The following is a 72089-nucleotide window of genomic DNA, read 5'->3' on the forward strand; positions in this document are numbered from 1 at the left end:
ACTATGTGACCGAGGAATTGAACTTCTTCCAACTAAAATGCACACTTTGAAAACTTAGCGTACAATTCTTCCTTCCTCAATACTTCTAACACCTTTCTCAAATGTTCACCGTGTTCTTGATCATTATTTGAGTAAATAAGTATGTCATCAATGAAAACAATGACAAACTTGTCAAGGTATGGTCCACACACTCTGTTCATAAGGTCCATGAATGCAGCTGGTGCATTAGTTAAACCAAACGGCATGACCATAAACTCGTAATGACCGTAACGTGTTCTGAAAGCAGTCTTTGGAATATCATCTTCTTTCACCCGCATTTGATGATACCCGGAACGTAAGTCAATCTTTGAATAAACAGACGAGCCTTGTAGTTGATCAAATAAGTCATCGATTCTCGGTAGTGGGTAGCGGTTCTTGATGGTAAGTTTTTTCAACTCTCGATAGTCGATACACAACCTGAATGTACCATCTTTCTTCTTGACAAACAAAACAGGAGCTCCCCACGGTGATGTACTTGGTCGAATGAAACCACGCTCTAAAAGTTCTTGTAATTGGCTTTGCAGTTCTTTCATCTCGCTGGGTGCGAGTCTGTAAGGAGCACGAGCTATTGGTGCAGTTCCTGGTACAAGATCTATTTGAAATTCAACGGATCGCTGTGGGGGTAATCCCGGTAATTCTTTCGGAAATACATCGGGAAATTCTTTTGCAATGGGAACATCATTGATGCTCTTTTCTTCAGTTTGTACTTTCTCGACGTGTGCTAGAACAGCATAGCAACCTTTTCTTATTAGTTTTTGTGCCTTCAAATTACTAATAATATGTAGCTTCGTGTTGCCCTTTTCTCCGTACACCATTAAGGATTTTCCTTTTTCTCGTATAATGCGAATTGCATTTTTGTAACAAACGATCTCTGCTTTCACTTCTTTCAACCAGTCCATACCGATTATCACATCAAAACTCCCTAACTCTACTGGTATCAAATCAATCTTAAATGTTTCGCTAACCAGTTTAATTTCTCGATTCCGACATATATTATCTGCTGAAATTAATTTACCATTTGCTAATTCGAGTAAAAATTTACTATCGAAAGGCAGTATTATAATATTAGTCGGTCTTGGGTCTAGGAAATGCCAACAGAGAAGCAAGCCGAACCACCATAAGCGGATCCTGAGCATGAGTCAGTACGTCAACAATCATAAAAAAAAACCTTCATATAGCACATTTCCCAATAGTTGGATTCTTTGTCAGGTCTTTCCAATGCCGGGGACAGCAGCAAACCACCTTTTTTATTCACAAATGATTGTGATTGTGGAGTTGAGGTAGGGAACGGTGCTAGACGACTCGGCGATTCTACCCTACCTTTTTCCCAGGATTTTCTTGCTGCTTGACGAGAAAAAACCGCATGTTTGGCTCTATATTCCGCTTTTTGGCGATGAACGTACAGGAAAACCCTCTTTGGATTTGCCCAAAATATTTGGAATACATTTATTTCTTGCAGGGGTGGCTTGCTTTGGTTTTGGTGCATTTCATGTAACAGGCTTGTATGGTCCTGGCATATGGGTATCCGATCCTTATGGCCTAACAGGAAAAGTACAATCTGTAAATCCAGCGTGGGGTGTGGAGGGTTTTGATCCTTTTGTTCCGGGAGGAATAGCCTCTCATCATATTGCAGCAGGGACTTTGGGCAACTCAACTTAATCACTGGCACCAACAGCTGAAATAGCATAGGTCTTCCCATTTCTCTTTAGGGGATTCCTCTCTATTCCTTGTGTGGGATGATCCCTTCTAGCCGCCCGTATCCCTGCCTCCAACCTTGAGCAATTCTTGTGTGACTTATGAATTCCATTTCCTCCACTTAACAGTAGAGTCACTTCCTTCCACTCACCTTACAAGGACCTACTGGACTATCAGCTTTAGATAGTCATCTTCCTCCCCCTATCCTTCCTTTTTACTCGCTTCCTCTCATCTTTGAGTCGAGTAGATCTTCTCGATATGGACAACTTAATTTAGCACAAAAATCTCTACTCATATAGCTTCTATCCGCACCCGAATCAAATAAAATGTAAGCAGATTTATTGTCAATAAGAAACGTACCCGTAACAAGCTCCGGGTCTTCCTGTGCCTCTGCCGCATTAATATTGAAAACTCTTCCGCGGCCTTGTCCATTCGTGTTCTCCTGGTTCGGGCAATTTCTAATAATGTGGCCCCGTTTTCCACATTTATAACAAACTACATTGGCATAACTTGCTCCGACACTACTTGCTCCGCCATTACTCGTTCCGACACCATTTGTTCCTTTCGTTCTATTAACCCCTGGTCCGTAGACCTCACACTTCGTCGCGCTATGATCATTTCTTTTACACTTGTTGCAAAATTTGGTGCAGAACCCCGAGTGATACTTTTCACACCTTTGGCATAGCTGCTTCTGATTGTTGTTGTTGTTGCGGTTATTATTGTTGTTGGGATGATTGTTGTAGTTGCTGTTGTTTTTGTTGTTGTTGTTGTTGTTGTTGGGCCATTTGTTGTAGTTGCGATTGATGTTGCGATTGTTGGTATAATTGTTGCGATTATTGTTGTAATTGCTGTTGTTGTTGTATTGGTGATTCTTATCACCGTTTTCCTCCCACTTTCTTTTGACTTGCTTCACATTGGCCTCTTTAGCAGTCTGTTCTTTAATTCTTTCTTCAATCTGGTTCACTAGTTTGTGAGCCATTCTACATGCCTGTTGTATGGAGGCGGTCTCGTGTGAACTTATATCTTCTTGGATTCTTTCCGGTAATCCTTTCACAAACGCGTCGATCTTCTCTTCCTCATCTTCGAATGCTCCCGGACACAATAGGCACAATTCTGTGAATCGTCTTTCGTACGTGGTAATATCAAATCCTTGGGTTCGTAACCCTCTAAGTTCTGTCTTGAGCTTATTGACCTCGGTTCTGGGACGGTACTTCTCGTTCATCAAGTGCTTGAATGTTGACCACGGTAGTGCGTACGCATCATCTTGTCCCACTTGCTCTAGATAGGTATTCCACCATGTTAACGCAGAACCTGTGAAGGTATGCGTAGCGTACTTCACTTTGTCCTCTTCAGTACACTTACTTATGGTAAACACCGATTCGACCTTCTCGGTCCACCGTTTCAATCCGATCGGTCCTTCGGTTCCATCAAATTCCAAAGGTTTGCAGGCAGTGAATTCTTTGTAGGTGCATCCTACACGATTTCCTGTACTGCTAGATCCAAGGTTATTGTTGGTATGTAGCGCAGCCTGTACTGCGGCTATGTTTGAAGCTAGAAAAGTACGGAATTCCTCTTCATTCATATTCACGGTGTGTCGAGTAGTCGGTGCCATTTCCTTCAAAATAGTCAAATGGAACAAGTTAATCATACAGAATATTAAGAGTAGTTAATAGTATTTCGTAGCATAATATGAACTCATTTATAAAAGCTTTTTCTTCATATTAGCGTTTTATAAGTTTAAATTCGGGTAGTACCTACCCGTTAAGTTCATACTTAGTAGCTAATATACAATTCAACTACTACAATTCTATATGAAAAACTGATTATAATAATATTTCGCGTTCAAACTTTTACACAATATTTTACAAACTTACAATACCGCTTATTTTACATATAGCATGAAATATAGCACACAATAAATTTGATACAAGATGGTTGTGAAGATAATTCTAGCTAGTACACAAGTCGTTCAGCAAAGGCAATAAAGACACGTAATTCATACGTCCAGAAACAAGTCATGCATTCTGGTTTTACTAGGATTACTTCCCATCCTTGGTCTTGTGGAACATAACCGTTATGGCCGTTGATAAGACAGCGTTTTCTAACGTCGTCAAAGGGACGAGGGTTACGTAATGTCCAACAGTCCCGTAACAATCTAAAAACCTCATTTCTTACCCCAATTACCGACTCCGTCACTTGTGGGAATGTTTTGTTTAATAGTTGTAGCCCGATGTTCTTGTTCTCACTTTGGTGAGAAGCGAACATTACTAACCCGTAAGCATAACATGCTTCTTTATGTTGCATGTTAGCTGCTTTTTCTAAATCACGAAGTCCTATATTCGGATATACTGAGTCAAAATAATTTCTTAACCCGTTGCGTAAAATAGCATTTGGGTTCCCCGCAATATATGCGTCAAAGTAAACACATCGTAACTTATGGATTTCCCTATGTGATATCCCCCATCTTTCGAACGAAAGCCTTTTATAAACCAAGGCATTCTTGGAACGTTCTTCGAATGTCTTACAAACTGATCTCGCCTTAAATAGTTGTGCCGAGGAATTCTGACCGACTCTAGACAAGATTTCATCAATCATGTCTCCGGGTAGGTCTCTTAAAATATTGGGTTGTCTATCCATTTTGTGTTTTTATACTGTAAAATAGACAAGAGTTAGATTCATAAAAAAAATACTTATTAATACAAGCAATTTTTACATATATCATAAAGCATAAGCACACTATATTACTTATATTACACCACACGAATACAACTATCTTATTCCGGCTCGATTGTTTCTTCTTCTTCTTCGATTTTGGTTCGTTTTGCCAAGTTTCTAGGGATATATGATGTTCCCCTAATACGAGCCGTCGTTATCCACATTGGTTTAGAAAAACCTGGTGGTTTAGAGGTTCCCGGGTCATTGTTACAACTTAAGGACTTCGGGGGTTGACGATACATATAAAGTTTATCGGGGTTGGAATTAGATTTCTCTATTTTTATGCCCTTTCCCTTATTATTTTCTTTTGCCTTTTTAAATTCAGTTGGGGTAATTTCTATAACATCATCGGAATTCTCGTCGGAATCCGATTCATCGGAGAATTGGTAATCCTCCCAATATTTTGCTTCCTTGGCGGAAACACCATTGACCATAATTAACCTTGGTCGGTTGGTTGAGGATTTTCTTTTACTTAACCGTTTTATTATTTCCCCCACCGGTTCTATTTCTTCATCCGGTTCTGATTCTTCTTCCGGTTCCGATTCTTCTTCCGGTTCCGACTCTTCTTCCGGTTCCTCTTCGGGAACTTGTGAATCAGTCCACAAATCATTCCAATTTACATTTGACTCTTCATTATTATTAGGTGAGTCAATAGGACTTGTTCTAGAGGTAGACATCTATCACATAATATCAAACGCGTTAAGAGATTAATATATCACATAATATTCACATGTTAAAAATATATAGTTTCCAACAAAATTTGTTAAGCAATCATTTTTCAAGTAAACACGGTCGAAGTCCAGACTCACTAATGCATCCTAACAAACTCGATAAGACACACTAGTGCAAAATTCTGGTTCTCTAAGACCAACGCTCTGATACCAACTGAAATGTCCCGTTCTTATTGATTAAAAACGTTCCATATTAATTGATTTCGTTGCGAGGTTTTGACCTCTATATGAGACGTTTTTCAAAGACTGCATTAATTTTTAAAACAAACCATAACCTTTATTTCATCAATAAAGGTTTAAAAAGCTTTACTTAGATTATCAAATAATGATAATCTAAAATATCCTGTTTACACACGACCATTACATAATGGTTTACAATACAAATATGTTACAACAAAATAAGTTTCTTGAATGCAGTTTTTACACAATATCATACAAGCATGGACTCCAAATCTCATCCTTATTTAAGTATGCGACAGCGGAAGCTCTTAATAATCACCTGAGAATAAACATGCTTAAAACGTCAACAAAAATGTTGGTGAGTTATAGGTTTAACCTATATATATCAAATCATAATAATAGACCACAAGATTTCATATTTCAATACACATCCCATACATAGAGATAAAAATCATTCATATGGTGAACACCTGGTAACCGACATTAACAAGATGCATATATATAAGAATATCCCCATCATTCCGGAACACCCTTCAGATATGATATAAATTTCGAAGTACTAAAGCATCCGGTACTTTGGATGGGGTTTGTTAGGCCCAATAGATCTATCTTTAGGATTCGCGTCAATTAGGGTGTCTGTTTCCTAATTCTTAGATTACCAGACTTAATAAAAAGGGGCATATTCGATTTCAATAATTCAACCATAGAATGTAGTTTCACGTACTTGTGTCTATTTTGTAAATCATTTATAAAACCTGCATGTATTCTCATCCCAAAAATATTAGATTTTAAAAGTGGGACTATAACTCACTTTCACAGATTTTTACTTCGTCGGGAAGTAAGACTTGGCCACTGGTTGATTCACGAACCTATAACAATATATACATATATATCAAAGTATGTTTAAAATATATTTACAACACTTTTAATATATTTTGATGTTTCAAGTTTATTAAGTCAGCTGTCCTCGTTAGTAACCTACAACTAGTTGTCCACAGTTAGATGTACAGAAATAAATCGATAAATATTATCTTGAATCAATCCACGACCCAGTGTATACGTATCTCAGTATTGATCACAACTCAAACTATATATATTTTGGAATCAACCTCAACCCTGTATAGCTAACTCCAACATTCACATATAGAGTGTCTATGGTTGTTCCGAAATATATATAGATGTGTCGACATGATAGGTCGAAACATTGTATACGTGTCTATGGTATCTCAAGATTACATAATATACAATACAAGTTGATTAAGTTATGGTTGGAATAGATTTGTTACCAATTTTCACGTAGCTAAAATGAGAAAAATTATCCAATCTTGTTTTACCCATAACTTCTTCATTTTAAATCCGTTTTGAGTGAATCAAATTGCTATGGTTTCATATTGAACTATATTTTATGAATCTAAACAGAAAAAGTATAGGTTTATAGTCAGAAAAATAAGTTACAAGTCGTTTTTGTAAAGGTAGTCATTTCAGTCGAAAGAACGACGTCTAGATGACCATTTTAGAAAACATACTTCCACTTTGAGTTTAACCATAATTTTTGGATATAGTTTCATGTTCATAATAAAAATCATTTTCTCATAATAACAACTTTTAAATCAAATTTTATCATAGTTTTTAATTAACTAACCCAAAACAGCCCGCGGTGTTACTACGACGGCGTAAATCCGGTTTTACGGTGTTTTTCGTGTTTTCAGGTTTTAAATCATTAAGTTAGCATATCATATAGATATAGAACATGTGTGTAGTTAATTTTAAAAGTCAAGTTAGAAGGATTAACTTTTGTTTGCGAACAAGTTTAGAATTAACTAAACTATGTTCTAGTGATTACGAGTTTAAACCTTCGAATAAGATAGTTTTATATATATGAATCGAATGATGTTATGAACATCATTACTACCTCAAGTTTAGTAGGTAAACCTACTGGAAGTGACAAGAAATGATCTAGCTTCAAAGGATCTTGGATGGCTTGAAAGTTCTTGAAGTAGGATCATGACACAAAAACAAGTTCAAGTAAGATTTTTACTCGAATTAAGATAGTTTATAGTTATAGAAATTGAATCAGAGTTTGAATATGAATATTACCTTGAATAAGAAAGATAACCTACTGTATATAACAAAGGTTTCTTGATCTTAGATGATCACTTGGAATGGATTAGAAAGCTTGGAAGTAAATTAGTAAACTTGAAGGGATTTTTGAAGTGTTCTTCCTATGATGATTATAGCTTGATTCTTGAAGTGATTTTTGATAAAGATGATGATTAACTACTGGGAAAATACGTTCATAATAGTGTGTGTGTGTTGAGAGAGAATTAGAAAGAGAATTGGAAGTGAAATGGAGTGAATGATGAGTGGTAATTGGTGAGTGGTGAGTGAGGTTAAAAGGAGTTCTAGTTAGTTGACTATCTCATGGTAGAAGTTAAAATTGATTAGTCATACATGACATAATCAAGAGTGGAATCCCATGCTAGTTCCTATTGGTATATACTCAAAGTAAGTACGTTTTGAAGCTGTGTATAATACGGGTAAGAATACGACTAGAATTCTTGATGAAAGAAAAGAATGGAAAAGTAACTGTAACCATTTTCGTTAAGTATGAGTGTTTTGATATATGTCTTGAAGTCTTCCAAAAGTATTTTAATACATCTAAATACACTACATGTATATACATTTTAACTGAGTCGTTAAGTCATCGTTAGTCGTTACATGTAAGTGTTGTTTTGAAACCTTTAAGTTAACGATCTCAATTAATGTTGTTAACCCATTGTTTATTATATCTAATGAGATGTTAAATTATTATATTATCATGATATTATGATATATTAATATATCTTAATATGATATATATACATTTAAATGTCGTTACAACGATAATCGTTACATATATGTCTCGTTTCGAAATCCTTAAGTTAGTAGTCTTGTTTATATGTATATAACTCATTGTTAATATACTTATGGGGATACTTACTTATCATAATCTCATGTTAACCATATGTATATCCATATATATATCGTCATGTCGTTTTTACAAGTTTTAACGTTCGTGAATCGCCGGTCAACTTGGGTGGTCAATTGTCTATATGAAACATATTTCAATTAATCAAGTCTTAACAAGTTTGATTGCTTAACATGTTGGAAACATTTAATCATGTAAATATCAATCTCAATTAATATATATAAACATGGAAAAGTTCGGGTCACTACAGCAAAGACTCAAGAGTGACATTATTGCCAGCTTTTGGAATTTCAATTCGAGCTGGAGCATTTGCTGCTGGTATATATGATTTAGTCACTCTTTTCGTATCTGTAAATGCATCGGGCAATTTATTCGCAAGTTTTTGCATATGCATGATTTTTTGAACTTCGATCTCGCATTCTTTTGTGCGAGGATCAAGATACATTAATTGAGGTTCACACCATGAAACATCATTTTCTTTATTTGTTATTTCTCCCCCTAATCTAGGGAACAATGTTTCATTAAAGTGACAATCAGCAAAACGTGCTGTAAAAACATCACCCGTCATGGGTTCAATATATCTTATGATTGAAGATGTTTCATATCCAACATATATTCACATCCTTCTTTGAGGACCCATTTTAGTGCATTGTGGTGGTGCGATAGGAACATAAACCGCACAACCAAATGTTCTAAGGTGAGAAATATTTGGCTGATGGCCAAAAGCAAGTTGCAAGGGAGAATATGTATGACTTGCACTTGGTCTAATGCGAATTAATGATGCAGCATGTAAAATTGCATGACCCCATATAGATACTGAGAGTTTTGTTCTCATTATCAATGGTCTAGCTATTAACTGCAATCGTTTAATTAGTGATTCGGCTAAACCATTTTGTGTATGCACATGAGCAACAGGGTGTTCAACAACAATCCCAATAGACATGCAAAAATCATTAAATGCTTGAGATGTAAACTCACCAGCATTATCCAATCTCACCCTTTTAATAGTATAATCAGGAAAATGTGTTCTCAATTTAATAATTTGAGCAAGAAATTTTGCAAATGCCATGTTTCGACTTGATAATAGACAAACATGAGACCATCTACTAGATGCGTCTATTAGGACCATGAAATATCTAAATGATCCACATGGTGGATGAATTGGTCCACATATATCACCTTGAATTCTTTCAAGAAACATTGGTGATTCTTTTTCAATCTTAAGAGGTGATGGTCTTATTATTAATTTTTCAAGTGAGCATGATGTACATGGGATAATTGCATCATGAGGGATCTTTTGATCCGTCAATGGATGTCCATGTGTATTTTGAATTATTCTTTTCATCATTGTTGATCCTGGGTGGCCTAATCTTTCATGCCACAGATTGATCATTACAGGATCACATGCCTTTTCATTAACTACCATGTGTGTTTCTGGTACATTTATATATGTATAATGTAAACCAGAACTAAGTCTTGGTAGTTTTTCAATCACATGCTTCTTGTCAGTGATACTTAAATATTTATCATTTTCTGTAGTCACTGACTGATAATCATATCTATTTTGGTATATGTCAGAGAAGCTTAACAAATTTCTCTTTGACATGGGAGAAAATAAGGCATTTTTTATCAGAAAATTTGTACCATTTGGTAACATGAATTTTGCTTTTCCCATTCCTTTTATTAAATCCGCAGAACCTGATATAGTATGTACCATTCCTTCTGTTGCTTTAAAATCAGTGAAATATTTTTTAGATTTGAGTATAGTGTGTGTGGTACCACTATCTGCAATACAAAGATTCCCACCATTTGACTGATTTTGCACTCCAGTAGTGTACATCATGAACTTCAAAATATGAAAAACAAATAATGAGTACATAATTCATCAATATATTACATTCAAAAATATGTTATAAATGAAAGTACATAATAAGGAAACATATAGTAAAGTAGATATGGTATAGATCGTAAATCTGCATCCATTTATTTGATATGGACATATAATTGGAAATTTATTCATTAAAGTAGTCACTTATTGGCTCCGTGATTTTTGTATCAAGGTCATCCACAAGGTTTGCCTCTTTTCCTTTTCCTTTTAGGGATTCTTGATATTGATTAACAGAATATTGATTTGTTCGACAGTTTTTAGATCAATGGCCAATTTTACCACATCGATAACAAGAATCTTCAATATTCTTTGAAGAGCTTCCTTCAACATTATGATTTGTGGGATTGTATGGTGGTTGAAATTTATAATTTTGTGAATTATTATTTCTTTTTCCACGACCACCGTAACCATTACGACCACGACCACCACCACGACCATTACCATAAGGGTGATTTCGAACATAGTTATGATTTTTATTATTGTTATGGTAATTTCCATGATGATGATTTTGGCCAATATGACCACGACCTCGTCCAGGTGCATTTCTTTATTATTATTATTATTATTATTATTATTATTATTATTATTATTATTATTATTATTATTATTATTATTATTATTATTATTATTATTATTATTAATAGCATTAGCTTCAGGGAATGCTAGCGCACCCGTAGGATGAGATTCTTGATTCTTCATCAGTAATTCTTTATTCACTTCTGCAACTAAGAGATAAGTTTGAAGTTTGGAAAAATTTTGTAATTCTGCAATCTTAAATTTTCTTGTATAGTAATGTTTACATAATGCATTGTGGAGAAAGTTTTCTCCATCATATCAGCATCACTTATTTCTTGACCACGGAATTGAAGCTTTGAACGGATCTTGAATATGGCCGAGCTGTATTCACTTACCTTTTTAAAGTCTTGGAACCTTAGATTTCTCCATTCTTCCCTCGCAGCTGGGAGTAATATTTCCTTTTGATTATCGAATCTACTCTTGATACTTTCCCATAAAACATGTGGATCTTTGATAGTGAGATACATATGTTTTAAGGCGATATCAATATGTTTGCGAATAAAAGCAATTGATTTTAATTTATCTTGTTCAGAACAAGTATTGTTTTCTTTTAAAGTTTCTAGAATACCCAATGATCCAAGATTTATTTCTACATCCATGACCCATGATGTGTAGTTTGTTCCCGATACGTCTAGGGCATCAAACTCAAGCTTTGATAAGTTTGACATTTTCTATTTTCAGAAAGATGAACAACATAAATTATAATCATAATCAATTTCTAACAACATGAAATTAGAATCATTTTAAATTCATAAGTAGCAAACAATAGAATAACGGTATGATTACAAATAATAAAACCACAAGGGCAGGATAGAATATAGGTTCACCCGGTGGTATATTAGCAACAATGATGATAGTTAATATGACCAATACAATAGGAAAAATCATCCTTGTGTGAATCATCTTTACAAAAACTTTTTGAGAGTGGTAATCTGAGAAAATGAAGATTGATTTGTGAAAATGTGAAAACGGAGATGTTTATTTTATATTTGAAAAATATAGTCGTTGTAACGTCGTCAGTTGACGTTAACAACCGTTATGTATGTATGACCGTTGTAACGTCGTTAGTTGACGTTAACGAATGTTATGTACTCGTTATATTAATAATCATTTTAATAAAAGAATTTTATTAGTATAAATATGATTACTATAAAATACATTTAGTATAAATACGTTTAGTATACATACGAAGATTAAGAGAATAAACATATTATGCATAAATAATAAATTTAAGAATAAACATTAGTATGCATGAAATAAATAATGATTAATTGCATAAGTAATCATAAATGTTAGATAACATAAATATAAATGTTAGTGAAATTAATAAGAGTTAGATTACAGAAATATAATTCAGGCGGTATAACCGACCATATATAACATAAATATAAATGTTAGTGAAGTTAATAATAGTTAGATTACAGAAATATAATTCAGGCGGTATAACCGACCATATATAACATAAATATAATTGTTAGTGAATTTAATAAAAGTTAGATTACAGAAATATAATTTAGATGGTATAACCGACCATATATAACTTAAATAACATAAATATAAATGTTAGTTATGATGATAATAATATTTACCTTACTAATAAATAATAGAAGATATCGTTAAAGATTTTTTATTATTATTATTACCTTGATTAGTGACTTGTGCTTGCTTAGATAAACCTTGATTATACGGAGCACTTCGTGCTGATAACGTATTATAATTCAGTAGGCTTATAACTACCTTTATTGGTTTGATTCTTAATGTTATAATTCAGTAGGCTTATAACTACCTTTAGTGGTTTGATTCTTGATTAAGAATACTAATAATGAAGTGTAAGAATAAAAATGATAATGGAGAGAAAGGAAGAAACACTTTGTAAGTGTGAGAAATGGTGCAAGTTTAATGCTTGCATTCATGAGTATTTATAGCCTAAAATCTCAATATAAAATTACATACTTTATGTATCAAAATTGACTATATGTATACACCAAAATTGACTATCCATATCTATATTATTATTATTATTATTATTATTATTATTATTATTATTATTATTATTATTATTATTATTATTATTATTATTATTATAACACAAACCCTTTAGTGTTGCCTCAAATTTTATTAGCACTTCGTATAGAAACATCAACTTTCAACTACATCAAACGGTTTTTTCTATTTGTTGGTTTGTTAGGATTCTTTAGATGACAAAATTACGCCATTGGTCCGGTGGTTTGCTTCAAATTGCGACTTAAACTTTTTTCTCGACGTGGTTGGTCATTGTACTTTGAGAATTCAATGCGCTTGGTCCCGGAGACTAACGGAAGTTGCAAGCAAAAGTTTTTGTATAATCTCGAAAGTTGTAGGTTATAAAGTAGTATGAATATACTTATACATATATAAAAATAAATAAACTATATTTTTTTTGACTAAAAATACGATATCATATAACCAAATTTTTTCATCAATCGGTAAATAAACTATACATGACATCCATGTCCATATGCATTAATGAGAGGCAGATTATATATGATGCTCACTGATAAAAGAAATTAAATTGCTTGATACATTAAAAACGCAAACACGGTACACAATCACAACAATCTCCATATTTCAACATCAAATTAGTGCATAAATACCACAAAATGACATAGTATGTCACTGCTTCTTAGATATTAATGGGTTTATCATAAGTAGCCATGGCAGCCTCCTTCAAAGCCTCACTCAAAGTAGGATGAGCATGACATGTTCTTGCTATATCTTCACTCGACGCATCATACGATATCGCTAACGCTGCTTCATGAATAAGTTCCCCCGCGTTCGACGACATTATATGAACGCCCAATATCTTATCCGTTTCCTTCTCAGCTATCACCTTCACCAGTCCTTCTGCATCATCAATCGACTTCGCTCTGCTGTTCCCGATCATTGGAAATTTTCCAACTCTGTACGCCACCCCCGATTCCTTCACCTGCTCTTCCGTTTTTCCCACCGACGCCACCTCAGGATGCGTGTACACGACACCTGGCACCTTGTCATAGTCCACGTGCCCTTCTTTTCCAGATATGAATTCTGCAACCGCAATCCCATCGTCTTCTGCCCTGTGCGCCAACATCGGTCCAGGAATGACATCACCAATGGCGTACACACCTTTCACATTTGTGGAGAACCTTCTGTCTACAGGGATTCGACCGATTTTGTCAGTTTCCACTCCAATTTTCGACAAGTCCAGTCCACTAGTGTAAGGAGTTCTACCAGCAGAAACAAGAACCACATCAGCTTCAACAACATATTGATCACCACCGGCTGATGGTTCAAGGGTTAACTTGATTACGTCAGTACTGCTGGTGTCAACCGATACCACTTTAGTTTTGAGCATGAATTTCATCTTTTGCTTCTCAAGAGAACGTTGAAACTGCCTGCGGATCTCACCGTCCATTGAAGGGACGATATCTGGAGCAAATTCAACAACGGTGACCTCGGATCCAAGTCTAGCCCATACAGAACCCATCTCCAACCCAATGTAACCTGCTCCGATTACAATCAGCTTTTTTGGGATTTGTGTTAATGCTAAAGCTCCGGTTGACGATACAATCCTTTGCTCGTCAATGGTGATTCCAGGTAGACCTTTGACATCAGACCCCGTGGCGATTATGATGTGTTTGCCTTTGATTATTGTATTGTCGCCATCGATGATGTCAACGGAGAGTTCAGAAGGAGACAGGAACTTGGCGGCGCCTTTAACGTAGGTGACTTTATTCTTCTTGAAAAGGGTTTCGACACCTTTGGTGAGATTAAAGACGGCTTTATCCTTTTGGGCCATCATGGCAGAAAGATCAACCTCCACATTATCACATTTTACACCATGATTTGCAAACTTAGTTTTGGCTTCATGATACATGTGAGAAGAATGAAGAAGTGCCTACAATAACATTCAAGTTCAAGCTATAATTAATTATTTATATACGCAAATGAAAGCATAGGTACGTAAACGGGTGAACGAATAAGGTTTTTCCTGTTTAGATTATCCGAGAAAAGATAATATTTTTTACTCAAATGTACACGGCTGGGCTCTAGTTATTGAGTCAACAGCAAGCGTCGATTTATTGGCGACTTGACTGACTCTTAGAGCCTAAATTAAATTTCAGGCAGGATTTAAAACCCATGGAAATTTGATTTTACCATTTTCATGGCGTCTTAATTTTATTTTTTATTTTATTTTATTTTTTAAAAAACTTTTTCCTACTTATTGGCCGGAGGTCCACTCGGAAGCAATCTCTCTATCCGTCGAATAGAGAGAGGGATGATTTTCTCTACTTTTGAGTGTTTTCACTCTAGGTGGAGAAATGACTTGACTTTATTCTCGGATAGGGGAAGGATTGTCTACATCTCACCTCCCCCATACACCACTTATGTGGTATTGAGTTTTGTTGTTGTTGTACTCAAATGTACACGGCCTATCCGAGTATCCTTTAACAACCAAAAAGCTCTGCGTTGAACTTCAGCCCCTCCGAGTTGGCCCGTTTTCGACCATTTTCCCTGTCACACCAAGAAATGCGTGCAGAAGTTTGAACCTGAAACCTTTTGGAAAGAACTCAGGGCCCAACCAACCGTTGGGTTATCTTGCACGCATAGGTACGTGTTGAAGCCAATGTAACAACAAGAGTAACGACTTTAATTGTGGACATAACAATTGAACTCCAGTTTCAAGATTATATCATTAGTGTATCAGTTAACAAACATTGATAGATCAAGGCAGTGTTTATTGATACTGTTGATCTACAACAACAACAAAATCCAATACTACATAAGTGGTGTTATATTGTTGGTCTATTTTATCAATTATGTTGTCTAGCTAGAAAAATCAACATCAATACAAAGACATGAGAAGTAGCTAGCAGGTTAAAAGGATGTGTGAAACAGAGATGAATACAGAATGAATGAATTAAGTATTAAGTATAATTAGTAAATATAAAATATAATAGCAGCTGGTAGCATCAAACATCAAATCAAATCAAATGTTAAATGAAATTAGAATTTGAAATGGATTATTACTAATTACAGTACTAATTAACTAACAGGAATAAGAATATAAGAATAAGAATAATACAGTACCTTTGAAGGAATACATCCAACGTTAAGGCAGGTACCACCAAGAGAACCACGTTTCTCAATACAAGTAGTTTTAAGCCCTAACTGAGCTGCTTTAATGGCGGCAACGTATCCACCTGGACCACCTCCGATCACAACAACATCATTACTTTCAGTTTCAGTTGAATAATAATTTTTGAATCTTCTTGTAAAGGATGAAAGACTAGTAGTAGTAGTAGTATCTGCAGCAGAAGCAGATAGCAAGTAGCGTAACATGTTATTACTTGACTTTCTTCTCACCATATTCATCATCGCCATCTCGATCGATCGCCTTGATCTTCTTTCTTCTCCAATATTAATATTAATAATTATTAATTATTAATTCAACTAATAATGCAATATAAATGTAATGATTCCTTTCTTAATCATTATTTTAATTATTTAATTATTTTACTATTTTAAATTTTATATATATTATATATTATTATTATTATTATATACATAAATAACGCAGCCAGCCCCGGTCTCTTCGTCTTTATGCTCCATTTATATATTATTATTACTCCCCAGTAGTATTAATTAATCAATATTCGATTGATGACTTTTCTGGTTTCGATAAAATTAGGCTGCTAACGACTGATTTATGAAGAAATGGTATTGTAAATGTGTATATTAATAAAATACGATTATTAAATTAATGGAGTTAATATATGGTATTGAAAAAATATTACTCCGTAACTATTACTTCCCTGGTCGCAGTTTAGTAGTGCACAAACAAAAATTACGGAGCGTGTATATCCATTTATTCTCCGTTTATCTATTCATATCCAAATCCCTTGAATTAAACGAGTTAATGTATATTTAATTGATTAAAAAAATATACTATAATATTTTCGAATATGCAATGAAAATAAAAACGTAGTATAGAAAAAATAAATATAACATGACATAATTAAAATCTATCAACAAAAATGTGTAATTTTTGCCGAAGGTATTACACAATTTGTTAAATTTACTATGAAATATTAATTATGAAATGTTAAATATACAATTTGAATTTGTATGTTTATTTTGTTATATATACGTGTTTTATTATAATATATCACAGTTATTTCATTATAAGATTGAAATTAAAATATAAATCTCTTTATCCGTCGAATAAAGAGAGGGGTGACTTTCTCTACTCTTGAAAGTGTTACACTCTGGGTGGAGAAATGACTTGTCTTTATTCTCGGATAGGGGAAAGATTGTCTACATATCACCTCCCCCATACACCACTCATGTGGTATTGGGTTTTGTTGTTGTTGTAAATGCATTTATAATAGTAATATGTAAGCATATATCTATATTTATGTATATGTAATTCAGGTGTTAATGGATATATCCTGTGATGATTTTGGGTGAGGACCCGTGAGGTTCTGTGATACCACTAGTTTTTCGAAATTTATCACAAATTTTTTATTTTTATTTGTATAGAACACCACTAAATATAATAATGGAACCCCAAAAATTTTTAGAGATTATAATTTGATAGTTTGAAGTATTAAAATATTTAAAATTAGCTCACTTAAAATTTTATAGTATGAGCTATCAAATATATTAAATATATAAATAAAGATTTTATAGTTTGAATTAACAAAGTATTTAAAATTAGCCCACTAAAGATTTAGCCCCCCAATTTTATGTTTGGGTTTTGGGTGCGACGCAACCCGAAACATTAAATATTTTGTGAAAGTTATCGAAGAAATTTTTTGGAACCCCATTGGGTTTTGAACCTAGAATAGTCACTGGATATATCTATGAATGAATCTTTTCATTTATGTTCATATCCATATCCATTAAGGTTCATCTATATTCGCATCCATATCTATTTAGGTTCATTCATATACATCACTATGCGGGTGAATTAGATGGATATCCAATGAATCGGGTGACCATTGTCATTCCTAATCGTATTCTATCGTGTCTAGAAGGGCATGACGTAATGTTTACCCGTGATCTGTTCGTCAATGTGGATTTCTAAACTCAAAGCGTAGTTGACCTTGTGTCCTTGACATGTCCATTTCCTGTGTCAAATTTGGCTTACCTATCATTTCTCTATGTTATTTAGAAATAATTTTATACACTAAAAGTGGTTTGTAGTATGGTCACTGTAATTTTGCACTAGGAGTAGTTGGTAACAAAATTTGGCATGGTCACTATATTCCTGTCACTGCCCACATGGATAACTCGTCTGGTCCTACTATTATTCACACAACATGAATTCCTTATTCCTCCGGTTCTTTAAATCGTAATTGGAAATTTGGAATAATAACCAGAATTCAGAGTCCTCAATAATCGTTGGGACAATCTTCAGTTGTTTGAAAATAATACGAACAGAGGAGGTAACGTAGACGGTGGAAAGCAGTGGTAAATTGGCCGCTAATCATGAATGGCCGAATACCCCTTCTCCTCAATTCAGGCCCAAAGATGTGCTGGACATCGGGTGCTTAGACCTGGCCCAAACTATTAGAATTTCATTCATTTGATAACAAATAGTACAACCAATATATAGATAGCAAAATGGGCAACCCTCGAGCCAAACAATAATTAATGGGAAATGCCAAACATCCCATAACTTCCGTTAACACAAACTTGCAGGTCAATTAACAGGAACAACCAATAATGGCAATAGTGAACTTCCTAGTGGACCACTGGACCTAGTCAGAATTTAGCGATGATGCCGCCCTTGACCTGATTTTGACCCATAACATTGGGGGATGCGACTTCTTTTCCCCAAGCTTCGTTGATACATTTTATGATTTCTAACTTGGCTCTAAACTGCAAAGTCGATTAAAGATGCTCAATAAACTTAAATGGCCAGAGAACAATGAGAAAATATAAGACATGGAGATTCTAACCCTTCAGTTATGCAGTCACGTAAAACCTTATAGCCAGGTCGTGGTATATGTCTCCATACAGAGAAGGCAGTCTAGTCTCCATATGCAAATCTTGATGTATAAGTATTACTTGAAGAAGAACTCAATATGCATGCTGAATATGTTGTGGATGTTTCATGATCAACTTGTGAGCAGTATACAATATGATTTGGTGGTGGTTGGTTTCAAACATATACAACACACTCTACAACAGTGACAGATCTAGGATTGATAGTCACTGATGTCACATGTTAAAATTCCAAAAAAATTTCTACTAGATATCTCATTTCAATAGTGTCACTAAAAAAATGTAAACTATCCAGTGGTGTTACTAGTTAAAAACTCAAAAACAAATTCACTACATCGCGTATTTCAGTGGTATCTCGTGCAACTACTGAGCCTAAAGTAGATCCGCCCGTGCCCTACAGCCAAGTAATATGGGGGTGCAATAGGTCTCCAACGAGAATACACCCCCAACAATGATATGTACCAAATGAATGATCACACAGCCTCAAGTTCCACAGTGTACCTTCAGCGGATATAGACTGGGGTGAACCTATAAGACAATACTCCATTAGTTAGCAAATTAGAAACATGCCCTAATGAACTTCCTCGTACATCTTTCTACAAAAGCATCAAAGAAATTTTAAACTAAGTGTTGCTAGTGAGATTTGAAACTAGACCTCTTGTAAGAATTGATGCGGTAGCGGAGTGGTATAAAATAGTTATTAATTTTAGCAGAAAATACTATTAAATACGATACAATTTTACACAAGATATTTATTTATTTATAGAATGGATATACTTAAACCTTGCTACAACACTTATAAGCAGTGTACCTAATCGTACAGTAGTGTAGTTTTTAGTAAGTCCGGTTCGTTCCACAGGGAAAATCTTTAAACAAAGCTTAACGCTATATTAGTTTACTTTTATAAAAATACAAATATATATATATATATATATATATATATATATATATATATATATATATATATATATATATATATATATATATATATAAGTAATATTATTATTATAAAGGGGGGTTTTTACCGTTTAATGACCGGTTTGTCGATTTTAAAACTTTAGTCGCAGTTAAAACCAAATGTAAAATAATAAATAAATACAAGACTTAATTTTAAGCGTAAAGTAAATAACGATAATGAAATTGCAAATAATAAAAGTGCGATAAAATAAACTTGCGATAAAATAACAATAAAAATGCGATAATTAGAAGTGCAATTAAATATAAAATAAAGGAAATTAAATATGAAATAAAAGAATTATGCTTATTTAAACTTCCGTAATCATGATGTTTGACGTGTTGATTTTAGTTTTATGCCCATGGGTTAATTGTCCTTTGTCCTGGATTATTTAATATGTCCGTCTGGTTTTTGTCCATAACAGTCCATCAGTCATAAATATAAAGTGCGAGTGTCCTCGTCAAATTATCCTTATACCCGAAGTTAAATATTCCAACTAATTGGGGATTTAAACTGTAACAAGATTTTAATACTTTGTTTAATAATTACACCAGGATGTCGACTGAGTGTAACCCAAGGTTTTAATATTTTGTTATCAATTATACCAAGTGTCCTTTGTACATAATTTCACCCCTGTTTTAATTATTCTAGTGGCTATTAATCCATTCCCGTGTCCGGTTAAATGAACGATTATTCGTACATATAAATACCCCGCCCATCGTATCCGATTGAGTGTATATGGTAATTTATAGGGACGCCCAATTGTAAATCTTTATATTAACATTAACAAACTATCATTTAGTTAAACAAATATAAAGCCCATTAATAGCCCATAGTCTAATTTCCACAAGTGTCGTTCTTTTGTCCAAACCCCAATTATGGTACAAAGCCCAATTACCCAATTTTAGTAATTAGCCCAACATCATGATTACTTCGTTTTAAATAAGCATAATAATAACTTAGCTACGAGACATTAATGTAAAAAGGTTGAACATAACTTACAATGATTAAAAATAGCGTAGCGTTACACGGACAGAATTTCGACTTACACCCTTACAACATTCGCTAACATACCCTTATTATTAGAATTATAATTAAAATTAAAATTAAAATATAAATTATAAATATAAATATATCGTATGAATGAGGAGAAAAAAGATGATGATTTGCGATCAGAATTCGGTTGCTTTTATAGGAAAAGTCGACTTTTGGGGCTCCGCGACTCGCGGCATTTTTGCCTTCAAACTCCGCGAGTCGCGGAGAATGAAATTACAGCTCAGTCCCTTTGGAGTCTTTCTTGCCGACGGTTTTTATTATTTATTATAATATATAAATAATTATAAGAATTATTTAAATATTATATTATATTTATGTGCATAGTTGACTTGTAATTTTTAGTCCGTTGCGTCGAGCGTTGAGAGTTGACTCTGGTCCCGGTTCCGGATTTTCGAACGTCCTTGCGTACAATTTTATATTTTGTACTTTGCGTTTTGAATCTTGTACTCTTGTAATTTCGAGACGTTTCTTATCAATAATTGGAACCTCTTTGATTGTCTTTTGTACTTTTGAGCTTTTTGGTCGTTTGCGTCTTCAATTCGTCGAATCTGTCTTTTGTCTTCACCTTTTATTATTTAAACGAATATCACTTGTAAATAGAACAATTTCAACTAAAAGCTTGTCTTTCTTGAGGAATAATGCTATGAAATATATGTTCGTTTTTAGCATTATCAAATATTCCCACACTTGAGCGTTGCTTGTCCTCAAGCAATATCGTCTTAAAATACTAGAATCACTTCTTTATTCTTCACACTTTGTACATCAGTGATTTTTATACGGTGGTATAAACATTGGTAGTAACGATATGGTTTACAGTCCCACATGACTATAAAAATTTAGATCCATTAAGGAAATTGGATCATTATGAAAACATTTGATCTTTTGAAAATTAAATCTAGTTTTTACCCTAGATAAGTTTTCCGGGATAACCCTTTACCGGTGTTTGCAAAATATTTTTGTGGGTTTGGTGGGTTTCAGATTTGAAAATTTTAGCTCAAAACTTGCGGTTTTGTGTCACCCACTTGCTAACCTTGTATTTGGAAAGCAACACGTCCAGTTTACTTGTCCCGTATATTACCTTTCGGTAAACTACCGTCCGGTTGTAAAGGAAAGCGTTGAACAAGCAACTGTTAAGGCAATGTCCCCTGACATGCTTTTAATTATGGTCTATAACGTGTCGGACGCAATTACTATCCTTGGTAGGAGCAATAGTAAAGTTCACCCTTATGATTTTTCGGTATGGCACAAGGTCCTGTCTTTGACCACTATGCAACCACCGTTCTTACGGTTGACACCCGATTTAGTTCAGGTGACCTAATGAATTCCAGGTGAATTCCTAGGATTTTACGTTCAATGGTAATGAACGCATTGAAAATGGGTTTTCAGAAAACAAATCGGTTTATAATTTTGATCAAAATATTTTCTCGTTCAAGCTCGAGTTTAGATATCATTGAATTCCATGAGTTTGAATTCTCAATCTTTAAGGTCAATCTCTAGGATTGAGTAATATCAGTCTTAAAAGCTGATTTTTAATCTTTAAGGAGATTATCCTTTCTGGGGATCTGATTCATTAGTCTTATCCAGCTAATTTGCATGGTGCCCCCCCATTGTACGAGATAAATCCTTCTCATAGTTAGGATAAATCTGACCACTTGGAGACCCTGTTTAATGCTGAGGTTCGTGGATTTCCTGCTGATTTTAGTGATGACTTTTCTAGATTTTTCGTCAACCTACAGCTGGTCTGGACGACAACTTCATGACCTAAATCAAGAAGCGCGTGTCTTTTTCGGAAGACTTTACTTCCTTTTAATGATGGAATTGATTCATCGTGTTGATCCATCTTTTCTTTTCTTTCAGCAGTTAAAACAGTTTAGTTTAGTCCAAAGCAAAAGTATTTTTAGTTATTTGTTACAGATATATGTGACATATGTTTAAGATAACTTGGTAAATTTTCTCAACTAAACTACTGCTCTATTCTCAACTAAGATAACATATGTTTAAGATAACAGTTTAGTTTAGTCCACACTTGGCTTTTATTTTCCTTTTTATCGTCCTCTATTCCATTTTAAATGAATTTTAACATTTTAGTTTGTTTCTCAATTTATGTCCTTTCCGAGGTAACAATAATTTCGGTGTTAAAACCTAGTTTTATCGTTCATAAATATGTATAAACATGATTTTTAGTTCATTTAATTGAAAATTTTGAAAAATTTTACTAGAATTGGGTAGTCAGTATATAAGACCAGGGCTGTTCTTTATTATCAGAGAGCACTAGATTCTAATACAACTACTGCTTTACTAGTATTTTTAATGGTAACCAAGTGTATAAAGTAAAAATTTTTAAAATCCGAAAGAATTTAACCCCTTCCCACACTTAAGATCTTGCAATGCCCCCATTTGCAAGAAATCAGTAACAATTTAAATTATTGAGGGTGATTTGTGTGAAAATGATTAAATTTTACCAAAGTTTCCAAATATATTGGCGTTTGTTTGCTGAATGATAAATGGTGCACATCATTTGTTCATTCCGTCTTGTTGTTATTTCACATATATCTTGTCGTCAAAATTAGTTGCTTTTGCTGAACTTAATGCCAGTCTTTGAAAATGCGTTGTTTTACCCTGTTGTGTACATAAGATAAACTGCAAACATATATACATATTTTTGAAGTTTGGTATATTACCCCACATTCAAAAATTATTAAAATCTAAGAATAAAAGTTAGATAATTATAAAAATGATTACAATATTAACAAAAGTATTAAACGTATCAATAATTACAAATTACAAAATAAATAAAACTAAGTATACTAGGGATGATACTGGTACCAATAGGGGTTCCAGGCATAACCATAGGTGTTATAGAATGCTTCGGCAGGGTTATACGTAGGATATGGTGGCTGCATCTCTATAGACCAGGGAGGGAAGATGGGTTTCGGTGTAGGAATATAGTTTCTACCTATATGTTGGCAATGAGCTATGATTTGGTTCTGATGAACTTGCCAATCTTCAAATGCTCTCTGTCTAGCATTTTCGTATTCCTGAGAAGCTATAAACCTTTGCATTTCTTGCATCTCATTCCCCCCTCCTACATTACCTTGCTGTTGGTTTCTTTCCACCTGTGGATGTCTACCATGGTATTGTACTGCGGCGTTATTTCGCCTCTTCAAAACTTTCGCACCATGGTATACATTTAAACCTATAGTATCGCGGGGTTCCGGTTCTTCTACTAATAATCCCCCCCGACTTATATCCACACCGAGATATTCACCAATCAAAGTAATAAAAATACCACCTCCTATTATGCTATGCGGTCGCATCCCCCGAACCATAGCTGATAAATAATAACCCACACAATATGGTATACTTACAGCGCTTTGTGGGTCTCGAATACACATATGGTAAAACAAATCCTGTTCATTTACTTTTTCCTTGTTCTTACCCCTTTGTGTAATCGAATTAGCTAAAAACCTATGTATCACTCTTAATTCGGCTCTATCTATATCCAAATAAGAGTAATTTCCCCCTTTGAAACGGTGATGGCTTCTCATTTGACTCCACACACCGTGTGTATCAAAATTTTCATCTATCTTTCTACCGTTTAGTATCAACCCTCTACAATCGGCAGATGCTAACTCCTCAGGCGTATATATACGTAAAGCCTGAGCCATGTCTAGTAAAGACATGTGGCGCATCGAACCGCCTAACAAAAATCTAATAAAAGAACGATCGGTTAAATTAGCTACCCGATCATTCAACTCTATACTACATAACAATTCTTCACACCATACTTTATATACAGGTCTACGCATGGTGAATAAACGTACCCAGTCATTAAAAGAAGAATTACCATACCTCTGTAAAAGTAATTCCCTAATTGGCCCGGCCAATTCTACAGCTTCTAAGGGTCCCCATTCTATGACCCTCGGTACCTCAACAACCTTAGAATGAAGAGTATGCAAACCCCTTTGATATTTTGGATAATCTATCCAAAGTCTGTCAAATCTCAGGTTCGGGTGCAACTCTTCCAAGTGCATATCAGAAAAGGTCATGACTGGATGAGGTATATCCTGCTTGTAGTAGTTATCCACCTCCTGTTGTTCCACATTCTCAGCAGGAGCATTGCGGGCTTGGGATGAAGATTCACCCCTTTCAGTCTGCAAAACACATCAAACACAATTTTTGTGCATCCAAATATGCATTAGTGTCAGCAAAATTATCAATCAAAATAATCACAATGACATGATCAATTTATATCAAACTTAAGCTCATTTTCACATTTTCATCAAATCTACACTTTTTCAAATAAGCATATTAGAAAATGTTCGCCAAGTTCATAAGCATTCAACTCAAATAACATGTCAAAATAATCATTACTAGCAATTAAACAAGTTTCAAATGGCATTATCTTTCAAAAATCAAGTTCATGAATTTTTAGACTTGAAAAAGTCCACTTTAATTCTCAAAATCATGTTTAGGCTCAAAGTTTGGATCTTTTAACTACCTAGACATGTTACACTACTTATTTTAGCAACAATTCATGACAAAAATCGGCCATAACCTGTTTATATCAAAAAGCCCCAAATTTGCTCAAGAACACAAACCCTAGATTACTCTAAATTTGAAGTTTAAGGCTTCTAATCATGTTAAACAACATCAATCTAGGTTATACAAGCATAATACATAAACAATTTAAGCCTAATTACACTAAAAAGCATTAAAATCAAATTGGGGAAAAAAATTGCTCAAGAACACCAAATTTCGGATTAAATGGTGTTTAGGTGTAGAAATTTACCGTTTTTCTTGAGTAATTCCTAGATAGCATCCTTCTCAACATGATTTTAGTAAAAGATTTGGTGATTAACGGTTAAAAATTGTGATTTTGGGGTGTATTTTTCGGGTTTTTGCGTGCAGTTTTTCGCAGTATGTTTTTGTTTTGGGGTTGGGACTGATCTGTTCCAGTTCTTTATTTTTTTCTGATTTTTCGTAACTCCGCGACTCGCGGTGAATTACACTTCAAACTCCGCGAGTCGCGGAGTTTGATATTTTTTTTTTTTTTTTATAATCATTAACTTATAAAACAATTAAGTACTTAATTTTAAAATTTCGTTTCCTTTGTTATTTAGGACGAGGTCGTTTCGGATCGATGTCCTAGTCCGTCCCTCGACAAAATTTTAAAATTTGTCTTTTTGTAGCGATTGTTTTAAAAGCTAAGATTTTTGGGGTTTTTTTAATGTTTTTGGCATACTTTAATTCAATGAGATTAAAAATAATGATATTAAAAGTTCTCGTCCCTCCCTTGGGTAAAGCAATTTCGGTTCAAAGACCTAGTCTTCAACTTACGACGAATTTTAAAAATCATATTTTTAACTTAATGAGATAAAGTAAATTTTTGTTTTTAAATTCACACAACTTAAATTTAAAATTCAAAATTAATATTAAAAATTCACACCAAACTTAAAATTTGAAATGCATAAAATTAAAAATTCATATTTTAAAAATTAAAAATTCACACCAAACTTAATTTAAAAATTCATATTATAAATTCATACCAAACTTATATTAATTTTTCAAATATTTACAATTTTAAAAATATTGTTTTTACAAAGTTTACAATATTAATTTAAGATTTATATATTAATTTTAAAAACATGGTAAAAATAAAATTAAAAATCTTTTTGTCTTTTTATCCCACTTTAATCAATCAAATATTATAAAAAATATGCGCCCCTCTTTTCGGTAAAGTAATTTCGGTTCCAAGACCTAATTTAACTCATGACGAATTTTTGAAATATTTTGGGTTGATTGATTAAAGATATTTATACCTTAAGAATTAAACGTTAAATTTTGCAGTGATGTAATAAATTTTTGAATGATATCAATAATTTCGGTCGCCAAACCTAATTTTATTCAATACCAATTTAATACTTTTTAGCGAACAAATTAGCGTTTATTATCAAAAGGTTAAAAATAAAAATAAAAATAAAAACTGTACAGACATACCTGTGAGATAGATTTCTTAGTTATATGATCTATCCCATTCATAAGATAGTCGGTTTAATTGGTTTTCCATGGCTACATAGGCGTAACCTCGAGCATTCAGTGTCTTTTCTTCTAAACATATGAACGGTCCGTCTCTGCATAAAGTAACAAATTCGGTATTTGAATAGGTTTGATTATTTGAACATTTACCTCCATGTGACCATTTTCCGCATTTGTGACATCTTTCTAAGTGTCGTGCTCTTCTTTTCGCTGCGGATTTTGATTTTCCTTTACCAAATTGTAACTTATTATCTTCGCATCTGGATTCTTTTCTAACTCCATCCATTCTTTCTCTGATTACTGATACTATTTCACTTGGTAGTATGTCATTATTTCTTTTAGTGATCAAAGCGTGTAGCATTAGACCATGGTTTAGTTCACAGGCAGTCTTCATTTTGTAAAAACCTAAAAAAAATAAAAATTCAGAATGGGGGGAGAAGACTAGTTCTTTAGGGTCTGCTAGGGAAAGACCATTCGGGTTCCATTTTCGAGAACTATATGAAAACAGACAATCTAACTCTAACAGAAATACATATTATCCTTTAAAGACTTGATTCTCCCCACACTTAGTTAGCTGTGGTGTCGAAATTGTGATTAACTTCGTTGTCGACTTCCATCGGATGTATGTAATGTTTAACTCTGTGACCATTAACTTTAAATTTAATCCCATTTGAATTTATTAATTCTATCGTTCCGTATGGGAAAACTCTTTTGACTATGAATGGTCCAGACCATCTTGATTTCAATTTTCCAGGAAATAGCTTGAATCTTGAATTGAAAAGAAGAACTCTGTCTCCTTCTTTAAATTCTTTTGAACTTCTGATTCTTTTATCATGCCATTTCTTCGTTCTTTCTTTATAGATTAACGAATTATCGTATGCTTCATGTCTTAATTCTTCTAATTCGTTTAGTTGACTTAATCGTAAACGTCCGGCTTCATGTAAATCAAGATTACATGATTTCAAAGCCCAAAATGCTTTGTGTTTAATTTCTACTGGAAGATGACATGCTTTTCCATAAACAAGTCTAAAAGGTGTAGTTCCAATTGGAGTTTTGTAGGCTGTTCTAAAAGCCCAGAGTGCATCCTCCAATTTAATGGACCATTCCTTCGGATTTGATCCTACGGTTTTCTCTAGAATACGTTTTAAAGCTCGGTTGGTATTTTCAACTTGTCCACTTGTTTGTGGATGATATGCGGTGGAGATTTTATGAGTTACTCCATATCTTTTAAGAACTTTCTCAAGTTGATTATTACAGAAATGAGTACCCCGATCACTTATTAAAGCTTTCGGTGTTCCAAACCTTGCAAAAAGACGTTTTAAAAAATTGACTACAACTCGTGCATCGTTAGTTGGGAGAGCTTGTGCTTTCGCCCATTTAGATACATAATCAATGGCTACGAGTATATATAGATTATTATGAGATTTTGGAAATGGACCCATAAAGTCAATACCCCAAATGTCAAATACTTCACATACTTGGATGACATTTTGTGGCATTTCATCACGTTGACTTATTTTTCCGGCCCTTTGACATGCATCACAGGATTTGCAAAGAAGGTGTGCGTCTTTGTAAATTGTAGGCCAATAGAATCCAGCTTCATAAACTTTTCTTGCTGTTAGTTGAGGCCCATAATGCCCTCCTGTTGGTCCTGTGTGACAATGGTTTAATATTTTACTAGCTTCATCTCCAAATACACATCGGCGTATTATTCCATCGGGACAACTTTTAAACAGATGTGGATCTTCCCAAAAATAGTGTTTTATATCACTGAAGAATTTCTTTCGTCTTTGGTACGATAATCCTTTTTCAAGGAATCCACAAACCAAGTAGTTTGCATAGTCTGCAAACCATGGGATTTCTTTATAATCTATCTTCAATAGATATTCATCAGGAAAGTTGTCTTGTATGGCTGATTCATTTAGAACTTCTAATTCAGGATTTTCAAGACGAGAAAGATGATCAGCGGCGAGATTTTCTGCTCCTCTTTTATCTCGGATTTCAATATCAAACTCTTGTAAGAGTAAGATCCAACGAATTAATTGTGGTTTGGCATCTTGTTTCGAAAATAGGTATCTAAGAGCAGAATGATCGGTATAGACTATTGTTTTTGCTAGAACGAGATATGATCGAAATTTGTCAAAAGCAAAGACAATAGCAAGGAGTTCTTTTTCAGTAGTTGTATAGTTCGTTTGTGCTCCTTGTAACGTCTTACTAGCATAATATATAGGTTGAAATCGTTTTTCAATCATTTGTCCTAAAACGGCTCCCATTGCAAAATCACTTGCATCGCACATTAGTTCAAATGGTAGATTCCAATTTGGTGTTATCATGATCGGTGCATTAGTGAGTTTCTCTTTAAGAATATTAAAAGATTTGATACACTCATCTGAAAAGATGAATGGAGCATCCTTTTCTAGGAGTTTATTCATAGGAGTGGCAATTTTAGAAAAATCTTTTATGAAACGTCGGTAAAAACCGGCATGCCCTAGAAAACTCCTAACTCCTCTAACATTGGTGGGATGTGAAAGTTTAGCAATTACATCTACTTTAGCTCTATCCACTTCAATTCTTTCTTTTGAAATTTTATGTCCAAGAACGATGCCTTCTTTAACCATGAAATGGCATTTCTCCCAATTAAGAACTAGATTTGATTGTTCGCATCTAATTAGCATTCGTTCCAGATTAACTAGACATGATTTAAATGTATCACCGAAGACTGAAAAGTCATCCATGAATACTTCCATGCATTCTTCTATCATGTCGTGAAAAATCGCCATCATACACCTTTGAAAGGTTGCAGGGGCGTTGCAAAGTCCAAATGGCATGCGTTTGTAAGCAAAAGTACCATAAGGGCACGTGAATGTGGTTTTCTCTTGGTCCTCGGGTGCTATTAGAATTTGAAAATATCCGGAAAATCCATCTAGAAAACAATAGTAACTATTTCCGGCTAATCTTTCCAACATTTGATCAATAAAAGGTAAGGGAAAGTGATCTTTTCTGGTGGCGTCATTTAATTTTCTATAATCAATATACACACGCCATCCTGTTACAGTCCTAGTAGGAATAAGCTCATTTTTCTCATTTGTAATGACAGTCATGCCACCCTTCTTAGGTACGCATTGAACTGGGCTTACCCATGGACTATCAGAAATTGGATATATCAAACCTGCATCTAGCAGTTTAATAATCTCTTTCTTAACTACATCTTGCATATTAGGATTTAGTCTTCGTTGGCGTTGCACATACGTTTTATGACCTTCTTCCATAAAGATTTTATGTGTGCAATACGAAGGACTTATTCCTTTAATATCATGAATCTTCCATGCAATGGCTGGTTTATGAGCTTTCAACACAGAAATGAGTTGTGATTTCTCATTTTCAGTAAGAGAAGACGATATTATTACAGGTAATTCAGATTCACCATGTAAATAAGCGTATTCCAAATGGTTTGGAAGTGGCTTTAACTCTAATTTCGGAGGTTCTTCTATCGATGATTTGTATCGATATCTGTCTTCTTCTTTTAGCATTTGAATTTCTTCTGTTGTTGGTTCATATCCATTAGCTATAAGTGTAGCTAACATTTCAGCTTCATCAATTGGTTCATTACCTTCTCCTAAAGAACATTCTCCTGTTCCTTGTAATTCTGGAAATTCTTCTAATAATTCTGCATGTGCATCTATAGTTTGAATATAATAACATGTATCATCTGCAGATTGTGGTTGTTGCATTGCTCTATCAACTGAAAAGGTAACACTCTCATCCTCTATACTTAGGGTCAGTTTCTTACCGAACAAGTCTATCATTGCTTTAGCCGTGTTTAAGAATGGTCTTCCTAATATGAGAGGAACTTGAGAATCTTCTTCCATGTCCAAAACAACAAAATCTACTGGAAATACTAAAGTACCAACTTTAACTAGCATGTTCTCCATTATCCCTCTAGGATATTTTATTGATCTATCGGCTAGTTGTATGCTTATTCTGGTTGGTTTCAATTCTCCAAGGTCTAGTTTAGTGTATAGTGAATACGGCATTAGATTTATACTAGCACCTAAGTCTGCCAATGCTTCTATTGAACTAAGACTACCCAGAAAACATGGAATTGTGAAACTTCCTGGATCAGATAGTTTTTCTGGTATCTTATTCAACAGCACTGCTGAACAATTAGTATTCATAGTAACAGTCGAGAGTTCTTCCATTTTCTTTCTATTCGTGATCAGATCTTTCAAGAATTTAGCATATCTAGGCATTCCTGAAATCACATCAATGAAAGGAAGATTTACATTTATTTGTTTAAACATATCCAAGAATTTGGATTGCTCGACTTCAAGTTTCTCTTTCTTCATTTTACTCGGGTAAGGAAGTGGTGGTTGGTATGGTTTAACATAAGGTTTATCCTTAACTGTGTTATCTTCATTAACCTTTTCAACTACCGGTTCTTTTTCCTTATCTTGATCAGGTTGTGGTTCTTGTGGAGTAGGAATAGTTTCATCAGAAGTTACAGGTATTTCCGGTGGTTTAAGTGTTGTACCACTTCTTGTGGTAATGGCTTTAGCTGTTTCACTCCGGGGGTTAGCATTTGTATCACTAGGTAGACTTCCCGGTTTTCTTTCACCTATTAACCTTGCTAGGTTACTCACTTCTTGTTCTAGATTTTGAATAGAAGCTTGTTGATTTCTAAATGCTTGAGCATTTTGTTCATTGGTTTGTTTCTGAGATGTGAAAAACTGCGTTTGAGTTTCAACTAGCTTCGTCATCATATCTTCTAAATTCGGCTTTTTATCATCGGTTTGTTGTGGTGGTTTGTTTTGAAAATTAGGTCTTTGCTGATTGTAAGTATTATTGGATACTTGTTGATTGTTAGGACCTTGTTGGTTGTTGTATGGAATATTTCTGTTATAATTTTGGTTTTGATTGTAAATCGGTCTTGGCGGTTGATAATTATTCTGATAATTATTTCCAGGCCTTTGGTTTATGTATGAAATATTCTCTCTTTGTTCCATTGTTAATTCAATACTGAGACAATCTTTTGTCAAATGTGGTCCTCCACACTGCTCACAACTAATTCGTATTGAGTGAATATCTTTAGTCATCTTTTCCATTCGTCTCTCGACAGCATCTATCTTTGCGGAAATGGAATCTAAGTCATGGCTAGAATCGGCTCTAGCTGCTTTAGATGATCTAACGATGTCTTTTTCTTGGTGCCACTCATGTGAGTGGGAAGCAGTGTTATCAATAATTTTGTAAGCATCAGTTTCGGTTTTCTTCATAATAGAACCACCAGCTGCTATATCTATGTCTTTTCTTGTAGTGATGTCGCATCCTTGGTAGAATATTTGTACTATTTGACAGGTGTCTAAACCATGTTGCGGACATCCTCTTAACAACTTTCCATATCTAGTCCACGCCTCATATAGAGTTTCATTTGGTTTCTGTGTGAACGTAACAATTTCTGCTTGAAGTCTTACGGCTTTAGATGCAGGAAAGAATTGTTTAAGAAATTTTTCAACTAAAACGTCCCATGTATCAATCGCCCCTTCAGGTAACGATTCCAACCAATCTTTGGCTTCTCCCTTTAAAGTCCAGGGAAATAACATGAGATATATCTATTCATCCTCCACTTCTCGGATTTTAAATAGTGTGCAGATCCTATTAAAGGTACGTAGATGTTCATTTGGATCTTCCTTCGGCGCACCACTAAATTGGCATTGATTAGTCACCATGTGTAGAATTTGTCCTTTGATTTCATAATCTGGCGCATTAATGTCTGGATGAGTAATTGCGTGACCTTGGCCAGTGCGTTTAGCTCTCATTCGGTCTTCCATACTTAAAGGTTCCAGATTCTCCATAATTGAATTTGTTGAATCGGTATCACTAGATGATTCTGATTTAATGGTTCGTTCCTCAACAATCTCTGTTTGAATGATTGGTGGCTCCGGAGGAAAGTTTAATGGTTCAGGATCTACGAACCGTTCCTTAATATTTTCCGGATTCTCAATTGTGAGGTCGGGTTCAAAAAATGGATTATCGGAAATTTGAACTGAAGTACTTGGTCTACTGGATGACGATTCTAAAGAAAAATCAACGACGGTTATATTTGCTAAATGTCTTGATCTAGTTACAGGTGGTGAACGTACAAAAGGTGGTGAACGTCTTGCTCGGTGCATTCACTGAATATCCTATTAGTTTTTAAAAGGAAAGAAAAATTATAATAAGTTATCCAATCAATAGACTTTTCTGATTTTGCCCACGTTTCGAATAGCCAAAAGATGCAGCAGAGGGGCAGGATTCGTTTGGTCTCAATATAATTGAGGACTGTTTGGCTCCAATAACCTGGTCCACGTACAAATCCAACTATTACTACGAACCAGAAAATTTTGATGTCTATTAATTTAACCACTCAAAATAAATTTTCATAATTTTAAGAAATTTAGATAAGAAGTAGAATAAAAATCTATGTCCTAAAACTAGAATAGCGAGAAATAAGAAAGAAAAAGAGTTCGTCGAAAAAGGTCGAAAAAGAAAAATGGTTTAAAAATAAAAGGTGAAGAAAAAAATAAAAGAAACTTATAAAACTTAAAAATACTTGACTAACCTAACCTTATTACTACAACTAACTTAAAATTATAATCACAAATTGAAATTACTAATTGGAATGATAATTGATACATAGGTAAAAGTCGTCTAAAAATATTAAAGCTTACAAGAAAAACTAAATCCCAAATGGAAATAACTTAAAAAGAAACTAAAACTTAAAAAGAAGTCGCAAAATTCTAAAGTACCTAAATCTTAGTCTAAAGAAAAAGCACTTAAGGAATTCTACGGCAAAGCCTAAAAATCTAGGAGTAAAAATGACTATGGCAAAAACTAAGTTTAAAATTAAATATGAGCGAAAAATACAAATATTACGCTAAAGCGATTAAAAAGGGACAAAATATAAAAATATACAAAAAGTTGTAAAAATTACAATTTTTATAAAAATATTATTTTTATATTATTTATTTAATAAAACTACTAATTTTACAAATTAATTAAACTAATTTAAACAAAATATACAAAATAATAATAAAAACTAAAAACTAATTAATAACTAAAAACATAATTAGGGTTTTAATTAATAAATAATAATAATAATAACTCCGTAATTAATGCCTGATTAGGGCTTCTGTCACGTGTCAGAATACCTCCGCGAGTTGCGGTATTTAATGCATCAAACCCCGCAACTCGCGGGGTTTAGAATTTCAACTGACAGGTTTAATTTCAACGCGTTTTTCTTTATTTATTTATTTATTTATTTTATTTTCTGTTTTTAAATATGTGTATTAATAAAACTTTATATTTAAAACTTAAATAAAAATAGAATCACTTTATAATTTTATAAATAAAAATCTTAAAACTAGATTTATATATATATTTTTTTTTTATATTTATATGTTTTTAAATAAAAACAAAATACTTAAATAAAACTTATGTTTTTATAAAAACAAAGAAACTTTGTAAAACTTAAATATTTATCAAACTCCTAAAAATATTTATATTTTTGTTTTTCTTTTTATATTTTCGAATATTTAAAACGTTTTTTTTTACAAAAACGAATTTTAATAAAAGTAAACTAAAAATCTTTTTTTTTTATATTAGCGTTGCACTTTCGGCGTTTAGAAAGTTCCCCGGCAGCGGCGCCAAAAATACTTGATGCGGTAGCGGAGTGGTATAAAATAGTTATTAATTTTAGCAGAAAATACTATTAAATACGATACAATTTTACACAAGATATTTATTTATTTATAGAATGGATATACTTAAACCTTGCTACAACACTTATAGGCAGTGTACCTAATCGTACAGTAGTGTAGTTTTAGTAATTCCGGTTCGTTCCACAGGGAAAATCTTTAAACAAAGCTTAACGCTATATTAGTTTACTTTTATAAAAATACAAATATATATATATATATATATATATATATATATATATATATATATATTATTATAAAGGGGGGTTTTTACCGTTTAATGACCGGTTTGTCGATTTTAAAACTTTAGTCGCAGTTAAAATCAAATGTAAAATAATAAATAAATACAAGACTTAATTTTAAGCGTAAAGTAAATAACGATAATGAAATTACAAATAATAAAAGTGCGATAAAATAAACTTACGATAAAATAACAATAAAAATGCGATAATTAGAAGTGCAATTAAATATAAAATAAAGGAAATTAAATATGAAATAAAAGAATTATGCTTATTTAACTTCCGTAATCATGATGTTTGACGTGTTGATTTTAGTTTTATGCCCATGGGTTAATTGTCCTTTGTCCTGGATTATTTAATATGTCCGTCTGGTTTTTGTCCATAACAGTCCATCAGTCATAAATATAAAGTGCGAGTGTCCTCGTCAAATTATCCTTATACCCGAAGTTAAATATTCCAACTAATTGGGGATTTAAACTGTAACAAGATTTTAATACTTTGTTTAATAATTACACCAGGATGTCGACTGAGTGTAACCCAAGGTTTTAATATTTTGTTATCAATTATACCAAGTGTCCTTTGTACATAATTTCACCCCTGTTTTAATTATTCTAGTGGCTATTAATCCATTCTCGTGTCCGGTTAAATGAACGATTATTCGTACATATAAATACCCCGCCCATCGTATCCGATTGAGTGTATATGGTAATTTATAGGGACGCCCAATTGTAAATCTTTATATTAACATTAACAAACTATCATTTAGTTAAACAAATATAAAGCCCATTAATAGCCCATAGTCTAATTTCCACAAGTGTCGTTCTTTTGTCCAAACCCCAATTATGGTACAAAGCCCAATTACCCAATTTTAGTAATTAGCCCAACATCATGATTACTTCGTTTTAAATAAGCATAATAATAACTTAGCTACGAGACATTAATGTAAAAAGGTTGAACATAACTTACAATGATTAAAAATAGCGTAGCGTTACACGGACAGAATTTCGACTTACACCCTTACAACATTCGCTAACATACCCTTATTATTAGAATTATAATTAAAATTAAAATTAAAATATAAATTATAAATATAAATATATCGTATGAATGAGGAGAAAAAAGATGATGATTTGCGATCAGAATTCGGTTGCTTTTATAGGAAAAGTCGACTTTTGGGGCTCCGCGACTCGCGGCATTTTTGCCTTCAAACTCCGCGAGTCGCGGAGAATGAAATTACAGCTCAGTCCCTTTGGAGTCTTTCTTGCCGACGGTTTTTATTATTTATTATAATATATAAATAATTATAAGAATTATTTAAATATTATATTATATTTATGTGCATAGTTGACTTGTAATTTTTAGTCCGTTGCGTCGAGCGTTGAGAGTTGACTCTGGTCCCGGTTCCGGATTTTCGAACGTCCTTGCGTACAATTTTATATTTTGTACTTTGCGTTTTGAATCTTGTACTCTTGTAATTTCGAGACGTTTCTTATCAATAATTGGAACCTCTTTGATTGTCTTTTGTACTTTTGAGCTTTTTGGTCGTTTGCGTCTTCAATTCGTCGAATCTGTCTTTTGTCTTCACCTTTTATTATTTAAACGAATATCACTTGTAAATAGAACAATTTCAACTAAAAGCTTGTCTTTCTTGAGGAATAATGCTATGAAATATATGTTCGTTTTTAGCATTATCAAGAATATCATCACGTTAACCCCTAGGGTATCTTATGATCGGTACGATAGATTAAGAGTAAAGTTGCAAAATTTTATTCACACTTAGATTTGATGGAAAAATAATCACAACGGACAATCTACAAAGCGGAAACAAACCCGTTTGACCAACACTTTCCCGACCCGTATGAACCCGTGAGGAAACTAACAAACAAGCTATATCAAATGCAACCCAATTCAGTCCCCAAATCTGTTCCAAATCAGTAGCCAAACAATAATCAAGCACACACTAAATACACGCGACTTTTTACGTGGAAAACCCCTCAAAATCGAGAGCAAAAACCACGGGACTCGTAAGCCACTTAATGTTCCACTATTATCAACAAGAGAGCAATACAATAATCCTTCTCTAGCTCAACTAGAGGTATACAACATCATCATACTCTTGAACAACAATAATCAACAAGTATATGAAGAAATTAAAGACAAAAGATGAACAACACTACCAATAAACTGCCCTCTGTTCCAGCAGCAAAAACACGAGCTACAAGCCTCTTTAGATAAATTCAACGGTTGAAAATGTTGGCACTGATGTCAGGAAGACACAGCCCAAAAATGAAGAAGATTCAACGGTCGGATCTCCGGGGATCGTCGATTTTCTGGCCTGCTGTCACTGTAGACGGAAATGGAGTTTCACTCTTTTTCTTGATCTATCTCTCTGATCTCTCTTAATCAATACAGCTGCAAACAATTAACATATTAATGCCCTCAGATGTTGACCAGGTCAAACTTCATATTGGGCCTATTTTGTTGGGCTTGGGCTTCCTCATAAATGGAAAACTTAAATAAAACCCAACAAATCTCCCCCTTTCCAATTATGAGGAATGGATCGCCATCCCGGCGATCGAGCAACATACCTTGAGCTTCTCACTTGCTAAAGCCTTTGTGAACATGTCGGAACCATTATCATCGGTATGAACTTTATCAAGTTCAAACGAACCATCTTCAAGACGTTCTCTAATCCAATGATACCGCACATCTATATGTTTTGTCCGCTTATGATACATAGAATTTCTAGCCAAATGAATCGCACTCTCATTATCACAAAGAACCACATATCTTGATTGCTTAAACCCAATGTCTTGTAGAAACTTTTTCATCCACAATAGTTCTTTGCACGCTTCTGTTGCTGCCATATACTCAGCCTCGGTTGTAGACAATGCAACACACTTTTGTAACCTTGATTGCCATGAAACTGCTCCCCCTGCGAAAGTCATCATATATCCAGAAGTGGATTTCATGTTATCTTTGTTTCCTGCCATATCTGAGTCTGTATAACCAACAAGCATCGGCTTTCCATTTCCAAATGTGATACCTAATTTTGAAGTACCTCGTAAGTATCTCATAATCCATTTAACTGCTTCCCAATGCTTCTTACCCGGATTTGACATAAACCGACAAACAACACCTACCGCATGAGCTATATCAGGCCTAGTACACACCATAGCATACATCAAGCTACCAACCGCTGAAGCATATGGAACTTTATCCATCTCCTCAACATCCTCCTTTGAAGAAGGGCAATCTCTATCTGTTAGCTTAAAGTTGTTAGTAAGAGGGAAACTAACCACTTTAGCATTCTCCATGTTGAATCTACTAAGCACCTTTTCAATGTATTGCTCTTGTGATATATGTAACGTCTTAGCACCTCTATCTCTAGAAATCCGAATGCCAAGAATCTGTTTTGCTGGCCCCAAATCTTTCATAGCAAAGGACTTGCTCAATTCTCGCTTCAACTGCGCAATTCTTTTAATATTTTTACCAACAATCAACATATCATCAACGTATAACAACAATATGATGAAATCATCATCACCAAACCTCTGAAAGAAAACACAATGATCTGAATTTGTCTTTCGGTAGCCTTGCTTTCCTATAACCGACTCAAACTTCTTATACCACTGTCTCGGTGCTTGCTTCAACCCATATAGACTTTTCTGAAGTCTACAAACATAATTTTCTTTACCCTTAACCCGAAAACCTTCAGGTTGCATCATGTAGATTTCCTTATCCAAATCACCGTAAAGAAAAGCAGTCTTGACATCCATCTGTTCAACCTCAAGATCAAGACTAGCAGCTAACCCAAGAACCACTCGAATAGATCCCATCTTCACGACTGGAGAGAAAATCTCATCAAAATCAATACCCTTTTTCTGGCTGAATCCTTTAACAACTAACCTAGCTTTGTACCTTGGTTGTGAAGTAAGCTCATCTGTCTTCACTTTGAACACCCATTTGTTTCTCAAAGCTCTCTTGCCTTTAGGTAACTTCACCAACTCATAAGTATTATTCTCATGTAAGGAATTCATTTCATCTTGCATGGCTTCACCCCACTCTTTCTTATGCTCATCTTTCATTGCTTCTGAATAACATTCTGGCTCTCCCCCATCAGTAACTAATACATACTCATCAGCAGAATATCTAACAGAAGGATGACGGTCTCGAGTAGACCGCCTAAGTGGGATAAATGGGGGCACATCTGGTACTGGAATCTCTACCTGCTCCGGAGCATCACCAACATCAGTACCATGTTCATCATTCTGAACATCATCTCCAACATGTTGTGGAGTAACTGGATCCAAATCAACAAGATCAGTACTAGGTTGAGGAACTGAATCTGTCTTCTCAACATCTTTTAACATCTGATCTTCTGTAAAAACAACATCTCGGCTTCGTACAAGTTTCTTCTGAACTGGATCATATAACCTGTACCCAAAATCATCTTCACCATAGCCGAGGAATACACATGGCTTAGTCTTCATATCAAGCTTTGACCTCTCATCTTTGGGAACATGAACAAAAGCTTTACATCCAAAAACTCGTAAATGGCGGTAAGAAACATCTTTGCCGCTCCAAACCCTGTTAGGAACATCAAAACGCAAAGGAACACAAGGGGTTAGATTAATAATATGAACTGCCGTATTTAAAGCCTCACCCCAAAAGGAATCGGACAACCCTGCATGTGAAAGCAAACATCTAACTCTCTCAACCAAAGTTCTGTTCATCCTCTCTGCTAAGCCATTCAACTGAGGTGTCTTTGGTGGAGTCTTTTGATGCCGAATACCATTCTCCTTACAGTAAGCATCAAATCTGCCAATGTATTCACCGCCATTATCAGTCCGAATACACTTGAGTTTCTTCCCCGTTTGCCTTTCAACTAGTGCATGAAATTCCTTAAACTTCTCAAACACTTGATCTTTTGACTTTAAGGTGTAAACCCACACCTTCCTGGAATGATCATCAATGAATGTAACAAAGTAGGAACATCCACCAAGTGTTCTAGTCTTCATAGGCCCACAAACATCCGAATGAACTAGATCAAGTACGTTCTCCATTCGAAAAGAAGAATGACTCTTAAACACAACTCTGGTCTGTTTCCCTGCCAGACAGTGAGAACACTTACTCAAATCAATACCACTAACACCCGACAACACATTCTTCTTGAACAAGATAGACATCCCCTTTTCACTCATGTGGCCAAGTCTTTTATGCCACAACTCAGTAGAATCAACATTGTCCACTGCGTTAACAATGTTCTGGATGATCTTCGGACGCGTGATGTATAATCTTGAGTCTTTCTTGCCTCTTCCCACTATCATAGAACCAAGAGTTAGTTTCTAAATACCATTACCAAAACCGTTATAATAACCATCATCATCAAGAATGCCTGTTGAAATAACATTAAGTCTCATATCCGGAACATGTTTTACATTATGCAAAACTAACTCCATTCCCGTGTCAAATTTCAAACAAACATCTCCAATACCAACGATCTTTGATAACCCGGCATTACCCATCCTAGCAAATTCATAGTCACCTGGAGTGTAAGATGAGAAGTGATCTCTACAAATTGCAACATGACATGTAGCACCACTATCAACAATCCAACTCGTGTCATCATGAGTAAGATTGATCATATCATAATCAATACAAACAAAGAACTCATCTGTGATAGCGTTAACTTCAACCTTATCATCATCACCACCATCACTTTTCTTTTGTTTATTCTTGTCATATGCCTTTTTCTTCTCATTCTTCAACTTTGGACAATACCACTTTGTGTGCCCCTTTTCATGACAATTATAACACTCAACATTAGCAAATTTACCTTTGCATGAGCTGCTACGATGATTGCCTCTTTTACCCTGACCTCTACTATGACTTCTCCCCCGCGTTTCTGTGACCAAGATATCTGACTGTGAAGAGGAACCTTGTGACTTTCTTCATCTCTTCATTCAAAATACTACCCTTAGCCAATTCCATGGTGATAGTACCATTCGGTGCAGAGTTGGACAAAGATGTCCTAAAAGTCTCCCAAGAGTCCGGTAATGTACCAAGTAACCAGAGACCCTGAATCTCATCCTCAAACTTGATACCCATACCTGCAAGCTGATTTATAATACCCTGATATGCGTTTAGGTGATCTGTAATAGGAGTCCCATCATGATACTTCAAAGCCATCATCTGCTTAATTAAGAACAACTTGTTATTCCCAGTCTTTCGCTCATATAACTGCTCAAGCTTTTTCCATAAGGCATTAGCATCAGTCTCCCCAGTAATATGATTCACAACATTATCATCAACCCACTGCCGAATATACCCACATACTTGTCTATGCAAAATTTTCCATTGAGCATCAGATTTTTCCTCAGGTTTATCCTCAGTAAAAACAGGCAAATAATAATCTTTCACATAAAGAAGATCCTCCATCTTGCCTTTTCAAACATGATAATTTGAACCATTTAAACTAATCATTTTACTTGTATTAGCTTCCATCTTTCACACAAGTCAAATCAAATAACCGAGCTCTTGATACCAATTTGATGGAAAAATAATCACAACGGACAATCTACAAAGCGGAAACAAACCCGTTTGACCAACACTTTCCCGACCCGTATGAACCCGTGAGGAAACTAACAAACAAGCTATATCAAATCCAACCCAATTCAGTCCCCAAATCTGTTCCAAATCAGTAGCCAAACAATAATCAAGCACACACTAAATACACGCGACTTTTTACGTGGAAAATCCCTCAAAATCAAGAGTAAAAACCACGGGACTCGTAAGCCACTTAATGTTCCACTATCATCAACAAGAGAGCAATACAATAATCCTTCTCTAGCTCAACTAGAGGTATACAACATCATTATACTCTTGAACAACAATAATCAACAAGTATATGAAGAAATTAAAGACAAAAGATGAACAACACTACCAATAAACTGCCCTCTGTTCCAGCAGCAAGAACACGAGCTACAGGCCTCTTTAGATAAATTCAACGGTTGAAAATGTTGGCACTGATGTCAGGAAGACACAACCCAAAAATGAAGAAGATTCAACGGTCGGATCTCCGGGGATCGTCGATTTTCTGGCCTGCTGTCACTGTAGACGGAAATGGAGTTTCACTATTTTTCTTGATCTATCTCTCTGATCTCTCTTAATCAATACAGCTGCAAACAATTAACATATTAATGCCCCCAGATGTTGACCAGGTCAAACTTCATCTTGGGCCTATTTTGTTGGGCTTGGGCTTCCTCATAAATGGAAAACTTAAATAAAACCCAACAAGATTATTAGTATCAAGGGATTTAGCTATTAAACTATAACGACATTCGCTAAGAGCATTCGCCCAATACACAAAAAAGATGTCATCAATGCCACAATATATAGCAATTAAACTATAATAAAACAGCGTGCAGTACAGAACATGAAGATAGTCAATCAATGCAATTAGGTAAAAAAAATTGACACACTTAAAGAAACAGATTGCCCTTGGTTGTTTTGTATTCAAGATAATGACGAAATTCTATACACACCACACTCCAGAGGAGAGCTAAAGGAGGCATCAATGAGTTAAAAAAAATTTATTAGGCCAGTTACAATTCCCATTCTTTACCGGTTGTTGTTGGAATTTAATAAATATAGAAATGCAGACTGTTAATACAAGCACTAACATTTACAACAACGTCCTAAAAGTAATCCGACTATCCGATAATTCCAAACCAAGTGATACCATACCATAAACCATAAACTAACGTTTCTAGACACCGATTCTTAAGACCTCTGCAGAAAGTCCATGGACATATTCACCCAAATATCTTCGAATCAGTAATACCTAAAAGCAAAAGATGTAAAAGAATACGCAATCCAGTTAAAGACAAATTTGCAGAGTACTAGATCTCATGATATACAGATATGAACATAACAATAACTTGTATAGATGACCATGGCAGAAAGGGTAAAAACAAAGATGGCAAGTGATATGGCAAGTAAAAACAATAACTTGAATAGGTTTTACCGACCTATTCAGGACCCAGATCCGACCCGCCTGCCCCTCGGGATAGTTTAAGGTTCAGATCCTTGTAATATGGTTCGGGTTTCCTGCCCGAACGCGTGTGTATGTGCAAATGATGAGTGTCGTTGAAATAAATGATACGCTGATGCAAGCTTGTTGTTCAAAAAAAAAAAAAAAGATGGCAAGTGATATGAAGAACAATGCAAAAAACAGTGTGCTTACACTACATATTCAGATAATGTGTGTGTTATCAGAGAGACAAATTACTCTATACATCTAAATGGCATAGGCCAAATGAATAGTTGCACCCATAATTTTCACAAAATCACCTCGCACTTTTTATATTTTCACAATTCAACCCCGCCCTTTATAATACTTAACTTTATAGCTTTTACAAACTTACCACAAACTTTTTACATTTTATAATTTAACCATTAAACTTCTCATTTATTATAAATCGATCACATAATTTTTACTCACTAATAACTATTCATTAGTATTATTATTATTATTATTATTATTATTATTATTATTATTATTATTATTAAATCAACCACATAATTTTTCACTTTATTATCATTTAACTTTTTTTCTTATTATAAATTAACTACGTAACTTATTATATATATATATATATATATATATATATATATATATATATATATATATATATATATATATATATATATATATATATATATATATATATATCCTCGCACTTTTTATATTTTCACAATTCAACCCCGCCCTTTATAATACTTAACTTTATAGCTTTTACAAACTTACCACGAAGTTTTTACATTTTATAATTTAACCATTAAACTTCTCATTTATTATAAATCGATCACATAATTTTTACTCACTAATAACTATTCATTATTATTATTATTATTATTATTATTATTATTATTATTATTATTATTATTATTATTAAATCAACCACATAATTTTTCACTTTATTATCATTTAACTTTTTTTCTTATTATAAATTAACTACGTAACTTATTTTATATATATATATATATATATATATATATATATATATATATATATATATATATATATATATATATATATATATATATATATCTCTAAAAGACAAAGGCTTTATGAATAGCTCTTCCACATGCTTTAATCGTTTGAACGTCATGCAAAAAGGTTGTACTCACAATGACAACACACTAAACATTGACAACCATTATAAACTTTAGTGCGCCAAATGTAAATTCCTAGGGAAAAAAATGTAAACTCCATAGGGGTCTAAAGTTAAACTTCAAGAGCCAATCGTAACTTCTTTATTTTTCATAAAACTCTCCAACAAATCCACCTAAATTTTTTAACTGCCTAGAAATTTTCGTACGACTCGGGATAGGTTTAACCGACATAACCGTTAAACACGAAATAATTTTACCAAACAAACACAATAAATTATATCAGAAATGGAGTCCCGACGCGAAGCCGAGGGCTCCTCCACTAGTTAAGATATATAGCATCACCAATTAAACAGTAAATGGGTATTGAATAGATAAATTTATGTAATTATAGTTAAAATAAAATAAATGAACTCTGAAGAGTACTTCTCAACATTGCGCAAGGGTTTGGGCACTGATTCAATCAACGGGGAACTGCAACTTGATAGAGATCATATTATGAATATAATCACAAATCATAATAGCTTAAATCAAATCATAAATTTCATGTATGTAAAGGTTGATTAAAAAATCGATCCAGAAAACCTCAAACCTTAACCTCCAACGATCTTGTTCTCTGACGGTAACGTTAATCTTCAACTAAGTTGATTCTAATTTCTTTTTAATCTACTGCGTCTTGACAAATAGGAAGATATACTATGACACCAAATCAAACATGTTGAACTGTATCTCCAGTTTCCAAGAACCACTGATTGACGATTTGTTTGATCAATTATAAGGCGCGTGTTGTTTTTTAGATTGATTTGTTTGATCAATTATAAGACTCGTGTTGTTTTTGAGATTGATTTGCGATCCGGCTATCATCAAGTGCTAGTTAAATTTTTAAAGTCTTTTTTTTAAAATACCGATAATTTATATTCAACTAAAAAGAGCGTACAATGGATTGGGTGGTCATTCTCATCCCTAATCGTATGCTATCGTGTCTAGAAGGCCATGACGTAATGTTTACATGTGGTATGTTCGTCAAGGTGGATTTCTGAAAATAAACTCAAAGCGTAGTTGACCTAGACATTTCCATTTCCTCAGTCAAATTTGGCTGACCTATCATTTCGCTATGTTGTTTACAAATAATAATGTTATACTCTAAAAGTGGTTTGTACTATAATTTAGTATGGTCAGTATATTTATGCACTAGAAGTAATTTGTACCAAAATTTGGTATGGTCACTATATTCTTGTCACTGCCCACATGGATAACTCGTCTAGTCCTACTATTATTCACACAACATGAATTCCTCCTGTTCTTAAAATTGTAATCGGAATAATAACCATAATTCAGAGTCCGCAATAATCGTTGGGACAACCTTCGGTTGTTTGAATACAAACAGAGGTAACGTAGTAGATGGTGGAAGCAGTGGTAAATGGGCCACTAAATAAACTATATAAAACATTCACACGTGTTATCAAAGCATGCGCAATACTCTCTCGCGCTATTAACATTGAAAACCGACTCAATCTTTCTTTCGCCTCCATTATGCACAAAAAAAAAAAAAAAAAAAAAAAAAAAAAAAAAAAAAAAAACTTCATTTTCATTTATGATTGGCCTTCGTACCGCAGTCAAACGAGACATTGTGATCACGAGCAATTTTTTAAGACTTGAGGCATTTCTTCTCACAATCCTTACAGTAACACGGACACGTGAGGGTACATCTTTTAATGTTTTACCCTGGTAGTTAGGAACCAACACGGCATTGGATATCGACTTATTGGGCACCATGTTAACGATGATAGGAACAACCATTGGCTCCAAATTAATCTTACTGCACATCTTCTTTTTTATAACATCAAAACCACTGAACTAGCCAGACCCGAAGTGTGTTGATCAAATACTCTTCTGCCCGAGGAATTGGAATATGTGTCGAACCAACACCAAACTTTATCCCGATCTGTTCAACTTTGCCATCCCCACTGTTACCGACTCCAATCTTTACTGACCCGAATTGAATACCCAAATGCTGATAATCTGATATCCAAAATAGGTCTGTACACCCTTATTCGTTGACAATTCCTTCTACCGAAAGAGTTAGATTAATTACAATTCATGTGGCAAATGATAGATTCATTACAATATATCTCATCTATAAATGACTAACGTACTTATTGATCACGGATATGTTAGCTCACAATTAACACTCTATCTTTAATCAAAGCCACCACTCCATGACCATATACATCCTCCTGGATTAATATTTCAACTCGTAGAAGATCTGAAACTAACTTTGAGTATTTAACCGTAGGAGAGCTAATACTTAGCTATAAGTATGAAATCACTCCCAAAAGATAGTTCGAAGGAGGAAATAAAAGCTTCAACCGCATTTTCATGTGGTCGATTAGAGATTTATTACAAGATGTAAATAATTTTCGTGTCAAATATTATGATCCCGGCGCGGTAAAATGTGAATAATAAGATCTTAACGCTGTAAATAGTTTTTGTGGCAAGTATCGTTTCTATGTCTTGAAAGAAGAAAGCTTTCAAATCAGTGGTCACAGAGGAGGATGTGACGGATATGAAGATTGCTTTAGTTTTGATGCAGCCTGCAAATTGTAATAACCCTGCTATTTCCGTTAAGCTTTGTTAATTGTCCGTTAAGTTATTTAATGATGCTTACTTTCATTTTGTGTATTTAATCGAATTAAATGCATACTTAAGTTCATGATGAACTACTATGTTTAATATGATATTAGCCGGAAAACTTATTTCATGTTTTGAAATACTGAGAAAACGATAGGGTTTTAAAAACTGCAACAGAGGTCCCGCGAGACTGAGAAACGCTCGATTTTTGATAAAATAATTATTTTTAATAATTATTCACTTTAATAAAAACTTAATTAATTTATTATTTATTTAATAGATTAAACTCGGTGGATTGCATTTTAACGACCAGTTAACATTCCGCGAACACGGTATGGTTAACGGCACTTGAAACGGATAACTGAACGTACACTAGTAAGCAAAACGAGCCCATGGACTCCCTCCCATTGACCCCATGGCCGAACCCCACCCCATCACCCCTTGTTGGACTTAATTTGGGCTATTTTTTCACTAGTGGTCTTTTGTTTAGGGCCTTAACTTGATATAATTAGCAAGTAAAAACTCCAGACACCCCATATACCCCAAACCTAATCGACACCCTCTCCCTCCCTCTCCCTCTTGGTCATCGGTCACCATCACCATCATAACACCACTCAAAAAATCAAAATTAGCAAAAACCTTGAACATAAACGTTGATCTACGCGTCGTTCTACATTTAGTAACGCCCATTGATTGCTCTATTAAAGTATAATTGCAAAACCTAGATATCTAAATCTGATTTTTATTGTTATTTACATGGTTTAGATGTTCTATTACTCAATTGGTCGTATTTGTACTCGTAATTAGTCGTTATAATGTCCGGATTGCATGCTAGGGTTTAATCACGAATTGTTTTGCTATATACTGATTTGATGACTTTGATTTCTGCAAATATAAAGTGTATAGATAGATAGCTATCGAAAAACTATTAAGTTTGCTCGCTTGAATCACATGATTTCGTTATGTATAGCTTAAGTTATGCTTAATTGAAGTTTCGGTGTGTATTTATGCTCTATTCTGAAAACTGCAACTTGTGTGATTGGAATTAGCTAATGAACGGATGTTAGATGGATAGATAATTGAAAAACACATAAAATGGACTAGGATATCATAGCTATTGGATTTGTGAAAGTCATTTTATGCTTACTTGAACGTTTACGGCAAAACTTGTTAAACAACGATTTGTTTATGAATCAAACGACCACTTAACATGAATTTTAGAAACCAAGATTTTGTATACTGGAAAGTACATGATTATTAATTGATCTTTCATGTAAACCTCATGTGCTAATTGTTTCTAGATGCTCGTATAATCGACCCCGAAAATGAGTACCTGAATGGGATCGAATCTGTCTCGTTTGTACATCTAATAGTCTAGCCTAAAGAATAAATTGTTTTGGAGATTTTTCTTCCGATATGTTGTTAGATGTATGTTCTTTAGAATATCTCATTTGTATGTCTAGCTCTGAAAACTCTATTTTCTATGTGTTGTATGCGTGCCGAAATCAAAGATCTGGATCCTGTCTAAATCAGAAAGTCCGACATGTTGGTCAAAACTGTACAAACTGGCTACATGGTTTTCTTATATCTTTTTACCACTGATAATTTGAGGTGTTAGAAACCATCTTAAATTTGCCGTTTGTGATTTACTAGTTTCTAGATTAAATGAGAATTTCTATGAAACTTATGAGCAAACAGAAACTGAACTTGAATATAATGCATGCTACGTGAGTTCTAGGAATCGTATGATAGCGTGTTTGGTCTTTTTAAAAAGCTTATGACATGTACTTGTGATCTGGATTTTATCATAATTGCTTGATGTGTCAATTGTGAACAATTCTTGTTCGATTGCATGACCATTGTAAACACGTACGATACTTAAACTAGTAAACGTTAATTTGCTAAACGAATGTGTGAAACTCATGAGTTAACCATGGTTCGACTTTGTGATATTATTGACATGACCTACTGATGTTGACCAACTTGAACAAGTTTGACTTTTGTTGACTTGCTTGACTAGTTGGATTTTACTTTACAAGTGTGTCGGTCTGAGCAATAGGGCAACTGTACTGTGAGTCAGTCTTTTGAAACAAACTTATGTAACTATATATTGGTACATTTAGGTTACATTACTCAGTTGTAGTAATTCGACTACTCTTTACTTGTGATTTACTCAAGTGCACTCAAGGCGAGTATACAGTCCCATACACTTTTACTTTTTGGGATGAGATAACATGATATTTTAAACTGTTTTACGCATTAGACACGAGTACTAAACTGAATATACATATGTGTTTGATCCAAAAGCACTTAGCTTGAATATATTTATTACATACGTAAGGCTCGAACTATAAGAACGGATCCATAGGTCTGACAAACCTCGCCCAACAAACAGGTGCTTATTACTTCGTAACCATACACTTGATTAGTGTATGCTATATAGGGTAAAGGGAGTCGTGTAGCGCATTAGCTATCCGCGGGTTAAAGTTTTATATTCAAGTGCTCATAACAGATGTATAATTTTACTGCTTTAAACGAAATCTCGTGTTCTAACAACAGATAAACTAATTTATTAAACCCGTAGATTCACTCAACAATTTTTTTGATCGTGTTCATGTTTTATCTCAGTTTCTTAAAGGTGCTGTGCTTCCGCAAACTTTGATGACTATGTGCTTACTTGGTGCGTACACTGGATTGGAGTCCAGCATGGTTTATGTCAAGAACATTTATAGTCGCATTTAAAATTGTTTCATTTTAAATAATGTTTGAGGATTATTTACTTATGTCATTAATGTTAACTTTTTGATTTATTTACATTTAATGACAACGTCTTTTTAAATAAATCCAATTATTTTTTGAAAAATGTCTCATATAGAGGGCGTGATCATTAACTGTGGGACCAAGAGTTAATATTCTATTAGTGTGTTCTGACGGGGTGTTATATTTGGTATCAGAGCTAATGGTTGTAGGGAACTAGGATTTGCATTAGTGTGTCCGTCTGAGTCCCTAGGAGACATAAGCTGTGATGATCCGGAAATTTTTGACCAACTTTAAACTTAATCTTTATATGGTTTCAACATGATAAGGAAAGTCTAGTAAATTGAATTTCAAAATTTTGAACTATTTTATGAAATCATTTGCCCTTCGACCAGTTCCGACGATTCACGAACAATTAATTGTAACTTGATATGTGTATATATAAATAATAATTGGAAATATAATTTTAAATATTGTATATTGTTGTTACTAGAATTTATTTATGTAAAGTAAAATAAAAATAGGATATTAGAATGATTATTATTTAAGAAGTGTATATATAAAGTGTATTGAATGTATATATATAGTTTCGAATTTATTTGGAAAACGATAGTAGCACTCATTTGTCATTCGATGGATATTAAACAAGTAAAATATGAACTTATATGATTTTTAAAATAAACGGTGATCCGAAAATGAGTAATATAAATTTTAGGCTTATTAAAAATGTATTTAGGAACCATAGACACTCTATATGTAGTAATGTTCGAGTTAGCTATACAGGGTTGAGGTTAATTTTACAATAATATATATACTTTGAGTTGTGATCGAGTCTGAGACATGTATACAATGGGTCACGAATACATATTAATTAATTCGAATATTATATATTAAACTATATATAAATTATTGGATTACTAATTGTGGACTGCTAACTGTGGACTACCAACATTGGACAATTAAAATGAATTAAAATATTGATTATAACATATAAAACTAAACAATTCTTCATGTTTGCCCCTTGATTTAATCTTAAACCTCATTTGTATCTTGACGATTACAATCTGCGATTTAAACCTTTCCTAATTCTTGAAAACACCCCAATCGAGAGGATGAACCAACCACACTTCATCTATGGAAGGAAAGATTTATGCATATAGTTATGCACCTGAAAACACTCAGAACCTGAGTAAATGTTTAACACGTATCTGTTTTAGCTCCTTTGGTATTGTTATTACCGAAAATAACATTGCAATTCTTTTCCAAATTAGCCAATTTTGTCACAGCTTCAGCAAGTCAACTTCAACTTTTCGTTCGAAATAACCTTAGTACAACCTTGATATATATATATATATATATATATATATATATATATATATATATATATATATATACGTGCTCTTTTATTGTTACCGGGAAACCTTTTATATTCCACCATATTACCATCAGCGTTTAATCATCTAAAAATACAATTCTTCTAAAACCACCTCGGATTGATAATTGATGATTCAGATATCGTAGCATTAAATGCAGAGGAAACAGAAAAATTGTAGATGGTCTAAACGGCCAAAAGTTTGATGATAAAGAAGGGAGTGTTAGGAACGCTCGATCGAAAATTTGGTACTGAAAAATAGATTGAGCAAACCATGAAGGAGACCAAGGCCAAATACAAGGACCATACCATATATTCAAAGAATCCTGGTAATTCTGGATCCGATGAAACCTTCAACGAATATATTGCTCCGTACTCATGTTAAAATCTTACGAAAAATCTTTCTTCATCAACCATCGAACTTAGAAATTCTAAAATATCATCATAAATATCTTCGATATTTCTGAAGATATTTTCATAAATATTCTCATTCGAAATTATTTATCTCTTCGTGCTATCTATATTACATCATAAAGAAAACTACTTTAGTTTCTAAATTTCTTTAAAATTCGAGTTTGAATTATGAATGATTTTGAAGTAGTGTTGGAAATTGATGCATGAGTTAGTATAATATAATGACACTTGATCAACGTGATTATATTACAGTAAGTCATGTTGAGTTTCTAATGAAACGTGATGATTCACAGACTATACCGTCATCATGTGCCATGTTACACGACTCTTACATTTTACCAAATCTTTAAACAAATCAAGAACATATTTTCTTGATAGTTCTATCTTTTCCTGTAACTTCCAAAAATTTAACCAATCAAGAACGTGCTATTACAATCTCTCTCTTAGAACATTAGTCATGTTCATTCGAAACTTCATACCTACGAATTCTGGATCATTATTCGCTTGACTTAAAGTTGGGAAAAGAAGACAAAAGTAAGAAACTCCAAAATATAAAGGAAACAAAGAGGGTGGATTTATAGTGGAATGCCAGACAGAGCAATTGAGGCAGATCATCACATTTAATCAAAAAGGAACCTAATTTCCTTAAATTCCGAAGAATCAAATCTTATAAAGATTTCAAAGATTTTCTTTAAATCCCTTAAGTTCTGGAAATCAACCATGACTACGTCAAAAGTTAAGATGAATCTCTATTTCCTTGTTTCAAACTTTTGAGATAGCTTCACTCGTATGCTTTGCATAAACGAATTGTTTTATCTATATTACCCAACAGTGATAAAACTATATTTATCAGCTCATATTCGTCAGGAAAACATTCTTATTGTTAGCCATGATGATCTCTATCAAATTTCGGGACGAAATTTCTTTAACGGGTAGGTACTGTGACGACCTGAAAATTTTCGACCAACTTTAAACTTAATCTTTATATGTTTTCAACATGATAAGCAAAGTCTAGTAAATTGAATTTCAAAATTTTGAACTATTTTATGAAATCATTTGCCCTTCGACCAGTTCCGATGATTCACGAACAATTAATTGTAACTTGATATGTGTATATATAAATAATAATTGGAAATATAATTTTAAATATTGTATATTGTTGTTACTAGAATTTATTTATGTAAAGTAAAATAAAAATAGGATACTAGAATGATTATTATTTAAGAAGTGTCTATATAAAGTGTATTGAATATATATATATATATATATATATATATATATATATATATATATATATATATATATATATATATATATATATATATATATATATATATATATAGTTTCAAATTTATTTGGAAAACAATAGTAGCACTCATTTGTCATTCGATGGATATTAAACAAGTAAAATATGAACTTATATGATTTTTAAAATAAACGGTGATCCGAAAATGAGTAATATAAATTTTAGGCTTATTAAAAATGTATTTAGGAACTATTTGTTGAATTTTAAAATTTTTATATTTTACTTGGGATTGGGAGTGAATAATTAATGTAATTTTTATTTAATAGTTAATGATCGAATTTTATACCATAATGACCAAAATAAATAAATATAGTTAATTTAAAAATATGGAATTTTTCGGAAGACTTTTTATTCGCCACTGAGTGAACAACGGGGCATAATACAATAGTCCGTTAAAACTGTCGGTAGAATAAGTTAAATGTGAGGGCTGCTAAACTATTTCAACTGTTTCCTTTCCATTCATGTCGATTGATTATATATATATATATATATATATATATATATATATATTACTTTATTATTATTAATTATTATTGGATTATTATTATTAACTGAATATTACTATTTTTTTTCCAACTGACCACACCACCAATCTAATATCTGAATTCAGTATTCTATATATTCACACATATGCATATGAATGCATAACTCACCCGACAAACTTCCATCTTCATTAGAACCAACCATATCACCACCACTAAAACCGTTGATCACCATCCTCACACCACTCGCCACCACCTCCAATCGTCTTCAACATAGTCACCCATGTCAACCTCCATCACCGGCCAGAATCACCATCGCCATAGCAAAACATTACCTCTATATAAATAACATATATATACACGATATACATAAGCATTCATAACCACCATTTTTTTTGGGTTCCTGTCGACACCCTCATCACCCTAAACCAACAGCCACCATGGCAGCCTCATTGTGCTAATGTTAGCCACCGTGAAAACCAATTCCACCTTAGGCCTCTAACACCATCAACAACCACCATAATCATTTCCTTGTTTCGATTATGAACCACCTCCATAAACCCACTACTATTCAATCATCATCTCAAAAATCACCATCCCTCACATCATCATCTTGCTACGGCAACTTGTTGCAGCTGCTATACTCTCGTTTCTACTTCTGTTAACTCGCAAACCACCACACTCCATCATGTTTCTGTTTTCCTGTTTACAGTTTAGTTTCGAAACCACACCACAAACAATCATAAAACATCACAAAACCACAACCCACTTCTATAATTCTTTTCTGTTTTACAATCAAACCACCACTCCTTTATATTTTTTTTCTTTTTCGAACACCACACCAACTACGCCTATTATTTTCTGTTTACTATTTAGTTTGCATATCATTAACCACCATAGTCACCAACTATCAACCGTCACCTTTATTTTTTTTTCCTCTCCTCCATGATAACAACTACTAATGACAACTTTAGACTAACCTTCAAGACTACCGTAACCATTGAAACCCATCCTAAATTATTTATGAAACTGCTGCTAAATTCCTTCGAATGTTTCTGGTTCAACAGACCCAAACCACGGTCACTAACCATCACGCTATATCTCATGTTCCTTCAAGAACCCACACACTATGTTACTGCTATTAACTTCTACTGCTACTATTACGACTTTGATGAATGAAAGGAGATGATGAATAGTATATAACAAATGGAGATGATATATAGATTCAGTCGGTTTCTTTCTATCGATATCCAAATAAACCCCACCATGGTACCACTTGATTAATTTGTGTCGCTGTGTCCCATTTTCCGAAACCCACCACAAAATGGAATGATAATTTATATTGTTTTAAATCTCCACATGTCTTGATTCGTTAAAAAGTTTATATATTGGCTATGAACCGATTGGGGTTTTTTTTTCATTTAACAATTAAGACGTATCCCTTTATTTAGATGTAGTGGGCCGTTTATGATTTTTACAATATGGACTGCCATATTTCAAATAAGGTTGGGCCGTGAAATTGGTTAATGAAGTTGGGCCGAAGTAGGATAGGCCAAATTAATTGGGATAATGAAGATAATGGCTGTAAAATCGGGTTTAATAAAATTAGGCTACAAATAATATAAAAAAAAGGGATGAAGGACTGGTTAGTGATGTTGGTGTGTGACCGGGAGGTCTCGGGTTCGAGTCCCGCTTGGAGCATTTTCTATTTAGAAAAGCAGTTTTCAAAGGGTATACACTTTTATACTTTTATTTCAATTGTTGTTGTTGTTGTTGTTGTTGTTGTTGTTGTTGTTGTTGTTGTTGTTGTTGTTGTTGTTGTTGTTGTTGTTGTTGTTGTTGTTGTTGTTGTTGTTGTTGTTGTTGTTGTTGTTTCTGTTGTTGTTGTTGTTGTTGTTGTTGTTGTTGTTGTTGTTGTTAATACTAATTATTATTATTGTTTTTGATATGATAAGTATTATTATTATTAACCTTATTATTATGATTATTATCATTATCATTATTAGTATTATTATTATGATTATTAACATAAATATAATTCTTAGCAATATCATTATTATTATTAGTATTATCATTATTACTATTATCATCAGTAGTAAAATTATTAAAGTTGTTATTATATCCAGTACTAGTATTATTATTATTACCCTTATTACTAAAGTAACTTTATTTTCAAACCTGTCGTTTTTATTAAAACTAATATTATCATTAAAAGTAACATCTTTACTATTATTATTATTATTATTATTATTAGTAGTAGTATGATCAATGTCATTACTATTAAAAGTATTATGATTATGACAATAAAAGTTTTAAAGATGTTATCATTAAGATTATAAGAAAATATATAAATGTATGGATTTAAAGATTATAGATAAAATTTTAATTTAATTAAATTACTAATTATTAGTATTATTATTAATAAAGTTATTATTATTATTATTATTATTATTATTATTATTATTATTATTATTATTATTATTATTATTATTATTATTATTATTATTATTATTATTAGTACATTATCATTATTATCAAAAACTATCTTTTTAAAGAGATAAATATTTTGTACATAAAATATACTTATTGCACATACTAATATTTCACATAACTATATAAATCAAACTTATTAATATTATTTATTTAAACACGTACATATAACAAACTATTGATTTTAACACTAAACAATAATGTATATAAATAAATATGGATATATTAATATAACTATATAGATATTAATCATTTTGAATATATACACAAATTAAATATATAATATATAAATTAAGATATAATAAATAAATTTGTTCGATTACGATTATGTGTATTAATAAATATACAAATGATATAGGTTCGTGAATCTGAGGCCAACCTTGCATTGTTCAGTTTCGTCATATGTATTTTTACTACAAAATACAGTATCGTGAGTTTCATTTACTCCCTTTTTATATATATTTTTGGGACTGAGAATACAAGCGCCGATTTTATTAATGTTCTACGAAATAGACACAAGTGATCAAAAACTACATTCTATGGCTGAATTATGAATATTGAATATCACCCCTTTTTAGCTTGGTAACCTAATAATTAAGAAACAGGTATGACCCCTAATTGACGCGAATCCTAAAGATAGATCTATGGACCTCGACAAGTCCCATCCGGGGTACAGATGCTTTAGTACTTTGAGATTATTATTATTATACAGACGAGAGGTTCTATTTGGGGATATTCTATGCATTAAAGTTAAGTCGGTTATCAAGCATTCACCATATGAATGAATGTTAATTCGCGGGTTACGCGTATTATTATGTACTCGGGTTACGTGTACAACTAAATATCTGAAATCTTGTGGTATATTAAAATGATGAAAATGAATGATTATGATAAACTAATGAACTCACCAACCTTTTGGTTGACACTTGAAAGCATGTTTATTCTCAGGTATTAAAGAAATCTTCCGCTGTGCATTTGCTCATTTTAAAGATATTACTTGGAGTCATTCATGGCATATTTCAAAAGACGTTGTATTCGAATCATTGAGTTCATCAAGATTGAAAATAAGTCATTCATAGTTTGGATATATTATGAGATAGCATGCATTCCTGTCAACTTTCGATGAAATGAAAGTTTGTATTTTAAAAACGAATGCAATGTTTGTAAAATGTATCATATAAAGGTCAAGTACCTCGCGATGTAACTAAATGTAATGTATTCGTCCAGATGGATTAGGACGGGTCGTCACATAAGCGAGTCTAGACTACAACCCGTACTTAGACTTTTGTGATTTACTTACACTGCTACATATATTGCACTTATGTTATGTGTGTACTAATTTGGTGTGTTTTTTTTGAGCTTTAGATGTCTGCTTCTCACCCTATCATCATTAGCGACTCCAAATCTGAAACTGAAGATACTGTTCAGTCACCAGGGAACCAGACACTTGACTCTAAGGTTGAGGTTGAGTCCGTGTATACGGAGGAGACTGAGCCCTCTGAGGCGGGTACAGATGCTGCTAAAGATGATCCCGAGGAAGAACCAGAGGAAGAACCAGAAGAGGAACCCGAAGAGGATCCTGATGAAGAACCCGAGGAATAGTCAGAACCCGAACAGCCTACCTCAGTGCAGCCTATCACTTTAGGTAAGAGGCCCCTCTCGCCCGACCCCCTTCCTACCCCTCATGAGGTAGGCGGGTGGAAGATGCTCTTAGCTGTCTACTTGATAAGGAGCAATCTCCCATGTAGAGTCATTTTGTGTCATCGTGCTTGTTTCCAATACTTTGGATATTTTATTAGTTACTTACTTTATCGTAGACTTACCAGTGTGGTTTTTGCCGGCTATTTTACTTACATACTAGTGGATGATTATTGATTCTTTTATATATGATTATTGGATTCCTTACTATTGGCATGATGAATACTTTACTTGATAACATGTTATGTGTTGTGTGATAATATATTTATGCATTGTTATGCTGCATGATAATCTACTGCTTAAACTGTTGTCATATATACATATACTAGTGTTTACTACTACTACTTATCACTACTCTTTGCAAGTATACTTTTAAGCTGTTGTTTTCATTGAACTGATCTGGTGTATTATTTTGTCTTGAAGATAATGCCTCTAAAGGAATCGACAGAAACTATGATACGAACACTTGTTGCCGAAGGCATGGCAGCCGAGCGTGCTGAGATGGCCCGTAATAATCAGGGGAACACTAGCAACAACACCAACGGTACTAACAACAATAACAGCAACAACAACAACAACAACAACAACAATAAAGGAGGATGTACGTACAAGATGTTTACTAACTGCAAGCCGCATGCTTTTCGTGGAACCAAAGGACCAGTTGGTCTGACCCGATAGTTTGAGAAATTGGAATCTGTGTTCCAGATCAGTAAGACTAGAGTAGTTGACAAGGTGAAGTTTTCTTCGTGCACGTTATCAGATAGTGCACTAACTTGGTGGAATGGTTATGCATCATCGGTAGGACTCGATCAGGCGTTTGCTACTCCGTGGGAAGATCTTAAGCAACGTATGATTAAGGAGTACTGCTGATAATGCTAAAAACGAATATATATTTCATAGCATTATCCTTCAAGAAAGACAAGCTTTTAGTTGCAATTGTTCTATTTACAAGTTATATTCATTTAAATAATAAAAGGTGAAGAGAAAAGACAGATTCGACGATTTGAAGACGCAAACGACCAAAAAGCTAAAAAGTACAAAGTACAATCCAAGTGGTTCAAATTATTGATGAGAAACGTCTAAAAATTACAAGAGTGCAAGCCGTGAAACACAAAGTACAAGATATTAAATCGTACGAAAAGGCGTTCGAAAATCCGGAACCGAGACATGAACCAACTTTTAGCGCGCGATGCAACGGACCAAAAATTATAAGTCAACTATGCAGAAGAATATAATATAATATATAATTAATTATATATATTATAATTATACGCAGCCCACGTTTTGGATTTAATCTATGAGCTGGAATCCAGACCTCCGCACTCGCGGAGCTGTAAAGCACAAAAGCTCCGCACTCGCGGAGCTGTATAGTGAAACGTGGGCCTATAAAAGGCCGCGCATTCTGATCGATAAAACACATCCTTTTTCTACTTCTTACTCTCAATTTATATATTTATATTTATAATTATAATTTTAATTTTAATTTAAGATTAATAATAATAAGGTTATGTTATCGAATGTTTTAAGGTTGTAAGTCAAAATTCTGTCCGTGTAACGCTACACTATTATTAGCAATTGTAAGTTATGTTCAACCTTTTTAAATTAATGTCTCGTAGCTAAGTTATTATTATGCTTATTTAAATCGAAGTAATCATGATGTTGGACTAAATATTAAAGACGGGGTTATTGGGCTTTGTACCATAATTGGGGTTTGGACAAAAGACCGACACTTGTGGAAATTGGACTATGGACTATTAATGGGCTTTATATTTGTTTAACTGAATGATAGTTCACTAATTTAATATAGAGATTTACAATTTGACGTATCTATAAATAACCAATACACTCGATCGGACACGATGGGCGGGATATTTATAAATACTAATAATCATTTATTTAACCGGACACGGGAATGGATTAATAGTCAATGGACTCATTAAAACAGGGGTGAATTATGTACAAGGACACTTGGCGTAATTGTTAACAAAGTATTAAAACCTTGGGTTACACGCAGTCGATATCCTGGTGTAATTATTAAACAAATTATTAAGACCTTGTTACAGTTTAAGTCCCCAATTAATTGAAATATTTGACTTCGGGTATAAGGATAATTTGACGAGGACACTCGCACTTTATATTTATGACTGATGGACTGTTATGGACAAAAACCAGATGGACATATCAAATAATCCAGGACAAAGGACAATTAACCTATGGTAATAAATTAAAATCAACACGTCAAACATCATGATTACGGAAGTTTAAATAAGCATAATTCCTTTATTTTATATCTTATCGCATTTTTAATTATCGTACTTTTTAATTATCGCACTTTTAATTTATTGTCATTTTATTTATCGCACTTTAATTTATCGCACTTTAATTATCGTTATTTATTTTACGCTTTAAATTAAGCTATATTTATTTTTAATATTTTACATTACGTTTTAACTGCGACTAAAGTTTTAAAATCGACAAACCGGTCATTAAACGGTAAAACCCCCTTTTTATAATAATAATACTACTTATATATATATATATATATATATATATATATATATATATATATATATATATATATATATATATATATATATACAACTATAGTTTAAAAATATAGCGTTAAACTTGGCTAGCTCCCTGCGGAACGAACCGGACTTACTAAAAACTACACTACTGTACGATTAGGTACACTGCCTATAAGTGTTGTAGCAAAGTTTAGGTATATCCACTCTATAAATAAATAAATAACTTGTGTAAAATTGTATCGTATTTAATAGTATTTCGTAATAAAAAATATAACTATTTCGTATACACCTTGCATAACATCAACTGCCCCCGTAATGTGATTATGAGGATGGAATGAGAGCTTCGAGAGTTGAAGCTTGTGGGTACTGATCTTGTTAGTTATAACAAGAGATTCTTTGAGTTATCGTTGATGTGCCCAGAATTGATTCTGACTGAGAGGTGGAAAGTGGGGCAGCATATCGAGGGTTTGACTGGAACGATCAGAAGTGGTGTAACTACTTCTAAGCTGAGAACTGTGCAGGAAGCCATAGACATGGCTAATTTGTTACTTGATCAAACCAATGAACAAAATGCTCAAGCATTTAGAAATCAACAAGCTTCTATCCGAAATCTGGAACAAGAAGTAAGTAACCTAGCAAGGTTGATAGGTGAAAGAAAACCGGGAAGTCTACCTAGCGATACAAATGCTAACCTCCGGAATGAAACAGCTAAAACCATTACCACGAGAAGTGGTATTACACTTAAACCACCTGAAATACCTGAAATTTCTGATGACTCTATTCCTACTCCACAAGAACCACAGTCTGAGCAAGATAAGGAAACAGAACTGGTAGTTGAAAAGGTTAATGAAGATAACACAGTTAAGGCTAAGCCTTATGTTTAACCATACCAACCACCACTTCCTTACCCGAGTAAAATGAGAAAAGAAAGACTTGAAGCCGAGCAATCCAAATTTTTAGATATGTTTAAACAAATAAATGTCAATCTTCCTTTCATTGATGTAATTTCAGGAATGCCAAGATATGCTAAATTCCTGAAAGATCTAATCACAAATAGAAAGAAAATGGAAGAACTCTCGGCTGTTACTATGAATGCAAATTGTTCTGCAGTGCTGTTGAATAAGATACTAGAGAAATTATCAGATCCAAGAAGTTTCACAATTCCATGTTTTCTGGGTAGTCTTAGTTCAATAGAAGCATTGGCAGACTTAGGTGCTAGTATAAATTTAATGTCATATTCACTATACACTAAACTAGACCTCGGAGAATTGAAACCAACACGAATAAGCATACAACTAGCCGATCGATCAGTAAAATATCCTAGAGGGATAATGGAGAACATGCTAGTTAAAGTTGGTACTTTAGTATTTCCAGTAGACTTTGTTATTCTGGACATGGAAGAAGATTCTCGAGTTCCTCTTATATTAGGAAGACCATTCTTAAACACGGCTAAAGCAATAATAAACGTGTTTGGTAAGAAATTAACCCTAAGTATAGAGGACGAGATTGTTACCTTTTCTGTTGATAGAGCCATGCAGCAACCGCAATCTGCAGATGATACATGTTATTATATTCAAACTATAGATTCACATGCAGAATTGTTAGAAGAATTTCCAGAATTACAAGGAACAGGAGAATGTTTTTTAGGAGAAGGAACTGAACCAATTGATGAAGCTGAAATGTTAGCCGCACTCATGGCTAATGATTATGAACCAACAACAGAAGAACTTCAAATGCTAAAAGAGGAAGACAGATATCGATACAAATCATCGATAGAAGAACCACCGACATTAGAGTTAAAGCCACTTCCAAACCATTTGGAATACGCTTATTTACATGGTGAATCTGAATTACCTGTAATAATATCGTCTTCTCTTACAGAAAATGAAAAATCTCAACTCATTTCTGTGCTAAAAGCACATAAACCAGCTATTGCATGGAAGATTGATGATATTAAATGAATAAGTCCTTTGTATTGCACACATAAAATCCTTATGGAAGAAGGTCATAAAACGTATGTGCAACACCAACGAAGACTAAATCCTAATATGCACGATGTTGTTAAGAAAGAAATTATTAAACTGCTAGATGCAGGTTTAATTTATCAAATCTCTGATAGTCCATGGGTAAACCCAGTTCAATGTGTACCCAAGAAGGGTGGCATGACTGTCATCACAAATGAAAAAAATGAGCTTATTCCTACTAGGACTGTAACATGATGGCGTGTTTGTATTGATTATAGAAAATTAAATGACGCCACCAGAAAAGATCACTTTCCCTTACCTTTCATTGATCAAATGTTGGAAAGGTTGGCCGGGAACAGTTACTATTGTTTTCTTGATGGTTTTTTCGGATATTTTCAAATTCCAATAGCACCCGAGGATCAAGAAAAAACCACGTTCACGTGCCCTTATGGTACTTTTGCTTATAAACTTATGCCATTTGGACTTTGCAACGCCCCTGCAACCTTTCAAAGGTGCATGATGGCAATGTTTCACGACATGATAGAAGAATGCATGGAAGTTTTCATGGATGACTTTTCAGTCTTCGGTGATACTTTTGAAACATGTCTAGTTAATCTTGAACGAATGCTTATTAGATGCGAGCAATCAAATCTAGTTCTTAATTGGGAGAAATGCCATTTCATTGTTAAAGAAGGCATCGTTCTTGGTCATAAAATTTCAAAGGAAGGAATTGAAGTGGATAGAGCTAAAATAGATGTAATTGCTAAACTTCCACATTCCACCAATGTTAGAGGAGTTAGTAGTTTTCTAGGGCATGCCGGTTTTTACAGACGTTTCATAAAAGACTTTTCTAAAATTGCCACTCCTATGAATAAACTCCTAGAAAAGGATGCTCCATTCATCTTTTCGGATGAATGCATTAAATCTTTTAATATTCTTAAAGAAAAACTCACTGATGCGCCGATCATGATAACTCCAAATTGGAATCTACCATCTAAACTCATGTGCGATGCAAGTGATTTTGCAATGGGAGCCGTTTTAGAACAAAGGATTGAAAAACGATTTCAACCTATCTATTACGCTAGTAAGACGTTACAAGGAGCACAAACAAATTACACAACTACTGAAAAAGAACTCCTTGCTATTGTCTTTGCTTTTGAAAAATTTCGTTCATATCTCGTTCTAGCTAAAACGGTGGTCCATACCGACCATTCTGCTCTTAGATACCTATTTTCGAAACAAGATGCCAAACCACGATTAATCCGTTGGATCTTACTCTTACAAGAGTTCGATATTGAAATTCGAGACAAAAAGGGAGCAGAAAATCTCACCGCTGATCATCTTTCTCGTCTTGAAAATCCTGAATTAGAAGTTCTAAATGAATCGGCTATACAAGATAATTTCCTGATGAATATCTATTGAAGATAGATTATAATGAAATTCCATGGTTTGCAGACTATGCAAACTACTTAGTACGTGGATTCCTTGAAAAAGGATTGTCGTACCAAAAACGAAAGAAATTCTTTAGTGATATAAAACACTATTTTTGGGAAGATCCACATTTATTTAAAAGTTGTCCCGATGGAATAATACACCGATGCGTATTCGGAGATGAAGCTAGTCAAATCTTAAACCATTGTCACACAGAACCAACAGGAGGGCATTATGGGCCTCAACTTACAGCAAGACAAGTCTATGATGCTGGATTCTATTGGCCTACAATTTTCAAAGACGCACACCTTCTTTGTAAATCTTGTGATGCTTGTCAAAGGGCCGGAAAAATAAGTCAACGTGATGAAATACCACAAAATGTCATTCAAGTATGTGAAGTATTTGACGTTTGGGGTATTGACTTTATGGGTCCATTTCAAAAATCTCATAATAATCTCTACATTCTCGTTGCTGTTGATTATATCTAAATGGACGGAAGCACAAGCTCTCCCAACTAACGATGCACGAGTTGTAGTTAATTTCTTAAAACGTCTTTTTGCTAGGTTCGGAACACCGAAAGCTTTAATAAGTGATCGGGGTACTCATTTTTGTAATAATCAACTTGAGAAAGTTCTTAAAAGATATGGAGTAACTCATAAAATCTCAACCGATTATCATCCACAAACAAGTGGACAAGTTGAAAATACCAACCGAGCATTAAAACGTATTCTAGAGAAAACCGTAGGGTGAAATCTGAAGGAATGGTCCATGAAATTGGAGGATGCACTCTGGGCTTTTAGAACAGCCTACAAAACTCCAATTGGAACCACACCTTTTAGACTCGTTTACAGAAAAGCATGTCACCTTCCAGTAGAAATTGAGCACAAAGTATTTTGGGCTTTGAAGACATGTAATCTTGATTTACATGAAGCCGGACATCTAATATTAAGTCAACTAAACGAATTAGAAGAATTAAGACATGAAGCATATGAAAATTCGTTAATCTATAAAGAAAGAACGAAAAAATGGCATGATAAAAGAATCAGAAGTTCAAAAGAATTTAAAGAAGGAGACAGAGTTCTTCTTTTCAATTCACGATTCAAGCTATTTCCTGGAAAATTGAAATCAAGATGGTCTGGACCATTTATAGTCAAAAGAGTTTTTCCATACGGAACAGTAGAATTAATAAATTCAAATAGGATTGAGTTTAAAGTAAATGGTCACAGAGTTAAACATTACATAGATAATCCAATGGAAGTTGAAGATGAAGTTAATCACAATTTCGACACCACAGCTAACTAAGTGTGGGAAGATTCGAATCTTTTTAGGGTAATATGTATTTCTGTTAGAGTTAGATATTCTGTTTTCGTGTAGTTTCTGAGAATGGAATCCGAATGGTCTTTCCCTAGCAGACCCTAAAGAACTAGTCTTCTCCCTCCATTCTGAATTTTAATTTCTTTTAGGTTTTACGAGATGAAGAATTCCTTTGATCTGAACCATGGTCTAATGCTACATGCTATGATTACTAAATGTAATAATGACACACTTCCGAGTGAACTGGTATCATTCATAAGAGAAAAAATGGACGAAGTGAGAAAAGAACTCAGGAAAGATCATTATAAGACACATTTTGGTAAAGGAAAATCAAAATCCGCAACAAAAAGAAGAGCACGACACCTTGAAAGATGTCATAAATGCAGAAAATGGTCACACGAAGGTAAATGTTCAAACAATCAAACATATTCAAATACCAAATTTGTTACTCTATGCAGAGAAGGACCGTTCATATGTTTAGAAGAAAAGTTATTGAAGAATCGAGGTTACGCTTATGTAGCTATAGAAAACCAAATCACACGACTCTCATATGAGTCGGCTAAAGCAGGTCTCTGAGAATTCTTTCTCACAGGTAAGTATGTACAGTTTTTATTTTATTTTATTGCTTTTAACCTTTTGATAATAAACGCTGAATCGTTCGCTATAAAGTATTAAATTGATATTCAATAAAATTAGGTATGCGAAACCAAAATTATTGATATCATACAAAAATTTATTACATCACTGCGAAATTTACCGTTTATTCTTAAGGTATAAATATCTTTAATCAATCAATCCAAAGTATTTCAGAAATTCGTCAGGAGTAAAACTAGGTAATATAGCCGAAATTACTTTACCCAAAAGAGGGGCGTATATTTTTGATAATATTTGATTGATTAAAGTGGGATAAAAGACCAAAAAGATTTTTAATTTTAATTTTTACCTTGTTTTTATATTAATATTAAATTAATATTGTAAATTTTTTTTTAAGTTTTTAAATATTTTAAAAATTAATATTTTCAATAAAAGTTTGTAAAATTAATGTATAAAAATATTAATATGAATTTTTAATTTTATGCATTTTAAATTTAAGTTTGGTGTGAATTTCAAAAAAATTTTTACTTTATTTCATTAAGTTAAAAATATGATTTCTAAAATTCGCCGTGAGTTGAAGACTAGGTCGTTGAACCGAAATTGCTTTACCCAAGGTAGAGACGAGAAATTTTATTATCATTATTTTTAATCTTATTGAATTAAAGTATGCTAAAAACATTAAAAAACTCAAAAATCTTTGCTTTTAAAACAAACGCTTTTTAAAATTTTGTTGAGAGACGAACTAGGACAACGATCCGAAACGCCCTCACTCTTAAAAGAAACAAATTTTTAAAATTAATTTTATTAAAAGTATAAGATTTTTATATATAAAAAAAATGAAATCCGCACTCGCAAGAGTTTGGGGTGACCCCACATCCGCACTCGCGGAGAAATAAAAATTTAGAAGGGGTTAACTGGTCGAACAGACCAGTCCCCAACACACCACACCCAATTTTCTGCGAAAAACACACACAAAACGCTTTCAAATTCGAAAATTTTCACCTTTAAACATCAAATTTTTTGCTAAAATAATGTTGAGATGGATCCTACCAAGAAGTTACTCAAGGAGATCGGTAATTTCTACATCTAAATATTCTTTAATTCGGATTTTTAGTGTTCTTGAATAAATTTATACCTAATTTGATTTTGATGATTTCTAGTTTAATTAAGCTTAAATTGTTTGTGTATTATGCTTGTATAACCTAGATTGATGCTATTTAACATGATTAGAAGCCTCAAACTTCAAATTTTGAGTAATCTAGGGTTTGTGTTCTTGAGCAAAATTGGGACTTTTTGACATAAACGGGTTATGGTCGAATTTTGTTGATGGTTCATACTTAATTAAGTAGTGTAACATGTTTAGGTTTCTAAATGATCAAAACTTTGATACTAAACATGATTTTTAAGTATTAAAGTGGACTTTTTGAATCAAAAATGCATGAACTCGATTTAATTGATATGAATGCCATTTGGAACTTGTTTAATTGCTATAATGATTATTTTTGACATGATTTAGAAGATGAATGCTAAGGAACATTGTATACATTTTCATATATGTTTATTTATAAAAGTGTAGAATTGTTAATATTATGAAAATGCGTATAAAGTTTAATATGGATTAAACATGTCATTATGGTTATTTTGATTTATGATTTTGCTAACACTAATGCATATTTGGATGCACAAAAATTGTGTTTAATGTGTTTTGCAGACTGAAAGGGGTGAATCTTCATCCGCATACCAGGCTTACAATGCTCCTCCTGAGAATGCAGAAGAACAGGAGATTAACAACTAATATAGACAAAATCTACCGTATCAATTCATTTCATATTCAAATATAGAATTGGCAGATTTACACTCTAATTTAAGGTTTGACAAACATTGGATAGATTATCCAAAATATCAGAGGAACTTGCACACCCTTCAGTCTAATGTTGTTGAAGTACTCAGGGTAATAGATTGGGAACCGTTAGAAATAGTGGAATTGGCCGATCCAATCAGAGAATTACTTACACAAAGGTATGATAATTCTACTTTTACTGATTGGGAACGTTTGTTCAATATACGTAGGCGTGTATATAGAGAATGGTGTGTGGAATTATTATGTAGTGTTGAAATAAATGATCGGGTAGCTACCTTAACCGATCGGAGTTTTATTAGATTTTTATTAGGAGGTGTGATGCGCCATATGTCTCTACTAGACATGGCTCAGGCTTTGTGTATATATACGCCTGAGGAACTAGCATCTACTGATTGTCAAAGGTTGATAGTTAATGGTAGGAGGGTTGATGAAAATTTTGATATGAATGGAATATGGAGTAGAATGACTAGACATAACAGATTTCGTGGGGGGAATAACTCTTATACTGATATTGATAGAGCTGAGCTAAGAGTAATCCATAGGTTCTTAGCAAACTCAATTACACAGTGAGGTAGGAGCAAAGAGAAGGTAAATGAGAATGATTTATTTTATCTCATGTGTATTCGAGACCCACAGAGCGCTGTGAGTATACCTTATTGTGTGGGTTATTATTTATCGGCTATGATTAGGGGTCTACGGCCTAATAGTATAATAGGAGGTGGTATCTTTGTTACTTTAATTGCTGAGTATCTCGGTGTCAATAGAAGTCAGGGGGGATTAATAATTGCAACACCAGAACCCCGTGATACAATTGGTTTGAAAGTATATCATGGTGCTAAGGTTTTAAAGAAACGACATAACGCTGCAGCACCATATGATGGCCATCATGCATAGGTCGAAAGAGATCAGCAGCAAGGTAATGCGGGAGGGGGGAATCAGATGACAGAAATGAAAATTTTTATGGCTCAACATGAGTATGAAATGGCTAGACAACGAGCATTTCAAGATTGGCAGTATCATCAAAACCAAATCATAAGTCATTGTGCACACATAAATACAAACTACATTCCTACTCCAATGCCCGTATTTCCTCCCTGGACTATACAGACCCGACCACCATACCCTACATATGACCCAGCTCAAGCATTCTACAGCACATACGGCTATGAATGAAATCCCTACTGGCACCATCCTCATCGACCCTAATTTCCTTTTATGCCTATTTTTATTTATTTGGTAACTTGTAATTTTATACTTTTAATATTTCTTTTGATACTATAATAGTTTTTATAATTTTCTAACTTTTATTACTACCTCCGTCCCACCACAAGTGTCCACATTTCTATTTTGGGATGTCCCATTTCAAGTGTCCACTTTGTGTTTTAACCAATGAGAATGAGTTATTCTGGAGAGAGAAGATTTCTGATTGGTGGAGAATGAAGTTAGTGGGATTTCCTAAAACTGTGTGCAAAAAATAAGTGGACACTTGTAATGGGACGGAGGGAGTATTAGATTTTTAATAATTTTTGAATGTGGGGTGATATACCCAACTTCAAAAATATGTATATATATGTTTGTAGTTTATCTCATGTACAAAATAGGGTAAAACAACGCACTTTCAAAGACTGGCATTAAGTTCAGCAAAAGCTATTAATTTTGATGACAAAACGAAAAACAAGTGTGATGTAACAACAGACGGAATGAACAAACGATGTGCACCATTTATCATTCAACATATACAACAATATGTTTGGAAACTTTGGTAAAATTTAATCATTTTTCTACGCTAATCACCCTCAATAATTTAAATTATTACTGATTTCTTGCAAATGAGGGCATTGCAAGATCTTAAGTGTGGGAAGGGGTTAAATTCTTTCGGATTTTTAAAATTTTAAATTTAAACACTTGGTTACCATTAAAAATACTAGTAACGTAGTAGTTGTATTAGAATCTAGTGCTCTCTGATAATAAAGAACAGCCCTAGTCTTATATACTGACTACCCAATTCTAGTAAAAATTTTCAAAATTTTCAACTAAATGAACTCAAAATCATGTTTATACATATTTATGAACGATAAAACTAGGTGTTAACACCGAAATTATTGTTACCTACAAGAAAGGACATAAATTGAGAAACAACTCAAAACGCTTGAATTCATTTAAAATGAAATAGAGGAAAATAAAAAGGCAAAGAAAGGAAAATAAAAGCCAAGTGTGGGAAAAATTTACCAAGTTATTTAGAACATATATCACATATTTTTGTATAAATAATTGAAGATACTTTTGTTTTGAACGATATTAATCAGTTTTACCCAGTTTATTGTAATATAAATGGAATTTAAAAGGAAGTAAAGTTTTTCGAGAAAAAGACACGCGCTTCTTGATTTAGGTCAGGAAGTTGTCGTCCAGACCAGTTGTAGAGTCTACGAAAAACCTTGAAAAGTTTTCTCGAAATTCAGCTGGAAATCTACGGACCTCAGCATTAAATAGGATTGCCATGTGGTCAGACTTATCCTAACCATGAGAGGATCTATCTCGTACAATGGGGGGCACCGTGCAAATTAACTTATAAGACTAATGAATTAGATCCCCAGAAAGGATAATCTCCTTAAAGATCAAAAATCAGCTTTTAAGACTGATATTACTCAATCCTTGAGATTAACCTTAAAGATTGAGAATTCAAACTCATGGAATTCGATGATATCTAAACTCGAGCTTGAACGAGAAAATATTTTGATCAAATTACAAACCGATTTATTTTCTTAAAACCCTATTTTCAATGAGTTCATTACCATTGAACGTAAAATGCTAGGAATTCACCTGGAATTCATTAGGTCACCTGAACCAAATCGGGTGTCAACTGTAAGAATGGTGGTTGCATAGCATGGTCAAAGACATGACCTTGTGCCAGACTGAAAAACTATAGGGTGATCTTTACTATTGCTCCTACCAAGGATAGTAATTACATCTGACACGATATAGACCATAATCAAAAGCATGTCACGGGACATTGCCTTAACAGTTGCTTGTTCAACGCTTTCCTTTACAACCAGACGGTAGTTTACCGAAAGGTAATATACGGAGCAAGTAAATTGGACGTGTTGCTTTCACAATACAAGGTTAGCAAGTGGGTGACACAAAACCGCAAGTTTTGAGCTAAAATTTTCAAATCTAAAACCCACAAAAGCCATAAAAACATTTTGCAAACACCGGTGAAGGGTTATTCCGAAAAACTTATCTAGGGTAAAAGCTAAATTGAATTTTCAAAAAGATCAAATGTTTTCATAAAGATCCAATTTCCTTAAAGGATCTAAATTTTCAAAGTCATGTGGGACTGTAAACCACAATGTTACTACCATTATTCATACCGCCGTATAGAAATCACTGATGTACAAAGTGTGAAGAATAAAGAAGTGATTCTAGTATTTTTATTTCAAGACTATATTACTTGAGGACAAGCAACGCTCAAGTGTGGGAATATTTGATAATGCTAAAAACGAACATATATTTCATAGCATTATCCCTCAAGAAAGACAAGCTTTTAGTTGCAATTGTTCTATTTACAAGTTATATTCGTTTAAATAATAAAAGATGAAGACAAAAGACAGATTCGACGATTTGAAGACGCAAACGACCAAAAAGCTAAAAAGTACAACGTACAATCCAAGTGGTTCAAATTATTGATGAGAAAAGTCTAAAAATTACAAGAGTACAAGCCGTGAAACACAAAGTACAAGATATTTAATCGTACGAAAAGGCGTTCGAAAATCCGGAACCAAGACACGAACCAACTTTTAGCGCGCGACGCAACGGACCAAAAATTACAAGTCAACTATGCACAAGAATATAATATAATATATAATTAATTATATATATTATTATATATTATAATTATACACTGCCCACGTTTTGGATTTAATCTATGAGCTGGAATCCAGACCTCCGCACTCGCGGAGCTGTGAAGCACAAAAGCTCCGCACTCGTGGAGCTGTACAGTGAAACGTGGGCCTATAAAAGGCCGCCCATTCTGATCGATAAAACACATCCTTTTTCTATTTCTTACTCTCAATTTATATTTATATTTATAATTATAATTTTAATTTTAATTTAAGATTAATAATAATAAGGTTATGTTATCGAATGTTTTAAGGTTGTAAGTCAAAATTCTGTCCGTGTAACGCTACGCTATTATTAATCATTGTAAGTTATGTTCAACCTTTTTAAATTAATGTCTCGTAGCTAAGTTATTATTATGCTTATTTAAATCAAAGTAATCATGATGTTGGACTAAATATTAAAGACTGGGTTATTGGGCTTTGTACCATAATTGGGGTTTGGACAAAAGACCGACACTTGTGAAAATTGGACTATGGACTATTAATGGCTTTATATTTGTTTAACTGAATGATAGTTCGTTAATTTAATATAGAGATTTACAATTTGACGTATCTAATAAATAACCATATACACTCGATCGGACACGATGGGTGGGATATTTATAAATACTAATAATCGTTCATTTAACCAGACACGGGAATGGATTAATAGTCAATGGACTCATTAAAACAGAGGTGAATTATGTACAAGGACACTTGGCATAATTATTAACATAGTATTAAAACCTTGGGTTACACGCAGTCGATATCCTGGTGTAATTGTTAAACAAAGTATTAAGACCTTGTTATAGTTTAAGTCCCCAATTAGTTGGAATATTTGACTTCGGGTATAAGGATAATTTGACGAGGACACTCGCACTTTATATTTATGACTGATGGACTGTTATGGACAAAAACCAGATGGACATATCAAATAATCCAGGACAAAGGACAATTAACCCATGGTAATAAATTAAAATCAACACGTCAAACATCATGATTACGGAAGTTTAAATAAGCATAATTCCTTTATTTTATATCTTATCGCATTTTTAATTATCGTACTTTTTAATTATCGCACTTTTAATTTATTTTCATTTTATTTATCGCACTTTAATTTATCGCACTTTAATTATCATTATTTATTTTACGCTTTAAATTAAGCTATATTTATTTTTAATATTTTACATTAGGTTTTAACTGTGACTAAAGTTTTAAAATCGACAAACCGGTCATTAAACGGTAAAACCCCCCTTTTTATAATAATAATACTACTTATATATATATATATATATATATATATATATATATATATATATGTATATGTATATATATATATGTATATGTATATAT

General features: G+C 33.5%; 1 protein-coding gene across 1 annotated transcript; it reads right to left on the bottom strand.

The window, feature by feature from the left end:
* Positions 1 to 13275: 13275 nt before the first annotated feature.
* Positions 13276 to 16322, bottom strand: LOC139844490 (dihydrolipoyl dehydrogenase, mitochondrial-like). The gene is made up of 2 exons (XM_071834714.1): positions 15902 to 16322; positions 13276 to 14708 (listed from the first exon to the last, which is right to left on the bottom strand). The coding sequence occupies exons 1-2, from the start codon at positions 16193 to 16195 to the stop codon at positions 13455 to 13457; spliced, it is 1548 nt and encodes a 515-aa protein (XP_071690815.1). The 5' UTR covers positions 16196 to 16322; the 3' UTR covers positions 13276 to 13454.
* Between the last annotated feature and the right edge of the window lie 55767 nt (positions 16323 to 72089).

Source organism: Rutidosis leptorrhynchoides, chromosome 4, assembly GCF_046630445.1.
Source record: "Rutidosis leptorrhynchoides isolate AG116_Rl617_1_P2 chromosome 4, CSIRO_AGI_Rlap_v1, whole genome shotgun sequence".
In the NCBI taxonomy this organism is placed as follows: Eukaryota; Viridiplantae; Streptophyta; class Magnoliopsida; order Asterales; family Asteraceae; genus Rutidosis; species Rutidosis leptorrhynchoides.

Excerpts from the sequence above, each read along its gene's own strand:
- LOC139844490 (XM_071834714.1), bottom strand. The coding sequence starts at position 16,195 with ATGGCGATGATGAATATGGTGAGAAGAAAGTCAAGTAATAACATGTTA. Across the intron at positions 14,709-15,901 it reads TTGGATGTATTCCTTCAAAG|GCACTTCTTCATTCTTCTCA; the intron begins GTACTGTATTAT and ends ATGTTATTGTAG.